This window comes from Camellia sinensis, chromosome 11 (assembly GCF_055761805.1).
Source record: "Camellia sinensis isolate YWXY chromosome 11, ASM5576180v1, whole genome shotgun sequence".
In the NCBI taxonomy this organism is placed as follows: domain Eukaryota; kingdom Viridiplantae; phylum Streptophyta; class Magnoliopsida; order Ericales; family Theaceae; genus Camellia; species Camellia sinensis.
The window spans coordinates 100480843-100552931 of NC_138971.1; the positions used below are offsets into that span (position 1 = coordinate 100480843).

The 72089-nt window shown below is 38.4% G+C and overlaps 2 protein-coding genes across 5 annotated transcripts; one reads left to right on the top strand and one right to left on the bottom strand.

The window, feature by feature from the left end:
- The first annotated feature begins 41236 nt into the window (after positions 1-41236).
- Positions 41237-43338, top strand: LOC114323303 (myb family transcription factor PHL8). Of its 4 annotated transcripts, none has more exons than XM_082894394.1 (6): positions 41237-41490; positions 41602-41678; positions 41771-41828; positions 42193-42268; positions 42367-42436; positions 42525-43338. In XM_082894394.1, the coding sequence occupies exons 1-6, from the start codon at positions 41337-41339 to the stop codon at positions 43113-43115; spliced, it is 1026 nt and encodes a 341-aa protein (XP_082750520.1). In that variant the 5' UTR covers positions 41237-41336; the 3' UTR covers positions 43116-43338. The 4 variants fall into 4 exon arrangements, with proteins under 4 accessions (XP_082750520.1, XP_082750518.1, XP_082750519.1 ...); XM_082894392.1 differs by having other exon boundaries at positions 41242-41490; positions 42178-42268; positions 42370-42436; XM_082894393.1 differs by having other exon boundaries at positions 41243-41490; positions 42370-42436.
- Positions 43339-48709: 5371 nt separating this feature from the next.
- Positions 48710-49654, bottom strand: LOC114323254 (E3 ubiquitin-protein ligase MPSR1). The gene has a single exon (XM_028270801.2). The coding sequence runs from the start codon at positions 49539-49541 to the stop codon at positions 48846-48848; it is 696 nt and encodes a 231-aa protein (XP_028126602.2). The 5' UTR covers positions 49542-49654; the 3' UTR covers positions 48710-48845.
- Positions 49655-72089: the final 22435 nt, after the last annotated feature.

Here is a 72089-nt window from a genome sequence, read left to right on the forward strand (position 1 = left end):
CCCTAGTATTCAAACTCTGGTTCAAAGTATCCAACAATGAAGCAAAATACGAGGAGTATATTGCTGGATTAGAAGCTGCCCTAAAACTAGGGGCAATAAGGTTAGACATCATTGGAGACTCGAACCTAGTTGTTTCTCAAGCCAATGGAGACTGGAAGGTCAAAGAAAAGAAAATGAAGGTTTGTCATCAGACCCTGGACATTTTGATTCCAAGGTTTGAAAAACTGAACTTTACACATCTGCTAAGAGAGAACAACCGGTTAGCTAATGCGCTGGAAACTCTATCCTCTATTGTAGACATACTGCTCGGGGTTAAGATGCATCCGATCATCATCGAACAGAAGTACGTGCCTGCTTATGAGACAATAGCCACCATAGATGAAGTTCAAGACAAGAACCCCTGGTATTACGACATTTGAAACTTTCTGGAGAAAGACGCGTATCCACCAGGGGCAAATGCCAAGGATAAATAGGGAATATGGCATCTGACCATTCAGTTCATCATCTGTGGGAATAAGTTGTACAATAGAGGCCATCTGGGAATGCATAAACTATGCGCTGAAGAAGAGGAGTCGAAGCGTCTCAAGGAGGCCATTCATGGGAGGGAGTGTGGAGCACACATGAATGGTGTGATGCTTGCTAGGAAGATCCTCAGGCAAGGCTATTATTATGGACGAGGATTGTATTAACTTTGTTCGGTAATGTCACAAATGTCAAATCCATGCTCATAGCATGAATATCCCACCGTCAAAGCTCTACAACATGACTTCACCATGGCCTTTCTCAGTTTGAGGAATTGACATCATCGGGGTACTCTCGCCAAAGGGCTCAAATGGACATGAGTTTATCTTGATGGCGATTGACTATTTTACCAAGTGGGTGGAAGTGCAGTCGTACTCAATGTTGATAGCGTCACATGTAGCCAAGTTCATTAGAAACAATATCATTTGCAAGTATGGGATGCCAAATGAGATTATATCAAATAACGGCTCACACTTCAAGAAAGAGGTGATAGATTTGCTTAAGAAATACAATGTGGCTTTTCATAAGTCATCAACATACAGATCGTAGACCAACAGAGCCGTTGAAGCTACAAACAAGAATGTCAAGAACATCCTGGGAAAGATGGTGGAAACCTACAAAGACTAGCTAGATAAACTGCCTTTTGCGCTCTAGGGGTATAGAATGTCAATTTAGACATCTACAAGGGCGACCCCCTATTCTTTGGTATGTGGGATGTAAGATGTTTTGCTGATTAAGATCGAAGTACCATCGCTGAGAATCATAGTCAAGTGTCAGGTAACAGAGGCAGATTGGCAACTGAACAGTTTTGAAGAATTGATGTTGTTTGACGAGAGGAAATTGAAGGCATTGTAGCACATCCAAGGATATTAGCGCAAAATCGCCAAGGCCTTCAGCAAGAAAGTTAAATGCAGAAAACCTCAAAGAAGGAGATATGGTTCTCAAAGACAACCGAGCTCCGATCCATGACCCTAGGGATAAGTTCAGACCCAATTGGACTAGTCCTTACATCCTCAAATCTATCTGGTCAGGAGGAGCAATTATACTTATGGATTGGGATGGTTTGGAGTTCTCGCAACCGATCAACATGGACAAGTTGAAGAGATACTATCCTTGAGAGGCTCGCTAGGCCGAAAATCTTAAAGGGAGACCTAGGGAAAAGTTAGAGCATGAAAAATTAGAAATAAATAAAAATAAAGCTCGCAAGGTTGAAAACCCGAAAGGGTGACTTTGGCAAAAGTTAGAGTGCAAAAGGAGAGAGTTAATACACGAGTGAACCCCAACGGAATTACATAAGGCTTGATTCCCATCTTTGGGATATGTAGGCAACTTCATCCCGAAGTTCGGCTATAACCATCTCCAACAAAACTGTCCTATCCATTTGTTTGATCTGTCCGTCTTTTTCTGTCATCTATTAACTTGGTTGTGTTTCCTCTATTTGGCAGAAGAGCCAGTTGCAAGACAGAGCAGTGATGGTGAATGCAGTTGTGGGCATTTATAATCTTTTGATTTTGGGTTGTACATCTTGACGATTGATCCCATGTGTGTCAAGTAGTGATCGTTTCTGAAAATTGTTTTGAAAAGTTTTAATGAAGCTGATTTTCTCAAAATTTTACCTTTTTCAACACAGACCATTCTTTGGACCAAAAAGGAAAATTTTCAATACTCATAACTTTAATTACGTGATTTCAATACAAGTAAATTATCCAACTCTCAAGTTAAATCAAAGTTGCTTTTACATTATAAAAACTCGAAAAAAAAAAGTCTCTACAACCAAGGATGGTCCAACCTGTGCCTCGTCCTCAAGCCAAGCTAAACACTCGCTGGAAAGGGCGTAATTCAAGCTAGCAATAGGGGCCAAAAACTCTCTCATCCTCCAAGCAACAAGGTATCGAGCCAAGTTTGAAGCACAAACTGGAAATGGAGCAAGGTATTTCACCCCCTCATCTAGGCAGGTCTGATCACGTCCAAACTAAAGTCTGAACTAGAATGGAAAGTAAAAGACACTGTGTGCAAGGCCAATCAACTGTTTACCCAGTTGGCGAGGCATGCTGTAGCTCATCTCAGTCAAGTTCAACCAGGGGCAACAGCAAGCAATGTTAGTTGTGGATCTGTTGCACATCTAATTGCACCATAATCCCTTTGTAGAAAAGTGTACTAGCCGTGCGTGAAAAAAGCAGGATCTGGCTGAATACTCGGGGCAACGGTCCATGACCTTCAGCTTATCCATCAACCATACCAAGGGAAGGGATGAAAAAAAAGAGAGATTAAATAGCAGAGAGATGTACGTTCAGAGAAAAAATCAGGAAAGGGTTTTGATAGAAAATAAAGAGTGAGTGCTAAGTGATGTAGGAAATCATAAATAAGAGAGGACGGGAAACAATACCTGAAGAAATAGTGGACTCCTCGCAAACCAAGTAGTCTACCGTCGATGGAAGGCATCCAAACCCATCAAAGTCTTGGCCAATGCCAAACCTATGCAGCTCTTACCCTCCTTGAGGCATTGGGTAACTTCGATCAACTGAATGCTAGCTCCGCTGTAACTAGGGGCAAGTAGGAAGTGTGCAAGTAAACATAAGTAGAGGGTATGCTGACGATAACCTCGCCAGAGAAGGTCACCTATGTCTCAATGCTGAAAAACTGATGAGCCAAGCAAGGTATATCTAACTCCCCGTCATGAGCCAAGGACCGGGCCTCGTGTAAAGTAAGCCCACCCATCTATTCAAGAGCTCGTGCGTGGACAAAATGGGTGCAGACACCCCATTTTTTACCGCCCTTAAGACTTAGGCGTTTTAATCCGAACACCAAATGATGAAAGTTACACAGTGCAATCCTTTGAATTCTCAACAAAGAAATCTGGATTCAAGCTCTAATCCCAAACCTTACACCCTATTTTGGCCAAACTATTTTAGACCTTAAAACCCTCATTTTCAAAATATTTTTTCAAATGTTTCTACGATGTTCTGAGACTCGCATTTCGATTAAAATCTTGCACTTTTCAGTAAACCGAGTAAGGACAAAGTGGAGATACATGGAAGGGAGGTGAACTCTTTGAAAAATATTTAAAGAAACTTATTTATAGGTTTGGAATTAAAAGAAATAGGAGGGGAGAGAAGAAAACTAGTTTGGGAAGAAGTTGAGCATCAAACCGTTGAGAAAGAATGAGACGCCTTCACCAAATTAGGTATATCTCTTTCCACACATAGAATTTAGATGTGAGGCCTCCACCATTGGGAATCAAACTTTTGGGGCTTCAATTTACACTCAAGAATCACCTAAAACCGAGTTCGCATGAGGGAGATATGCCCGTTTGAAGTCGGGCCTGAAATGCAGTCTTTTGGACCCAGCCGGGTCCATTTAGAACCGGTCATGCCCCATTTAGACCTGACCGGGTCTCAATGAAAACTTTTCTAGACTTGCTTTTTAGGCCCGACCGTGTGTTTTTGGGCCCGGCCAGGTCTCAATGGCGAGAAACAAGACAGCTGGCAAGAATTCGCCATATGCTATTTTTTGAAGATATTTTTGGCCAATTTGCCTCAAATTCTATAAATAGACCCCCTACATTCAGATTTTAAGGTTAGAAGATTTTCCTAAAGACTTTGAGGGAGATTGAGAGGTAAAACCATCCTCCTTGCTTCCCTTGATCTTCAAACATTTTTGAACAATACATATACCATTAGAGCTTGTTCTTGAAGCCTTTTTCTAGAGTTTCAAACCATATTTCATAAACTTGAGAGTGCTTGGAATCAAGTTTGATCAACAACCAAAGCTTGCTCTCTTCAAAAGGTATAAGCATGTCACCTTTTTTCTTGCTTTCATTTCAGTCTTGTTCTATCTTTTTCTTGTGTTTTCCTACTGTTTTGGATCCATTCCAAGTGTTGGGACTTGGGGTTGAAGAGCTACCAAAGGTAGAGAAGCTTAACACCCTTTCTTGCACCTTATCCCATAGCTCATACCCTTTGTTTTTGCGCTCTTTTCTTTGGTTTTCACACTGATTTTTAGAGTTGAAAAAAGGCTGAAAAACATGGTTTAAAAGTCTCAAAAGTGGAGGGGTTAGCCACCTCTCCTTGATTTTGCTTACTAGCTTTTCATTTCTTCCTTTTGTCTATCTTTTTGTGCTTTTTAAACACACTTTTAGCCACTATTTTTGGGTTGTTTTGGGACTGTTCTTGGACTATTTTGGGACTGAAACATGTGATTTAAAATTCCAAAAAGTGAAGGGGTTAGCCACCCCTCCTTAGGCTTTGTTCCATACCTTTTTCTCTACTTTTTTTACTTACTTTTTCTTGCTTTTAGCTACTACTTTTTTTACATTTTAGGGGCTGTTTAATTCATTTAAATAGTTTATACTTGAATATCAAAGCTTGTTAAATTGTAAGTTTTCACATCTAGCTTGTTATGTTGTGTTATGCATGTTTCGGTAGCTTTTCTATGATGAATTAAGAATCAATCTCGCAATCATGTTTGCAATCTCCCTCATTTTTTTGTTTCTCCTTGTTTGAAAGTTATTTCAACCGGTTGATGGTTATTCAAAATATGAGCTAGAGACCTATGCTCAAAGGCTTAATCTCTACGGAGGTTCATCGTCAAAGGCATGGTCTCTCCTTCATATTTAGGAGTACCTCTCGCATGACATTCTTCTCATTTAGCAGACTTAACCATCACCTTGGACAAATGAATTAAAGAATGGACAAGACTAATGAAATTGGCTTAAAATTGGATCAACCTACATAAAGAAAACGAATAAGGTCGCTTGGGCTTGGCCAGACGTTATGCCAAGTGTATTGTGTCTAGAGTCGTCACACATCAATTCATGGTGTTTTGACGACCCTTAAAGCATCTTTACTTCCCTCTTTGAGCTCACTCCATGATAAAAGGGAGGGGTTGGTGTTGATTCATTGCATTCATTGATTTTTGTCCAAATCGTGGCCAAAATCATTAAACAAGCAACTTGCTCATTGATGGTTTTGGAAACGATTTCATCATTCTCCTGAGGTTTTCCATGACAGAGAAGTGTAAGAGGGATAAACAGGGCTTAGAAAATTCTGTCTGCACTGTTTTCACCTCAAAGCACAAAAATAGAGTTTTGCATAAAATTAGGGCATGACCGGCCCTATTTGGGCCCGGCCAGGCTTCATTGGGGGCTGGCCAGGCCCCAATGTTTGTTAAACAGAGTGTTTTGCAGAAAACAGAGGACAGTAGCTGAAGGTGAAACAGAGCAAACTCCTAAGGAGGCAGACAGGGTTGCTTCTGAAAACAGTCGCGTGCATGCCATCTTCGTGCATCCTTGTTTGGATTAATGTTGTAAAATAATGCTCTCATTATAGTTGTAATTAAATATAATTAGCATAGTTGTAATTAAATATAATTAGCATTGTTGTAATTATTGTATGTGGGGACCGAATATTTGGGATCGTAAAGAGGCTGAATGGATGAACTTGGAGAGTTGGAATATAAATATAGTATTCGGCTTCGTCCCGCAATTTCAAATCCTACCCTATTCGGTCAAAAGGCCGGTTGGGTAAGGGGCCGAGTGAAAAGCAGTTTGCTTTAAGAGAAGCCAAATGGAGAACTAAAGGTCGGCCCAGCCCCGAGGCCCATGAAAGAAAATATATAAATAGAAGAACATCAGCCAGAAAAAGGTATGCGAGAACTATTACACTTTACTTAAAATACAAGTAATCCAGAGAGTAGAGACTGACTTGCCCGTCGGAGTGCTAATTCCGACACCCCTGACCGGAGTGTTGATTCTTTTTCAGGTGGCTAGTTGAGGATCACGAGTGTCCCCTAGGATCAGAAGAGCATTTCCAAACCACTTCTCCACAATTGGCGCCGTCTATGGAAATACTCAAATACATCCATGGCGAGCGTAACGGAAGACCCTCCGATAGTCACAAATGAAACCACATAGAGAGACAACCTCACACAAACAACCATGCTTGAACCAGAGACTATCGCCGCAAGATGCGCCTTGAACTTCGCCTCACCCTTGACTTCGGAGCATGAGACAATGCAGGCGATCATGGAACAAGCATAGCAAAATGAACAAAGGTTGGAGAACATGATCGCTGAGAACGAACATCTCCGTCAAGATCTGGCCTTGGAGGTGGTGAAGTCCAAACAAGCTGTACGCCTAGATCCCGAACGTCCTCCGAGGACAGGTGGTCGACGACCTCGAGCCCGACAAGTCGACATCGATAGTGACTCCGACTCATTATCCCCGAAGCCCAAGAAGAAGGGGCCACCTGAAACTACCAGTTCTTCCGAAGAGAGTCCCCGTATAAGGCATAAGCGAAGAAGAAACAGTTCAGATGAAGAAGACCAGCACGATCACTTTGTACGACGGATTGCAAAGGCAGTGCTACCCAAGAAATTCAAAGCACCGTCATTCACCTTATACGACGGTAAATCAGACCCCACCGATCACATCTGCCATTATAAGCAAGCTATGACGCTGCATGCAGACAATGAGGCTCTCATGTGCAGAATATTCCCGAGTAGTCTGGGACCACTAGCTGTTAGGTGGTATTATAAATTGGAGCCGGTTTCAATTAAAAGCTTCCACCAACTCCAAAAATCCTTCAGGGCAAGGTTTATCACTAATGAGGTCCAACCAAAGCAAGCCGACTCCCTCTAGGCAATGCAAATTCAACCGGGGGAACCCCTTTGTGCTTATTTAGCGCGATATTAGGAATGTTTTAATCTGATAAATGATGCTTGCAATGACTCTATGGCCATCACCGCCTTCAAGATGGGGCTGCATCCCGATAGTGCCCTCCGCAGCTCTTTGACCAGACAGCCCCCCAAAACAGTTTGGTCGTTGATGAAGAAAGTTGAAGAATACTGTAAGGTGAAAAATGATGCCTTGCGGGTTAAAGTCGGAAATGTGACCAACAAGACGACTCCTACTGAAATTGCTCATCCGTTAAATTCTGTAGCACCCCAGAGCCCTGAACCACGGCATCGGGCCAAACAGGACAAGAGATGGGATTCTCGCCGATCAAGCGACCACTGCTCCCACCGAGAAAATGAACAACTGTAAGTTGATAGCAGGCGCACGAGGCACGCCAACAAGAAATATACGGAGTTGACAGAGCCGATCAATGTGGTTATGTCCAAAACCCAACACCTTACGTTCTTCAAGTGGCCGTAAAAAATGGTGGGACCTCCCGACACGAGAAGATGGGATAGACGGTGTGAGTATCACAAAGACCATGGCCATGATACTGAGAGTTGTTATGCATTGAAGGATCACCTGGAGGAATTGGTACAAGATGGCCGCCTACAACAGTATGTCCGAAAAAGCAACCCAACCAAAGCAATAGCCTTAAGACAGGATTCACCTCCGCTCGGCATGATCCACATGATATACAGCCTGCCAATTATATCAACGATGCATACAATTCAGACAAATCCCGACCCTTAAAATCAACTCACTCTGGCTAAACGGCCCCATGAAGCCGTAGGCATTACTTTTGATAATTTAGATTTGGCCGGAGTGACACTGCCCCACATTGACCCCTTGGTAATTGAGTTGCGCGTAAACTGATTCACAGTTGAGCGCATACTCATTGATCCAGGGAGCACATCGAAGGTCATGTACTACAAGACATTCACCAAACTCAGCTTCTCCAAATCAGATCTCTCTCCGACTCCCTATCCACTATTCGGCTTCAACGCCAATCCAGAGTACCTGTTGGGGAAAATCACACTACCTGTTCGAACGGGCTCCTGAACAGTGGATGTAGAATTCTTGGTCGTCAAGCTGCCATCGCCGTACAATCTCATTATGGGGCGAACTTGGTTGCACACCATGCAGGCCATGCCGAGTACGCATCATCAGCTGCTACGCTTCCTGACGGAATGCGGCATTGAGCAAATCTGCGGCTCCTAGAAATCCGCACAAGCATGTTATCTCTTCGCTAGAAAGACGGCAAAGGAGTTGTAAGTAAATTCCATTGAGGTGCCAGATCAGGAGAGCCTCGACAATGTTGGGCGGCTTCCAAGTGAAAAGGCCATGGAAGACCTAGACCGAGTTGAAATTGACAGGAGCCTAGAGAAGTTCTTCATGGTCAGCGCCTCCCTAAGTCAAGCCGACAGACAGCAGTTAATCTGTTTCCTGCTCAACAACCTTGACGTCTTTGCGTGGACTCCATACGAGATGCTGGGTATTGATCCGTCCATTTCACAGCACCGTTTGAATGTTGACCCTGAACGCAAGCCGATTATTCAGAAAAGTCGGCGGTCAGCCGCGGAGCACACTACCACCGTTGTTGAGGAGGTTGACAGGCTGCTTGACGCCGGGGCAATTAGGGAAGTGACCTACCCTACATGTCTCTCTAATACAGTGGTTGTGAAGAAGAAAAATGGGACTTGGCGAGTTTGCGTCGATTTCACGGACCTAAACAAAGCCTGCCCCAAAGATTGTTTTCCCCTACCCAGAATTGACCAACTTGTAGATGCGACAGCACGCCATCAGTGTATGAGCTTCCTTGATGCTTACAGAGGCTACCATCAGATCGCCATGCATCCTAAGGACCAAGAAAAAACTGCATTCCTCACCCCAAGAGGAACCTACTACTAGAAGGTTATGCCTTTTCGGCAGAAGAGCACAAGGGCAACTTACCAAAGACTGGTCACGGCTATGTTCAAGGAGTAACTCGGCCACACTATGGAAGTGTACATTGATGACATGGTGGTCAAGTCTAGAGAAGAGCAAACCCATCTAGCCAATCTGGAAGAAACGTTCGGCATCTTACGCAAATACAAAATGAAGCTGAATGCTTCCAAATGTGCATTTGGGATCGGCTCCGGCAAGTTCTTGGGTTACATTGTCAATCACCGGGGAATCGAGGCCAACCCGCGGCAAATCACAGCAATCTTGGAACTAAGCTCCCCTCGTTCGGTAAAAGAGGTTCAAAAGTTGATGGGGATGGCCGCGGCACTCAACAAGCTCATCAGTCGGTCTACAGATCGCTGCCGACAATTCTATCATACACTACGGCAGGGCAAGGCTTTTAAATGGTCAGCAGAATGCGAAGCCGCTTTCAACAGCCTCAAGACTTACCTCCACTCAGTACCACTCTTAACAACACCTGTTGTTGGTGACCGCTCATTTTGTATCTGGCAATTTCTGACAGGGCCGTCAGCGCCGTACTGATAAAGGAAGAGCTGGGGAGCAGCGGCCAGTGTATTACGTGAGCAAGGCAATGGTTGGCACCGAAACACGCTACCTTCCACTGGAAAAACTCATCCTAGCCCTAGTCATGGCGGCAAGAAAACTGATGCATTACTTCCATGGACATAGCATTGTGGTGCTAACAGATTTTTCCCTCTGATCAGTACTACGAAGTGCAGAAGCATCAGGACGTGTTTCTAACTGGGCTCTTGAACTCGGCCAGTACGACATTCAGTTTGTACGAAGAACCTCAATCAAGGGCCAGGTGCTAGTCGACTTTGTTGCCGAATTCACCGGGGGTCTTACCGATTTCAAGTCCGATAACATTCGACCGGAGCCGAACTGGAGAATTTATGTTGGGGACACCTGGTAGTTGTACTGTGATGGATCATCCAATCAGCAGGGCAGCGGAGCCGGAGTTGTGATCATGGCTCCCGACGGTGCAATAATTGAGCAGGCCATCAAGCTTGGCTTCGAATCGTCAAATAACGAAGCCGAATACGAAGCCCTTTGACCGGATTACGGAATGCACATCTTCTAGGTGCTCGGCGCTTACTTGTATTTTGCAATTCAAAACTAGTGATCAATCAGCTAAAGGGGAAGTACACGGCAAGAAACGACCGTATGGCGGCTTACATGAAAATAGCCAACTCCTTGCTGGCAAAATTTGACCATCATGAATTAAACCAAATAACACGTGATCAGAACACACATACAGATGCCCTTGCCTGCCTAGCCTCCGCCATTAACTCAGAGATTAAACGGACCATCAAAGTAGGTTTCATCCCGGTGTCGAGCATTGGCCCTTCAGAGGAAGTCCAGGTCAATGTTATAGGATCTGGACCGAGTTGGATGGATTCCATTGCCGCATTCCTATCTTTCGAACAGCTCCCAGAGGACAAGAAAGAAGCGCACAAGCTGCGAAACAAAGCCCTACGTTACTACTTGGATCCACAAGGAAGGCTTTATAAAAAGTCCCTTTTCTGGTCCATACCTAGAATGTGTGCATCCGGACAAAGTCGAAGAGCTTCTGACCGAAATACAAGAAGGCAGTTGTGCCGCACATTCTGGCGGGCGCTCTTTGGCCTATCGAGCTATAACACAGGGGTATTATTGGCCGACAATGAGATCCGATGCTGAATGCTATGTGAAAAAATGTGAGCAGTGCCAGAAGTTCTCCTCGCTAATTCATCTGCCTGCTGAAGAGTTAAGCTCTATCACTAGTCCCTGGCCGTTTGCCCAGTGAGGGCTTGATATCGTAGGACCATTGCCAAGGGCCCCAGGGAACAAGCAATACTTGATCGTCGCCACAGATTACTTCATGAAGTGGGTTGAAGCAGAGACATTAACGCACATTTGCGATGCCGATCTCAAGCGCTTTGTATGGAGAAATATCATAATTGGATTCGGCATTCCGAGAGCTCTCATCTTAGACAACGACACGCAGTTTGATTATGGCGTCTACCGAGAGCTGTGGAGCAAGTATGGTATCCGGCCCTATTTTTCCACACCGGCCTACCCCCAAAGCAATGGTCAAGTCGAAGCCTCTAACAAATCCATCCTGGACGGCATCAAGAAGAGGCTGGAGAAAGCTAAAGGCAAATGGGTCAAAGAATTGCCGAGTGTGTTATGGGCTCATCGAATTACGCCAAGGTGATCCACTGGGGAAACGTCGTTTGCTCTATGCTTTGGAACACAGGCAATCATACCCCTGGAAATCGGCCTCCCAACCTTGAAATCGAAAGTTTTTTATTTAGGCCGAAACGACATGATGCTTGCCTTGGATTTAGTTCTGATTGAAGAACGAAGAGACCGTGCCCTTGCATCCGTGGTGCGGTATCAACAGCAGCTTGCTAAGTCGTATAATCAACATGTTCAGTTGCGCCGCTACACACTAGAAGAGTTGGTCCAAAAGAAGGTACTTCCAGCTGCCAAGAAACCGGCAGATGGAAAATTGGGTACTAATTGGGACGACCCCTATCAGATTGATTCAATCGCAGGAGTAAGGGCATATCGGCTCAAAGACAGGTCAGGAAGGAGTCTGCCTCGGCCTTGGAATTCCACACATTTACGCAAATTTTATCATTGACCCGACTTATGGGGCATGATACTTGTTCTAAACGGTTAGCCATGTACATCACATTTTCTATAATGCAAAGATCGCTATTTACTCACTTCAAAATCCAGTTCAAAGGTGTTCCAAAAAAAGCCTCTGGATTCGGAGCACCCTTCGCTTAAATCACGATTGGCCAAATAAAGTCTCCGGATTCGGAGCCCTATCGGCACATGACGCCTTTGGGCCGATTAAGCCTCTGAATTCGAAGTGCCCTTCGTGGATATCACGATTGGCCAAATAAGTCTCCAGATTCGGAGCCCCATTGGTGCAGGACGTCTTTGGGCCGATTAAACCTCCGGATTCGGAGTGCCCTTCGTGGAAATCACGATTGGCCAAATAAGTCTCCGGATTCGGAGCCCCATCGGCGCATGACGTCTTTGGGCGGATTAAGCCTCTGGATTCAGAGCGCCCTTCGTAGATATCACGATTGGCCAAATAAGTCTCCCAATTCGGAGCCCCATCGGCGCATGATGTCTTTGGGCCGATTAAGCCTCCGGATTCGGAGCGCCCTTCGTGGATATCACGATTGACCAAATAAGTCTCCGGATTCGGAGCCCCATCGGCGCACGACGCCTTTGGGCTGATTAAGCCTCCGGATTCGCAGCACCCTTCGTGGATATCACGATTGGCGAAATAAGTCTCCAGATTCGGAGCCCCATCGGCGCAAGACGTCTTTGGGCCGATAAGCCTCCGGATTCGGAGTGCCAGGACTGTGGATAACACGCATGCTGAATAAATATTTAATGAAGAGCGCTCCGTTATGACGAGCCGACAAAAACCATTTGCACATTAAGGCATATATACATTTGAAATAAACTCCAGACGGTCGATGTCTATCTAATCATCTAAAACACATTCACTAAAACATTCATGCAATAAAGCACCAAACATGCAAACATGTGTGTGTCGAACAAAAATTATAAAGAAACACGAACATTGAAAACAAAACATTTTATTCAATCAGCTAATGATTACATAGTTTTTAACGCAATCTTTATTTTCAGCATCACAATAAGTGTTTTTATCCGGCGTCTCCCTCATCGTCACTCTTTTCAACTTCAAAAGCGGAAAAGGAAAAATGATCACGGTGGTAGAGCGGCAATGCCGAATCAACACCCTTTGCACGGAGAGTCTCAGCGACCTGAAGTGCCTCGATCCAACCGTGCCTAAATCCCCGGTTCTTGCATCGGTAGACCTCCTCCGTAAGTTTCTCTTTGGTTTTGTCGATGCCGACCTTCCGGCCCACATGGAAGCCTTGTTCGTAACCCATAGACCTCGCATTCTCTACGGCAAACATGCTTGCCGTGTCTCGGTCGGTGATGGCGTGGCTCAACAGCCATTGAGTCACCCTCTCCTCCACAATCGGGTTGGATTGACCCACCGCACGTGGCTCACTGGTTTGAGCCCTCCTAAGCTCCCTGAGCTAACGCTCGGCCTTCTCCGTGCGAGCCTCCAAACTGCAGATTCTTTCCTCCTTCTTCTCTATTTCACGTCGCACGGTGCACAGGCGCATGCCGACTTCATAGGCGGTATACAACCCTTTCACCGCCCCATGGATGCCCTCTCGAAATACGTCGAAATCCTGTCGACCAACCATCGACTGCTGAACCTCCAGTGGAAAAATCTGTCGGGCAAACTCGACTGCCACACCTGGGTCCCTGATAATGGAGTCCGCCTTCGTCATCGGTTTATTCCCTACGAAAACTGTAAAACTCAACGATTGCGGCGCCACGTCGGTCTCATTTCTCGGTAGCGGTCGCGGAGAACTTCTCCGTTGTTGTTTCTCCTTTCCAGGTGATCTGCTTCGACTACATAGAGGCTGATGTTTTTCCCATTTTTGGACGCCCTACCTCCCGCGTGGGTGGGTTCGCCGCTGCGATTTATTGCACTATCAAGCTCAGCCAAAGTCCGCGTTTCTCCTCTACTGTTGAAGAAAACTCTATTTGACATTCGCACTTATCTAACCCCGTGCAACAAATTGTTTTAAATTAAGTCTGAACACAGTAAGTGAAGTTACTGGAGTGAAGAGTCCATCGTATTTATTTCTACTACTTGCAGTGACCCTGAGGCGATTTCATTAACACTAAACTCCAAAAGACGGATGTCGATCGATATGTGCCACAGCCACTCCATGTACTAATTTTTGGCTTTTTGGAGTTAAAATGGCCTAATTATCCAAACGGCAATTGTACATGAATGCCTTGGAGTTCATGCACTGGCTGGGGCAAGGGTAGATTTATTAATCTAACTAGCCAAGCATCTAGGCCCCATGTCGATCAATATGTGCCACAGCCACTCCATGTACTAATTTTTGGCTTTTTGGAGTTAAAATGGCCTAATTATCTAAACGGCAATTATACATGAATGCCTTGGAGTTCATGCACTGGCTGAGGCAAGGGCAGATTTATTAGTCTAACCGGCCAAGCATCTAGGCCCCATGCCGATCGACCTGTGCCACAGCCATTTTCTGAAGTTAAAATTGCCTAATTATCTAGTCGGCAAGCATACATGAATGAATGATCCAATAACACAATTTAGCACAAATAGTAGCAAAGTGCAAAAGGAATTTTCATTAAGTAAATTGGACATAAATTGTAGCCATTTTACATATGAAAACTACTAAACAAGAAGCTACAAATTTGCAGGGAAATGCCTAGAGTAAACTTAAAAACTGTATCCATACATAAAAAAACTAAACAAAAGCTGTAAACAAAAACTACTGTCGCCCTGATCAATCCTCAGAGTCAGACTCCAACGGCTCAACATCCACTTGCTCGTATGGAATTGGCATAACCAATGTCACATTAGCAGCAGCAAGGGCTTTGAGCCAACCATGTTTGAATCCCCGATTCTCGAATTTGGGGACTTCTTGCACATAATTATTGAGGGCAACACCTTGCCCGACTTCATATGCCTTCGAAGCTTCAGAATCGCCAACTTCCTTCACCGCCTTCGATTCCGCCAAGTCTGCCTCAAGTTTGGCGATCGCCTCTTGGGTGAACTTGAGCGCAACTTCGCTCGCGTCCGCCCTCTGCCCGGCAGCCAATCTGAGTTCGTCCGCATTTTTGGCCCTCTCCAACTCAGCCTCGGCCCTTGCAGGTTCCATTTTCGACCTCATGGCCTCAAACTCGGCCTAGCTCCTTTGGTCCTTAACTTCGGTCTATAAGCGGCCAATTCGTTCGATGGCGTCGTACTGGCGGCGGCCTAACTCGGCTATCCTTCTGACCGTCTGCAAAACAGGAGATTAGATACAAAAATATATGCATAGAAAGGAAAGACAAGATCAAGGTCTTTACCAGAAGAGCCGATTAAGCGGCCAACGCTACGGCTAAAACATCTGGCTCCGAGCAGAAAGTCACCTTATCAGACGGCAATGAAACTGATGAAGCCATGCTCAGCGCAACGGCTGGGTCTTTTATAGCCGATGCGTCAGAGGAGATCGGCATATTTCTTATCATTGGTTTAACCACAAAAGGCACAACCATATCCGACTCCTCTAAACACGGCCGTTTATCGGCAGGCTCTTCTTCAGAGCCCACTTCCTCTACTGGATGTTTCTCCAAACGTTGTTCAACCTCATCATTTGCCGCCATGATCGGCTTCGACTCGGCATCTCGTATTTGAATCGTCTCCTCAGTAATAGGCAGGGGTGGCTCAACATCTGCGACGGGCGCCTCTTCGGATCGATTGGCCTCTGCACGAATGGCCTCAGCTCTCCGCCGCGTCGCCATTCGTTTGGCGTTGGCCTTTTTGGCGAGTTTCGTAAGTGGTAAGCTAGCCATATCTTCAGGAAACGTGCCGAGAACATCTTCTAATCCGATAAAGACGTCGTCGAAAGCTTCCCCTCGACCCGAGGTGGACGGAGGGTTGGCTGAATTGAGGCTAGCTTCTTCAAAAGCTACCCTTAAAGCCTCATCTACTTCGGCCTCGGACTAGCCTGATTCTTCAGCGACCTCAACTTCTACAAGCTCCGAGTCGGATCGTTCCAAGCTGATTTGGCGCAAGTTTCTAAAGTTGGTCAAAATAAGAGCCGTTGGAAACTCCTCGCCTCTTGGAATCGGGATGTTTTTTGCTGCCAAGAAAGTCGTGTACGTTGGCTCGTATGTAAGCAAGATATGGGCCGCCCTCCCTTGTTTCTGAAGGCTCAGACAGCCGAAGTATTTCAACGCGATTTTTATCTCCGAAATAACGGGGTCGTCGGTCAAGCTCGAAACTTTCTTCAAATCGTTTCATGCACAAGCAAAACCATTAGGACTCAAAAATCAAGCTTTACAAATATAACAAAGGAAAAATAAACACAAGAGACTATACGGCCACTTGGTTCGCCCCTCCGCCTAGGAATAGGATCGAGGCGATCCTCGCTTTCGCCGAATTCCCAGTTGCCTCGGACAACGACCATAACGTCATCGACTCGCTTCCCAGAGCTAGAAAGCATAGTCACTAGTTGATGGTCAGTATCCTTGGCCCTGAGGAAATAACGACCGTGCCGACCGGAAGACTTGGTCAGGGCATAACAATGCCGAATGGCAGGAATGCCGAGGTTGATCCTAAGACGACGATTTAGCTCTACAATTTCCATTATGATTCTAAAGAAGTTGACATTGGGTTGGGAAGGAATTAGACCCCAATGGCAGAGCACAGCCCTAAGGAGTGGGTGAAGGGAAAATCGGACACCACCCTCTGCGATTGATAGGAGAGGGAAGACGATCGTGGTTTCATCAGCCCTCTCCATATCGAGGGTGTCGTCTACCACGAGAGACAGACGGACATCATCAGGAATGGAAAAATGGCGTTGGAAGCCAGAAATTCGATCCGAAGAGAGGAGATCTTTCAAATGTTTTGCCATTTTTTTCAGTTTAAGGGTATATTCTAAACCAAAAACAAAACAGGAAAAAAAGGATTTAGAGCAGAGGGGGAGAAAACTTACAAGAGACGAAGAGGATAGTGAAGGAAAGGAAGTTGCAGAGATAATTCGGAAGGAAATCCAGAGACAAATATCTGAAAGTGTGTATGTATTTGAAAGGACATCCAAATTTTAAATCATAATAAATAGAAGTGTACGAAGGGGCGGGAAGTTGAAATGATGACCGAGAAGCGTGTGCTCAGACATCTGCATTGGAATGAGGTCAGCCGCCGAATTTCAGCCCTGACTTTTCGAGTTCGGAACCAAACACTTCAACCAATTGTCATTAGTGGGGTGCTTGGGGGGCAGTTGTGGGGGCCGAATATTTGGGATCGTAAAGAGGACGAATGGATGAACTTGGAGAGTTGGAATATAAATATAGTATTTGGCTTCGTCCCGCAATTTCAAATCCTACCCTATTCGGTCAAAAGGCTAGCTAGGTAAGGGGCCCAGTGAAAAGCAGTTTGCTTTAAGAGAAGCCGAATGAAGAACTAAAGGTAGGCCCAGCCCCGTGGCCCAAGAAAGAAAATATATAAATAGAAGAACATCAGCCAAAAGGAGGTATGTGAGAACTATTACACTTTACTTAAAATACAAGTAATCCAGAGAGCAGAGACTGACTTGCCCGTCGGAGTGCTAATTTTGGCACCCCCGACCGGAGTGTTGATTCTTTTTCAAGTGGCTAGCTAGGGATCACGAGCATCCCCCAGGATCAGAAGGGTATTTCCAAACCACTTCTCCACATTATACTTGTTTATTTGTGTTTGTTATAGCTAGTTAAATTAGATAGCTAGTTTCTTACTCATTCTTATTCTTGTTGTACTAAATTAGATAACTAGTTTATTTCTTATTCATTAGTCGGATTTGTAATATTTAGTTTAATTCAGACATTTAGATACTCATTCGGATCCTCCTGCACAAGGGCAAACTTGTAATAATGTGTATGTTTTCCAACCCCGCATCTTTCTCCCTTTTATTTAATTACTTATAATGGATAGTGTAGAGCATCATGTTTTAAATTAGCATTTTCCATGTTTGCATCTATATGTCTTGCATACATGAAGTTCGGTTCATCATTCTAACAAGCATTGTCGTTTAAATACTTCTTTGAAAACATGTTTAAAACAGCATGCTATCAAATTAAATCGCATGCCATGCTAGTAGCCCGACTTCTAAATTGCATATTGCATGTGTTGCATTAGGCATATTTCATTATCGTGCATTTTTATAACCATTTTAATTCCTTTGGCTTACCTTGGAATACTAGGTGAGCATTTTTTTTTTTTTTAGCATAATGCATAAAATGTGATCGTTGCCATGTCTCGCATGAATACCATGAGGCTAATTACTTAAGTGATATGCTTGTTTGAATGTCTGTGGATGAAGGCTAATTGCTCAACTTGGGATAACTTGATCACTAATTGTATGCGATCACTTTTTCATGTGGTACATATTCAAAACAATTTTCAAACAAACATGAAATCAAAGCGTTTCAACTTTTGCAAATTAGTCTATACTTGTGTGCAACACAAAGTAATGTTAGCCTAATATTCGGAACAAGAGCATATAATGTAAATAAGAATCACATCATGATTAGTAAAGGCTAATCTTCAATCGGGTGAGTAGGTGTAGACTGCCCGAACTCCGCTCCGCGCACGAGGACGCAAATTGTTGTTCTTAGCTACTACAATTCGGACTCAATGTCACGGTTCTGAATCTGGTCTCACAAAGTACAATGCAAGACCAATAAATCACCAAAGAGTCTAAATCCGGCAAATCATTTTGAAAAACTGATTTTGTAAAGAAGTGCCAAACATGGATTGCTTTACTAGGTACAGAGTCGCCACCTAAATATTTTATTTTGGGAAAATTTAGGAAACCATGACTCATGCCTAAGGCCACGTGTCCGTCATCGCCAAAGTTGCCTCGGCTCGGGAACTTGGGTATGAGAGGGAAGGTCATGTAATGAGCACCCCCGCTCGCTCGATCAAAGATCGGCCTGTACTAAGCATGATATTTTGTTTTTGAAAACACTTGTGCTCTTATTCCGATTATTAGCTAGAATTATTATGTGATGCGCACAACACACAAGTATAGACTAGATCGCCTAAGTTGGAACAAAACATTGCATATTTGTTTGTTTGAAAACAGTTTGAAGTCTGCTACTCGCAAGTAGGCTAAATCGAGGATTTCAATGAATTGCTCCAATTCAAGCAATCCAACCTTCACCCACAAGCATTCAGGCAGTTTAATCAAATAAGCAATTAGCATCATGGCAAGCATGCTTTCATGGCAACATTAGCACACATGCAGTATGCTAAAGCATAAACACTCACAGTGTACTCTAAGCCAAAACAACAACTAGTTAGTAATCAATGCATGATCCTAGTTCATGTTAAGATGGCTAATGTAACGCATGCAAAATGCAACTAGAAATAAGCTCGGCTATTCTAAGATGGCATATGAAATGTAACTTGATAACATGTATTCAAATCGGTATTGAAATACAATGCAGTTAGTATGATGCGCCGAGCCCAGTGCATGCAAGACAAATGAATGGATGCACGCATGCAGGCATATGGATGCTAATTGAAATATGCCCTAAAACTAACCATCAAAAGTAGATAAGTAAAAGGGAGAAAGACGTGGGGTTGGAAAACATGCATCACACACACGCACACTTATTACAAAATTCGCCCTCTCGAAGGAGGGTCCGAATGAATACGCTAAGTTAGCCATGCTAAGCTATTCTAATTAAACTAGGCTAATCAACTAATCTAATTAAACTAATTAGACTATTACAAACCAAATAGAATAACTAGCTACAACTAGTTATTACAAAACTTTAACTAATTAACAAATTAATTAAGTTACAAAACCGAATGCTAATTAACAAATAAAGCGTTAAAATATGTAGACTAGGTCGCCTCAGCTCTGCCTTGAAGAAGTTAAAGATGCATGCTCGATTCCCCGCCTCGAAAGCTCTCCAAATGCTCTTTAGAGGCTCTGTCTGCAGGGTGTCTTTGAGAACTTGCAACTAGATCTTACCAAAAACATGTTGGGGAGTGCACCAGTGGCCTGCTGGCCATGAAGAGCTTCTGCCGACCACCCTGCCAGCCAAGAGTAAGCACTGTTGGCCAAGAATGAAGCTCTACCGACCAGAAATGGGAAGCTGCCGGCCACTGGTGTGATGTGACACCAAGCTACAACAGAGCATAAAACAGAGGAAATGAAGGGTCTCCCAAGGACATATACGCACTATGCCACCCCATATCACCTCAAAACATCAAGGGAGAGGCATAATCGGATCCAAGACCATCAATCACGCATCTCGATGCATGATGGCCAAAGATCCAACATGTGCAAATTCAATAAATGCATGCACAAATAAACATATAAAGCCTAAAACTCTATCATGCGTTATTAAGAGCGTCAGCAACCGAGAATTGAGGCACATTTCATCACTTGAAGTATGAAATGTCCCTCGTTTATCGTGCTCGGATTAATACTTAATCCAAACAACAATACAATACAAGCATGGAAAACATGCAATATGACTTAAGCATGCAAACATGCAACTACATGGCATACTCAATGCAATGTGACATGATTAACTTATCAAAGCTAATGATATGCGAACAATGCTAATGCATGCATGCACAATGCAATGCTATAAGGACAAATCAGCAATGTTAGGGACATGCATACTCAATGCAAGGCGAAATAACTTGGCATACACAATGCAAATAACCACGTGGCATGCACAATGCAATGTAGGATGGCATACTATATGCAATGAACAATATGGCATGCTCAATGCAATATACATAGCATACTTAATGGACTTAAACCAAAAGGGTAGACCTCAGTCATGCCCAAACAGTGGCCATTAGTGCTAAAATGATGGTATGAAAAGCACGAAAAGGCAAGGCAAACATGCATGCCAATTAGCTCAAGGATCAAAGCACAAAGATGCGACTCTTAAGCACACTTAAAGAGTGACAAGCATGGATATGTGATAGCACCATAAGTTCTAAAAACGTGCATGGAATGGTGCCAAACCACCCTAGCAAGACAAACAAAGCATGCAAGAAAGCTCAAAGCTCGAAACTAGCAAAGGGACTTAAGCCATGGCCATGTAAAGCAAGCCTCAAAGGGGCAAGGGCATCCAAAAAAGTCCCAAGGCAGGTCAAGGTGAGTCTAAAAACATGCTTGAACCTAGCCGTTACAAGCTAGAACAAAAGGCCAAAAACATGAAGCATGCAAGGCTACAAAAGGGTATTACACTACACCTATTAAAACCAAACATGGCATGACTTAACCAATAAAAATCAGAGTTGTGGCATGTCAAAATAAGCCTAAAAACCCACTGAGATGGCATCCCAAAGACCTAAGCATAGAGGCATGCACAATGATCAATTCATGAGGCATAAAACACCAACTCTCCATGGCATTGAAAGCATGACAAAGGAAAGTGTATGACCATGAAATATGCACTGATATAACACTTAATATGATGCCAAAGCATGCAAACATCACAAGTTAAGCATGCAAGCTCCCTCAAAACTCAAGGCTAGTCAAAGCATTTACTCTATAGCTATACAAAACATGAGTGATATGACCATAGCAGCCCAAAAAAGTCCTATAACGGCCCAAAATATGAATAAAATCATGCTGGAGCAAAGCCAAAATATGCTAGAATGATGAGCCAAAACATCATGCACGTAAGGCTAGTAAGCAAGATTTGTTCTACAAGTACATGAGCCACTCAAGAGACTACCAAACCAAATTTAGATAGAGTTATGAGATGTCAAATGATGATCAAAAACCCACTGAAATGGAGCCAATACATGCTAGCAAGACATGCTACTTTGATGAGCCACAAATGGGATTACACTACACATACGAGAAGCATGCACAAAGTGACCAAACCAGTCATGGAAAGAGTTAAGGCAGGTCCTAAAAGTCACAAAAAGTGCCTGAACTAAGCCTCAAAAGTATAGGGATACATGCTCCTTTGATAGGCCAATAACTCAAGCAAACAAAACAAAAAGAGAGGAGGTCACCCCCCTCTGATTTTAGGCCTCAAAACCACATGTCTACCACTGAAAATCCACTAGATTTCAGTGGCTAAAATTCCAAACAAAGACTAACTCAAAGGCCTTAAAGCATGGCACAAAACAAGGCCAAACAAGGCATACAAGAGGATAGAACACCCTAAACACCAAAGAGGCCTTAAACAATCATCAAAAGAACTTAAATACAGAACTTTTTTCAGTTGAAAGAAAGGCCTAAACCAATATGCAAGGATGGCCAAAATGAGATACAAATAAATGCTAAAAAGGGAAATATACTCACCCTTGAAGCTAAACTTCGAAACCAGCAACCTCAGGGGTCAAAAACCAACTTTTAGAGCTCAAATAACACTTCCAAGAACCTCAGCTCAAAGATGGTGGTGTATCACTAGGTGTTGTAGTGCAAAAGTGAAAGAAAAAAGGACTTTAGAGCACAAACAAACACAATATATATATATATATATATATAGAGAGAGAGAGAGAGAGAATGAGAAATATATAGAGAGAGAGATACAACTCTTCAAAATGTGCTCAACCTCTGTAAGGGAGGGAGAGCCCCTCTTTATATAGAGGAAAACAATGCAAAGCTTGTTCAACAAGCTTGGAAAGGGCTTCATCCCTCCATACACGTGTATGGAGGAGGGATGAGTGAAAACCAGCTAGCTCAAAAGATCTGGCATGAAATCTGCTGAGACAAAGGGTTCTGCCGGCCATCAGAAGTGGCCGGCAGTACCTCATTGATGGTCGGCAGGCGTCATCAGTAGCAGGTAGGGAAGAATCCATGGCTGGCAGTGACCCATGAGAATCATGCTGAAAGAACCAACACATGGTCCAAAAATAGGGCAAAAAGGATATAGGGTTTGGAAAGCTCGAACCTGTGATGTTCCGCCGCGAAGGTCGAGTACTCGATGAGCAATCGAACTTGTGGTTGGATGTACCTGCAAGCACAACCAAGTCTTGAGGACGGTCAAAAATGGGGTGTCTACAGTAGGGTGCTCAATTCATGACCTTCCCCTCTCGTACCTAAGTTCCCGAGCCAAGACATTTTGGTGATGACAGATAAGTGGCCATTGGCACGAGTCTCAGGTTTCTTAAATTTCCAAAAAATATATAGGTGGCAACTCTGAAATCTAGCAAAGCAGTCCATTTTTGACATTTGATTCAAACATCGATTTTTTCAAAAGAATTGTCGAATTTGGACTCTTTTTTGTGTTTTCACTGTTTCATATTGCACTTGTGAAATCAAATTCAGAACCACAAGAGTCTGAACTGTGGGGCTAGTCATATCCGAAAGGAGCACGAAAAGCAAGCTACAATGGGGTTGAGGCATAATCTCCTCATTGCGCCGGGACTCCATCAATGCTTGAAACTCTTCGAGAGTAGGGCACATTTCTTGTGCCCCGAAGCGAAACATATGAGTAACTGGGTTCCAACATCAAATAGTAGCATGAAGGAACAAAAAACAAAGCAAAGTACGGCTCAATGGAAAAAGAGCGTTTATGCCGAAACCACAGAAATTTACCTTTTCCGTGCCATCTAAAGTGGCCATCCAATCCTTAAGCCTCTCGGCAAGAAATATCTACATTTTCAAAGAACATTACAGAAAAGATGAAGTTATGTCGAAGAAATGGCAAGAGAAGATCTTTATAGAGGATAAGGTTGCATGAGTGGGTGACAGCTGTTGCCAGTTGTCCAGCCACTAGTCTTGGTCGACCAACCACCTGTCCCAGCCGGCTGTCCACTCTAATGCCTGGCCGACAAAGCTTCTTGGCTAGGCAGCTGGGCAACAGTGTTGCATTTGGTCCATTTTGTTATTGAGACTTGTTTTGAGTCTTTTGTTTCTAGCAAGTGTGAATAGTTGTGTTTAAGTTGTTTTTACTTTGTTTTTCCTTTACTAAGTTGTACTGTGTATTTTGGCCAGTTGAAGGCTCAATATCCGATTACAAACATCATTCAAATACAAGTATTTTCAATTTCAAATTCAGTTCAATTTTTATGCAAGTGTGGTTCCATTCTCAAGATGCGGTACAAAAATAAAGCTCATTTTATAAAACTGCAGGGTTTTACCCCGATCATAGTTTTTACAAAAAAGAAAATACAAGTGTTTAGAACAAAAAGTAAAGTCCTATCTGAAGTTATACAAAGTTCTAAACTACAAAGCAAAAGAAAAGAGAAAAAAGAATACAAAAATCGGTATTAGTCGCATCAGGCTCGAGAGGCCCACTTCGTCTTCTTCCGCGAAGGGGACTTAGGGACACTGTCACCATTAACACCACTGTCATTAGAGGAGTGGGACTCAATGCTTGAGCCGGTATCATCCTCTCTGCTCCTCGACTCAAAACCGGCCTTATCCTCCTCAGACTCGGAGCACCCGCTCGCTGTCTCCTCAATGCTACTAGTCTCGGCATCATCTCCGCTCAAAATAGGCTCCAAGGATGAGGAAGTCTCCTCTACCTGATACTCTCCACGTCGGGCACCCCTACCTCTGCCCCGACCTTGACTCTTGTCCCTACCACGTCCAAGAGCCTGTCTGCCTTTCCTTCCTACAACCGAAGAAGGTGACGCCAGTGACGCCAGTGCCACAAGTGCTAGTGGAGGCCAAAAACATGAAGCAGAGTATCAGAACAGCATCAGTGCAGTATCAATGTGAGTATGGATAATCAGTACAATGTGGTGCAGAACAGTATGAATATGGAAAAAAGAGAATCAGTGCATAATAGATGAGAAAAGAAGGATACTTGATAACCATGGAGAGTAAGCAATGCCTCCTTCCTCCACACTATATGGACCAAAAAGGCGACCAATTGAAGCAGGCCGTCTACCTAGCCCACCGATATCTGCAATTGAGTTTGAACATCAATATCCAAAAAAGGAAATGTGCAATACAAATTACAAAATGAAGAACATACCTGCTGCACATCGAGGTCTCTGACATACTCATGCTCCTCATCTGGCTACTCAATCGAAATCTGGTAGGCAGTTCCACTTGGGCACCAATGTGTGATCACAGTTGGAATCACAAGAAGACCTACTATTTGAACAGCAGTGGGAGCCCCTCCAGCATCAGGCTCGACCGCGTGGGCAGCACCTCGAGTAGCGGGTGCATCTGCAGTGCCTCCCGCGAGAGCTCTGGTCAAGGGTGGCATCAAATGGGTCCTAATGAACTCGGCATAGCCTCCAGCCCTGCGAAAAAGATCAGCATCCTACTCTACCATAAATTGCATGATGGCCTCGATTAGTAGACCATCGGCTATACTCATAGATGTAGGGGAGGAGTAAGAATAACAAAGGCATGTGAACCCAGGGTCTGACGTGCGAACCTCTCCCTGAGATACCAGGTCCTGTAGAAAGGACCCCCCAAGCAAAATCCACATCCTGGAGGTGTCCCAAGACCCATCGTACTCATCCAGCATCCCCGCTGGCATTGCCACCCACGGCTGCTCCGTAAGCAGCGAACAGAGAATACACAATTGTTAGTTGTTGTTAGTTGTCTCAGTTGTCAGAGTATGGGCCAATGAAAAAGAATGGAAAATGAAACAGAAGTGAGTATGGGTTTCAGATTACCTCACAAGCCGCTGTTGTATCAAAGAACCGGCGGTAGTAAACAAATACAGTATCATTGCAGCGCTGGGGATGGCACCTGCCGTTATACCATTAGGAATAGGGCACAGTCGCCCCTACCTCATCTCATGAAATAGGGGCAAGGTTAGGGAAATATGCGTACCCCTAAATCTACAAGAAAAGATCAGTTTGTGAGTCAACAGGCAGAAACAGAAGTAAAGATAGAAAGTGCAAAGCAGAAAGCATAATGTATGAACAGAAATAGAAATAAAAGGTGCAGTGTGTACCTCCTAGGCTCATGCAGCCATACAGGTGGTGAGGCCAGCACCGCCCCAGTCATAGAAACGTAGCAGGGGCAAGACCACTAAAGCGCTGAGCAGATACAAACCTATGGTATTCCACCTGTTCGCAAATAAGGTGGTACCGAGTAGATACACCAAAAAGCCCCAGGTATACTTCTCGACCTCCTCCTAAGTGTAGACACCCCATTTTGACCGACCCTAAGACTTGGGCACTTCTTTTTGACCACCCAATGATAAAAACAAGAAGGTGTTTCTTACAAAATCCTCAATAAGAAAACTTAAAATTTGAGCCCTATTTATAACCCTAAACAGCCACAAATTACCTTTCCAAGGAAATATTATGACCTCACGGTTTCGTCCAAAATGGTTCGTTTAGCTAGGATCAACCTTCGCTGCACTTCCAGGGGCCTCATTGAAAAATTTTCCCGAAATCTAGGTTATAGCACAAATCTTTGAAACTTCTAGGCCAAATTGTAGTTTTCAAAACTCAAGGAATATTCTGTTATATGAGGGAATATTCTATTAAGTCAAGGAATATTCCATCGATATGCAGAATATTCCATCAAATGTTGACTGTGACGCTGACATGGCATGACTAGATTGGTCATTGCTAATAACGTGGTGCTGACATGTCTTTACTCGAAAAAATGAATTTAAGGAATGCTTGGAAGAAGGTTTAAACACCTAACCTACTACTCAGCACTCAACACCTTAACCACTTTGCCAAAGCTTTTCCTTGTGTTATATTTCCCCTCAACTAATATTTGACCATTTCAAACTAGCAGGCAGAGAAGGTTTTTTTTTTTTTTTTTTTTTTTTTTTTGCAATCTTTTTTTTTTTTTTTTTGCTTTTTTTTTCTTGTGTGTGGGACACTCTCCTACCCCATTTGCTGACCCATATATCACCAAATACATGCCTACTCATCCCTCATTATCAAAAAGAGATTTTGTTTGCATCCATAAAGGAGTATCCCATGCAACCACCTTGAAAATTCATCTCGTATCACATTCTTGTCTCCCACCTTCTTTTTGACCTTAACTCTCCTTCATTGCCTATATAAAATGATCAGATTGTAAGAGAGAGGGAGGACCGCTAAATTGAAGAGAAAAGAGTGAGAAAAAGAGAAAAAAAAAAGAGAGAATTCAAGTTTTGCGCCAAAAACACTTCCATCTTCCATATACACCTTCCATGGCTTATACACACTGAAATTCCACCTTTTATACATCCAATACAACTCCAAAAATTTTGAAATAGCTAAATTTCAGTAGTGATTGATCAAAGGAAAGAGTGTGTTGTTGAAAGTGAGGAAAAATAATATAGTTAGCCACTTTTCCACCACACATACCCAGAGCTCCATTCTAGTTTCGAATTGAGGATTGAGAACACATTTCCTAAACTTGAGGGTGATCAAGAGGAAGTTTGGAAATCAAGAAGTTCAATCTTTCTTTGGAAGGTGAATTTCTAGTCTTTCATTTTCTTATATTTTCTATCTAATATTTAATTTCTTGTTTCTTATTTCATAGTGTTTTGTTATAATCCAAGTGGTTTGTTTATCTCATATTTACTTTCTTACTTTATATTTCATAGTGTTTTGTTATAATCTAAGTGGTTTATTTATCTCATATTATTTCCTTACTTTATATTTCATAGTGTTTTGTTATAATCTAAGTAGTTTGTTTACCTCATATTTATTTTCTTGCTTCTTATTTCATAGTGTTTTGTTATAATCCAAGTGTTTTGTTTATCTCATATTTATTTTCTTACTTTATATTTCGTAGTGTGTTGTTATAATCCAAGTGGTTTGTTTAGCCCAGAATTATTATTATTATTTTGCTTATTTGTTTGCTCTTGTTTCATATTAGTTGTGTTGTAAACTAATCAGTGGTGGTTAGTTGAGCCACCTACATGTTTTTTGTTTGTTTCTTTTCTTGATTTTGCAACGTGACAGGTTTTGCTCGGCCTAGTTGGCCGGCCAGTTAGCTTCTTTTGGACAAGATAGCATAATCTCACAATGTTGACCAATTTCTGCCGACAGTTCCAAGGAACATGAAGCTTTTATTTTGTTTCATTTTATTTTGAGTGTTTTGTGAGGTTATGTTTTATTTTATTGTAATATTTCATCCTTTCTCTCTCTCATTTGGTTTGTAATAGTTTATTCGAAGTGTTGTAATAATTTTCCGCCCCACTTCTTTTTATCCCATTCTTTTACTTGCTTTCCTTATTTGTGGATATGCATCATGTTTTTTTTTTTAATTTAATTTTAATTTTATATCCTTGTTGTACATCCATGTTTCATGCATCTTGATTCGGCTAATTTTGTATTTGTGGATTTAATCAATTTGTATGTGATTATGTGCGCTACCTCATGTTCTTGAGATGATTCACATGTCATATTTTAGAAGTCGAATATTTAGTTTCATCTCATGTGTGAATTGCATTAGGATTTTGTATATAAAATCATGCATTTTTGCTAACTTTGTTTTGCAGTTGTTCGCGATACATCGGTAAATATGTAAGTTTTTATGTTTTAGCATACAGCTTGTGTGTGTCATTCTTATTATGTTTAGTACCCTACCATGAGGCTATTGGCTTACTTGATATAACTGTACGAATGCCAGTGGATGGAGGTTGTGTCGCTTAATTTGGAATAATGTTGATTTTTCTTATTTGTAAACTCAATTTATTTGGGTTTTACATCTTTAAAACTCTTTCAACATACATGAAATCAAATTATTCCAAAATAAATGACATAGTCTATACTTATATGCTTCACATAGTAATTTTTAGGATTGATTAAATAATCGAAATATGAACATATAAAGTAAATAAAATTCATAGCATGGTTTAGTAAAGGTCGATCTTTTGATTAGGTGAGCGGAGGTGTTCAATTAATGGCCTTCCCCTCTCATATCAAAGGTTCTGAACCAAGACAACTTTGGTTATGATGAACAGTGGCCTTGGCATGAGTCATGGGTTTCATAATTTTCCAAAATATTAGGTGGCGACTCTGAGATCTGATGACGCATTCCATTTCTGGCAAAAGGTTTTGCAATAAAATGGATTTCTAAAAGTTGCCAAATCTGGACTCTCATCTATGTTTCACATTGCACTAGTGAGACTAGATCAAAAAGGCCGAGAGTCCGAACTGTTTAATACGCATGGGTACCCCCCGGGCATGCCTTGGTTGAGTACGAGCTGAGCATTTTTGCTTTAGCATATTTCATGTATGTCTGTGTTGCCATATCAAACATATTTACCATGAGTCTAAATGCTTATTTGATAGATCTCTTTGAATGCCGATGGATAAAGGCTATTTCGCCTAAGTTGGGATGATTTGATTAATGGACATATGAGTTTCCTTTTTCAAGTGGCAACATATTCAAAACTCTTTGCAAATAAACATGAAATCAAAGCATTCCAAAGTGGGTGACTTAGTCTATACTTGTGTGCCTCACATAGTAAATTAGCATTAATAAATCGGAACAAGAGCATATAATGTACATAAAAATCACATCATGATTAGTAGAGGTCAATCCTTGATCGGGTGAGTGGAGTGCTCAATTCATGACCTTCCGCTCTCATGCCTAAGTTCCCGAGCTGAGACACTTTAGTTATAACGAACAATTGGCCTTTGGCACGAGTCACGAGTTCCTTATATTTTCCAAAAATATTTAGGTTGCGACTCTGAAATCTGGCAATGCGGTCCATTTTTGGCATTTTTGATTGTAAATCGATTTTTCAAATATTTGCCGGATTTGGACTATGATTTGTGTTTTTCTATTTCACATTACGCTTGTGAAATCAAATTTAGAACCACAGGAGTCTGAACTGTAGGGCTATCGAATCCGAGGAGACTAAACCCCTCCGAGGAGCACAACAAGAAAGCTATAGTAGTGAGTTACACTCTGGGAATTTCAAAATAGTTCCACCTTTTCCGAAAATTTCGTTCGGAGGAAACCGTAAACCGGGACCCATGTAAACGTAGGCTACACAACTACTACTTTTTCCATTTCACGAAAATTTCATTCTCGGCATCGGCACTCATGTATATGCGTAATTTTTGAGACTTTCAACCTGGACACACAGGCCAACTTATTTGATGTAACAATAATTCATTTCGCAAATTCACCCATTTTCTCCAAAACAGTAACATTTCCAACATATAAGTGTGAGATAATGCTCAATGCAAATGAATGAGAAAAATAGTTTCAATTTTCCTAATTCACATGCAATTTCTACAACACTCAAAACTATTCTCCACCGATAGCCTAGAACAGTTATTTCTAAACAAATAAATAATTACTAATAAAGATAAACTCTCTAAATTTTCAAGAGGTGAGTGATTATACATATCTAACTCCACTATCCTCATTAACATCAATCCAGTTTCACAATTCCAATATCAATCTCATAATCTATATAAAATCAGCATTTGAGGCATTTAGGGCAAAATCCCTTTTCTTCCCAAAATCAATCCCAACATCCAAAATCAACAATTTTTTCACAACTCAACACCATCTTCCATAACAAAATCATTTTCAATGATCCATTTGAAAAAGTCTTCTTTTGATTTTTACCCAAAACCCTAGATTGTTCCAAATCTTCCAAAAATCTCAATATGGTTTAGAAATAACCAATAACCAAGTTAAAACTCATAAAAAGTGTGGAAAGTATCCCTACCTCAAGCTTAGAAAATGATTAAAAGAGGGATGAAACTCAAAGATGCCAAAATTCAACTTTGCTCCGATTAGAACAAAGCCCTCACCAAGCTCTACCTTTTTAACAACGGCACGCAGTTTAAAAGACCGACAGATCTAGGTGTATTTGAGGGAAACAGATGAGTTTTAAAGAGAGAGTGAGAGATATTAGGGTTTTGAAATGTTTAGAGAGAGAGAGGTGAAAAAGTCACCCAGAAAAGTGTTTTTACGAACTGATATACGCACAGTTCGCTCGAGCACAAGATATGTCACTCAAGCGGCTAGACACAATATGTTGTTTCGCTCGAGCACAAGAATCTTTGCTCGAGCACAAGAATCTTCACTTGAGCACAGAATGCTAACTCCCAGTAGTTTTACAGGCAGAAGACCGTTGCTCGAGCGAAGAATGCAAACTCCCAATAGTTTTATAGACCTGTAAAAGTACTGGAGGTTCACATAACCTCTCGAGCACAAGAAGTGTCGCTTGAGCAAAGGAACAAAATTCTAGGCAACAACCGTTTGAAAAACATGTTACCAACCTTTTCGAAACACAACTAACACAACCTAAAAGCCAAACTCAAAGAGAAATAAGGGGAAACAAGACATGGACAACTATATAAGACAATGAAACCTAGATCCAAAATATACAAAGGGTCGGGTTTAAACCAAAAACGCTATATGTTATGATCGAGCCAACTTTTTGGTCGCTCGAGTTAGGACTGAAAATAAAGGGTGGTCGCTCGAGCCAACCTCCAATGTCTACAAAAGTACTGAGAGCTCAAAATGTACGCTCGAGCAACGATTCTATCACTCAAGCAAACTGCTCAAATTCTAGAATTTTCATAATTCTGTTTGAGCTTCAAAACACAACTTCAAGGCTCCAAATTCATGCATGACTCACTCAACTAGGCAAGAACACTCCAAAATACATATATTTGAAGCTAACTTCAACCCATAGTTCAAAACTCCATGAATTCAACAAGATTCAAACCTTAAACTTTCTGTTTTAAAAATCCATGTTTCATACCTTGAATTCACAAGGTTCAAGAATTAAAATCAGGCTTCAAAACATAACAATTCATGCATTCATGTGTCAAACAATTCTCAATTCCACATGGATTATATGATTCATGCTCTACAATGAGATTTCATAACAAAATCATGCATGCATGTGCAAATTGATATCAAATTCATAAAACATAGCTTGATTCATTTGCTTAACTTCATAATCTTCTTGGATTCATATAGTTATGACCTTAACCTCACAAATTATGTTTCAAAAACTCACCTAGAGGCTTCAATTCTCCTAATTCTTGCAAGAACTTGAGTTATCTTCTTCAATTCCTTAATCCCTTGAGCCAATCTTTAAGTTTTCCTTCTCTTTCTCTTGAATTCTCACTTCTCTCTCTCTCTCTAAATGGTATTTTCCAGCCAAATGTTGAAGATGGACTCAAAATCATAACCCAAGGCACTTACTTAACATATATATATAAGGTCATTAACTTAACTTAATTAAACATGCTTAAGGTTAGTTAATCTCATTTAGTTTTAATCTAATTAATTTCATCCAAATTAATTTTTAATTAAATTTTACCGTAGGCTCTAAAAATTATGCTAATCATAATGATACAATCAATTTTGGTTTCTGTCGCCTTTACTGCCCTCAATTTCAGTTTATTATAGAATATCGAACAGACTTTCCTACAATGAACAGATATGAATTCAAAAACACCTATAATCACATGATTAGCATCCAAATTCACGTTAAACACATAATCATAAATATAACTAAGGATTAATAGTATAATATGGAACGGGGTTGTCACATTTATCTACCCTCGTGCTTTGGGATTAAAAGTAAAGCTTGAAGAGGGGGTCATTTTGATCTGAGAAATTTGGGTTTTTATCGTGGTCACTTTTGGGGTGTGCTTTCATTCTCTTCTACTATTGAGGTAGGGATTTCTTTAATAGGTTGCCTGGCATTTAGTCTCGTTATGTGTTAGTTGATTTAACTAGACTTTGAAAAACTTTAGGATGATTTGGGGCATGATTTGATTCAGGAAAGAGGGTTTTTGAATTATTTTTCTTAAATATGTTATGGTATGATTTAGTTGCTGAAAGGTATTGGAAATTATGGAAATTTCTTTTAAAAGAAGGTTGTTGAAAGAAACAAATTTTATTTTGGCATTATGGCAATCGTTGGGGATTATGGGCATTGAACAAAGAGAGAAAAATTAATGAAATCTTGCAATAACGTTATGATTTTTGTTTGAGTTAGAAAAGAGAAGATTAAACATGTAATTGTTACTCTTATGTTGAAATGATGGAAATATGAGATTATGAGTTATAATTGTTTCTTGAAATCTATATATTGAATAAAGATATCTGTTTGGCTATCGGTGAAGGATAGTGTTGATTGTTTTAGAAATTGCATGAAAATTAGGTTAATTGAAACCCATTCACTCATGCATTCCATTTGCATATTGGTTTTATACTTATACATTGAAAGTATTATTTTGAGAAAAATATGTAAATACCATGGTGACTCTTGTTAAGGGGTGTGGTTGTGGTTATTTATGTTGGCCTCTGTGTTCTTGGTGAAAGTCTAGAAACTCGCATGGTTATATGCCAATCCTCCTGGTTAGTTACCAGCAAAATAGCTTTTGGTGGTGCTTGTATAGGCTACTTGTAGACACATATCTAGAGATTCCCAATGTGTGTTATTGCCATGTTTTCTATTTTGAGGCAACAATTTATCCATTGTGATTTGAACTTCGCATTGCATTGTTTTAAAAAGGGAAACACATGTTTTGGTAATGAAATTTATTTGCATTCACCATATGACTTTGTAAAGCATCATACAGATCATTAAATGCAACTAAGGGGATAGCTTGGGAGAACATTGGAGCAGGACACTAATTTTTGTTTTGTAAGTATGTTTTATACAAGCCTAGGGTTTTTCTTTTATTGTGCTACGACCCACTTTTGTTGTAACAAAGCAAAGTCTTGGAAACTTTGAGCCTTTAGGGCATATCTTGTATTTATTTATTGTTATTCCTATATATCTGTCACATCTATAATTCATAATCTAGGATTGATGAATGTATTAATGCATGTGATGACTTTTGTAATATTTTAAAGAAATTAAGGAATGAATGATAGCTTTGGAAATGTTTTCGGTATTGAATGATTGAGATTGTTAAGCTTTCGCATGTATGTTCAAGAGTTATAATGCATATCAATTATCATTATTTTTGAGGCGTTACACCTGGCCCTACAAACTTTTGAAAATACACTCTATATACTAGGCATCTTCTATATATTTTCATGGCATTGCAATAAACGGCCCCTCCAAATTTATTTTGGCCATCCATTCCTTATCTCTAAGTGAATTGCCTAAAAGATCTCAGCCTTAGGTACCTTGTACTCTCAAAGGAGTTTATTAAAAGGGGAATTACTCAATAGTGGGACAAAGAAAAAAAAATTACAAAAACATGGAGGATGCAAGTCATTTTGTGGTGGGGTGTAAGTGAAAATAGTAGGGGTGCAAGTTTGCCTCACAGGCCTCCATATTTGTGTATTTTCTTTTTCTCTGTCCAACTGTTAAATAATTATCTCTTTATGAAACAACATGTTCTTTATGTACTTTTGGAAATAATACAATTCATTTCTTGCATTTTAATTAGCTTAGCAATGTTACAAAATCAGAAAAAATAAAATAAAATAAAATAAATAAAAACTATAAAAAAATTTAGAAAAAAACAAAAAAAAAATGGTCTATATTCATGGTAAGTGTAGCGTAGATCTCACTAATCTAAATCACGGATACAATTTTGAGATAAAATTCAAGACACATTTTCATGGTTTATAACATTTTTATTTTCTTTTTTTTTTTTTGCCTCTGTTTGTCCCTTTTCAATCTTTCCCTCTTCACTCAGCAACACATCTTCATATTGCTATGATTTACATTCATATTTCTTTCATTCATTCATCGGTGATTTACATTGTCATTACTTCTTTAAATTTCAAGCATACAATTTTCATTTTATTTTCTGTATATTTACACAATAAATGTTTGTGTATATGTGAGGTGTATGATAGAACCCATCATGACACATGAGAAGTTATATGAAAGTAAATAAATTTGATAAAATATTTAAGAGATATATAACAGCCCTATTAAATTTCATATTAATCTACCTTTATTTAGTTCAAATTTTATTACAAACAAAATAGATTCAACTAAACTCGTATGCTTGATGCGACTTATCTCGCTGCCACTATTTTGGTCCTCCCAATGATCGAATTCTAGCTCCACCTCTGTCCAAATTGCTCAAATTTGTGCATATTGGCCGTCTGAGCAATTATCTAGGCAGATGTCGATTGGCACACTAGTTGATAAGGGTGACAGTCACGATTAATAATGATGACACCGATCATCTAAAAAATCGTTCGATCAATTATCTGGTTGACAAAATCCGATACATCAATTATTTTTCGGCCTAAAAATACGTGTGGTTGTTGGCTTCATTATCCTAGAATCTCTCCATTACTTGTTATTGAACATATATGTATTATTAAAGTGTGAAAAGAGCTTCAAGTACATCACCTAGTTAAAAGAGAAAATGTACATCAATAGCTCTTCTTTTATTTGCTTTCCAAACATGCCGGCCACGCGCACGGGCACACTTATACACATATTATTTCATTCATAAAATTTTAAAATCATAAAATTTCGTTCAGTACGAAGATTATGATTAACTTATACCACAGATATATCAAATATGGTAGTATAGATACATGATTAGTGAAACTTGGAAACCTAGAATAGAGAGAAGAAGAAGAATTGAAAATTAATAGAGAAAAGAAAAGATAATTAAAGATTTTGTTAAATGCTGGGAAAATAGATAAATGAGTTCAATTTTTTCTTTATATCTTGTTTGGAACTTAACTTATATAAGAAAAATAAATAAATAAATAAATAAAATATTGTTCTATGTTATATTATTAAAATAACTTTTTATGAGTGTCAATTTTGTATTTGGACAAAATTTACTTTACCCTTTATGATTGGAGTTTAAAGTAGAAAATAACAACATAGTGAGGACAAGAAAAAAAATTATAAATCAATGGTAAAGTTTAAACAATTTAATAATTAAAATGTTATATCTTTTCATAATTTTGTAATTTTTTTATTTTTTTTTTACTATCCCACTATACTGTTATTTCCCCTCGTTTAAATATAGGCAAATAGCTCCCTTGTGCTTTTGCACTAAACTGCAACATTTAACTTTTCTGTCCAAACTGACAGAGGTGCAACCATAGTCCTAAAAACGATCGGTACGCTATGTACCAGCCATACATACCATAAAATCAAAGCACCGTTTTGAATACAGTCTGGTATTGTGATGTGAATGAAAATCACCGGCGAACCAGCTTGTTCCCGTTACGTAACAGGTCATAACCATTTTTTAAATCATTATATAAATTGCGATGGGTCGATACTCATTAGTTCAAAAAAAAAAATGTTAAAAAACCTGCAAAAATGGTGAAGATATTTCATGATCGTGACATCCAATTCTCGATACATACCGGCCGATATTATTAATATTGATACTCCACGATCGTTATTATTACATTATCCGATACCGTGATTTAAAACTATGAGCGTAACACACTCACCAATTTTAACACTGGGCACAAATTTTTCTTCAAATTAAAATGAAAATCAGAATGGAAAACATCATTTTCATCCTTTATCTTCATCATCGCTTCATCTTCATAATCTTCCTTCAAACCCTAACCCTCCTATCATACCCACACTCCCTTCCAGTCACCTGATCTCTCCTCTCAGATCACCATCGTTCTATTTTGGACCACCATCACAAACCCGTCCTCTCGCTCTCTCTCCTTCCAACTATTACCGTTATCATTCGTTAGTCCCCTCCTTGATTGTCGTAGACATCTATTTTATTGTTCAAAATTTCACTTCAGAACTAGTGGTTTGCATTTTGGGTGGAAGTTGAGATTTGACTTTTACTATATGCACTGTTGTTGATAACTTGAAGTTCTTGGATTTTTTTGAAAAATATATATTTCATATAGGATCTGTGATCTTTTTCATTTTATCTATTTTATCAATTAGAAGCATCATTGCATCAGGCAGTTCCTTAGCTCCAACGAACGTTTAATTCCAAACTTATTACCGTGTGAACATATATAAGAATTTTGTTATGTTAAAATAATTAGTAAATTGATCTTACAAAAATACGTAAATTGAGCACAACCTAACGTAAGTAAAAATTTAAGACTTGTGCGAATTTGTATACAACTCAAGTATTTTTGTGAAATCATTTTACAAATTTGTGAAAACTTACGTAATTTCATAATAGGATTGCATAATATGCACATATAAAGGAAAATTTCCCTAAACTCTTTTATCAAGTGTGATATCTTGATTAAGTTTTACCGCTATATGAGACAAATTTTCCATCACCAATTCCCCTCCAGTTAATGATTAAAAAAAATGGTTAGACCAAGGTTCTAAATCACGGTATCGGGTAACGTAACGGTATCAATCGCGGAGTATCGGTATCGATAGTATCAATCGGTATATGATACAAATTTTTTGTCACCAATTCCCCTCCAGTTAATGATTAAAAAAACATGGTCAGACCAAGGTTCTAAATCACGGTATCGGATAACGTAACGGTATCGATCGCGGAGTATCGGTATCGATCACTATGTATCGGGAATCGGGTGTTGCAGCGGTGAAATTTTAAAAATCATTTCACAGGTTTTTCAGCTTTTTCTTTCCCGTACTGGTCTAAACCGGTGAGTATCGGCCCGTCGCGGCTTGTGTAACAGTTACAGGCTGATACGTACCGGGACTCGGCCGATCCTCCTGCGATTTTTAATTTCAGTGATATACCGGCTTGTATCCGTCGCGATACTCTATTTTTCCGATACGTATCGGCCGATATGTAGTGTATCGACTGGTATTTAAAACTATGGGTTAGACTCTTTGACACTAAAAGAGATGAAAGTAGACACACTTACATGAAGGCATTTAATCTTTAGTTTGTTTATTAGTTCTACTAGTGTCCTCTTTGATTTTTTCTTTAACTTTGTACTTAGTTAGCATCTGATCTTTTTCACTTTAAAATCCCGATTCTTTCTTCTGTTTTTTTGAATGCGTGGCACTTAGATGGCAATGCTTTGGAAATCAATCAATGGATTTTGATTCCAGCAAAGATCAACAATCTGGATTGAATGTACTTAAACAATTTATTAGTTGCCATTACTTTCTCTCTCTCTCTCTCTCTCTCTCTGAATTTTGTTCTTCAGTGCTTTTTTGTTGAAGTGGATCACAGAAATATAAAAGATGTCCCCTTTGGAATATGTTTATTGCATGACTTGTATGCAGAGTGGGTCCTATGGATTCCTTTCATATATCAGAAGAAAGCAAAGAGCCATAAACTATTTATATGTACAACTTTTTGTCATTCCGTATACTTCACTTTCACACTGTGTCTGTGTATGCGCTTCATAGAAATCTTCACCCTTTATTTGCATTGTATATTGGTTTCTATTCTATTATTGTACCACACAACTTCCATAGATTTTCCAGATCAATTTCAGATGTAGTTTCTGTAATTTTACGGCAACGACATGTGTTTAGTTTCATCGTCTTCATTCACTGGCAGAAAACAAATGCAGGACTGGCCATCACATGTTCAATCACCTTTCACTGGTTTGGATGGATCTTATAAACCAAACTTTTGGCTCTGTTAGTTATAATTTTTTATTTTTTATTTTTCAATTTTGTTGTTTTACACTTAATTGGGAATAAGAAAACAAAACTTAAAAAAATAAAAGTTCAAAACATTGGTTTTTTTTTTTTTTTTTTGTAGTTAAATGTTTATTTTGTGCAAAATTACAATTTGAAAGCCCAGAGAACAAGTTTAAATTGTTACTTAGAAAAAGGTGTTTTCAAATATATATATACAAATTCTCAAAAAGAGTTTGTCGAGTAAATTTTTCGCGTCGATTTCTGTTTTTTTATTTTTTAGAACAAAAAACAAAATCAAATACATAATAATTCATAAGAATGATTGTGAGAATGGATTTGTTCACGGACAAAATCATATTTTTCATCTAAAGTTTTAAATTTTACTATTCAGAACTAATTATAAGTATTTTGTTCATATAATTTGTCAAAGTATGTGAACAAAATTGGATGGACATTATCGGGGCATTGAGCTTCATAAACCTTACATGTAAAACAAGTGCCTCATTACATGAACTTTTCAAGTTAAGGGGTTGTTTAGTTTTTGAGTTGGGCTAAAAAAATCATAAAAAGTCAAAAAATCACAAAAAGTCAAAGATCACAAAAGGACAAAAAACATCTATCATTTCAAAATTAAAAAGTTAAAAAAGTCAATTAAGAATACCAAACTAACAAAAAAAATTTCAGGTTAAAAAAGTCAATTAAAAAATTTATTGCCAAACGAAGGCTAGTTGTGGATAAATGGCCAATTTGCATGACTGAGCCTCCGTTTGGGAAGTGGGTTGGCTTTTTGACTTTTTGACTTTTTTGGCTATTTTAGCCTGGGCTAAAAAGTTTGGTTTGGGAAGGGCTTTTTGGCTTTTTGGTTTTTTTGATTTTTTTTGTGAGAGAAGAGTGTAATGATTATGGGTTGGATGTGATGTTTTGTTTGTTATGGCTAAAATAGCCTGTTTTGTCTTTTGTGACTATTTTAGCCCCAACCCAACTTGCCAAACACCACCTCAGAAGTTTTGTTGATAACATAAAATAGGGCAAAGTTTGTCTCAAAATCTTAGGCCATTTTCTTTGATTCCTCCATCCCTACAAAGAATAAAAAGAATCAGCCAATCCAACCACACCCTTCTCACAATAAATAAATAATAAAAAAAAAAAAGTAAAAGGAAAATCTTAAAGACAGAAAGACGTGTTGTTTTCCCATTCAGCCACTATACAGAAATATCCATTAAAGCAATCCCATTCATTTTTTATTTTTTATTTTTTTAATTTTCCTGTTCAAATTTTCTTATAGTTCTAGAAAAGTAGCAAACATTATTCACCATGGTGGGGCTACCTAATTCAGCAGGGAATCATCCAGCAAGAGAGAGAGAGAGAGAGAGAGTAAAACAGCATCATAGAAACAAACCACACACTTTTCCCCTTCTCTCCTTTTGAGACATTCAACTATAATTTATTTATTTATTTATTTATTTTACTTTGAAAATTTGTATGAGTGCGTATAGTATAATTGTTTTTTACAATTTGGGGGTGTTTGCTTTGGAATGATTGGGTATGGGATTGAACTATTAATTCGGATGGATTAATAGTCAGTTGTTTGTTTTAAAAGTTTTGCTCCGGACTAATAATTTCTCCGAATTATTAGTCTCATATTTGTGGGACTGTGGTATCCCATGTGGGGTGGGATAGAAACTATGGGATAACTCATCCCATAAGATTAACTAATAGAATTACATTTTTACCGTATGGTATTTAATTATGTATTATATTTAGTAAAACTCAATAAAATTTAAATGTCTCGATTTAAAAATAAAATAATTTTATTAATTTTTTATTTATTTAATTTTTTATAGATATTTTAGTGATGTTTATTTTAAAATTTTGTTTATATTTTATTTAATTTCATTATTTAAATTTCACTAGATGTTTTATTTTATTTTATTATTTAATTATTATTATTATTATTTAAAATAAATTTATTTAAAATTTTAAGTAAAAAATAACATATATTTTTATTGATATTTAATTTATTTAATTTTTTAAAAATAAATTGATTTAATTGTGCAAAAAATAAAATAAAATAAATTTTTATTTAATCTAGCTAAAAATAATTAAAACATTAAAGCTATGTTTAATATTGTTATTACTTAGTAAATAATTGAAAAAGATAAAATAGTCATTTGAACATTTATCATTCTCCATAATATCCCAAACAAACATTAGATTCACTAAAAATAGTCTAATCCAGACATCTAATCTCATGACTAAACAAACACGGGATACAAATCCGGTCCAACCAAATATCCGGGAACAATGTATCTCAAGACTAATAGTCGGATGGATTACAATCTCTTCTTATCCAGTCCGTCCAAATAAACACACCTTTATGAGATATAAATAACTTAATATATAAATTGATAAAAATTAATTATTGAAAAGCAATGAAAGATGTCATAATTTTTGGTTTCAAATTGTCAATTTTGAGTTTGTAAGATACTGCACCAAATAGAAATAGACTTCTAAACATGAGATTTTTTGTCTTAAATTCCTCTATCCATAATACTCTCAACTATTGAATTATATTTCAATATCTTTGTGTTTTGATTTCTTTTTCATAATTTAATAATTATGAATGTTTTGAGAGACGGAAGAAGAAATTTGAGATAAAGATTCTTTCCACCACTGGCAAGTCAAAAAAACAAAAACGAAAAGAAGAAGAAGAAAAATGAAAAAAACTCGGAAGAAAAGAAAGTTGATGGAAATATGAGAAAGGAAAGAGACACAACTAATGGCATATATTCCCCCAACATAACCCCACTTATGTTTCCAGATATGGAGTGAGAATATGTATTTATTTATATTATTATTAAGCAAAAGATTAAACTTTCTTCTGTTCATGTCACGTGACAATTTTATATATACTAAAATTTAAAAAAAAAAAATTATTATACATATCGTATGCAAGTTTTGAACTCAAGATCTTAGATTTCATTAATAACATACTCATCACTTAAGTAACATACATATTATGATATTAAATTTTTTATTATTTATTTTTATTATTTGTTATCTAAATGATAGACGTATCGCGTGTGCCACATCCCAACAACTCCAAATTATAAAGAGAATCCAGATGCCAATATATTGAAGCAGAGCTGGAAGGATCAAAAGCACATATATTTATGATTTATCCATTGATATGCAAATCCATAGAACAGAAATGGGTCATCAACATATGCAAAACCAAGACACCAACTTGAATTTATCCAGTGATACAAAGCCAAGGCTAAAATGGACTCCGCAACTTCACCACCAATTCGTCGATGCAGTCACTCAGCTTGGAGGAGCAGACAGTAATGTTTACAAGCTCTATGATCACTCCATTTATTTATTATTTATTATTTTTGTCATTCAATATATGGCCCTTTTATATTCTAATGCCATTGATGTTTATGTATTGACAGATGCAACACCTAAAACCTTGATGAGGATGATGGGCATTCCTGAACTTACCTTGTACCACTTAAAAAGCCATTTACAGGCACTTCTTTGTTTCTTTCTTTCTTTCTTTCTGGTCTACCAATGAACTTAACAATCTTTGTTATCAAAGTATGTTGGTGTTCTTTGTTGCAGAAATATAGGCTGGGGAAAAGTCAACAATCAGAGACCTATCATGACAATAAGCAAGAAGGTGAGTATAATGGGAACCATGAAATCTTCTGTCTCCTATCTCAAAACACTCACAAACGTTAGATTATGAATCGAAAAATTTTTCAAGATCTAACGGTTGTAAGTAATTTGAGACACTCATAAACGTTAGATTATGAATCAAAAAGTTTCTCATGATCTAACGGTTGTAAATAATTTGAGACACTCACAAACGTTAGATTATGTTTCGAAAAGTTTCCCATAATCTAACGGTTGTAAGTAATTTTGAGATGAGGGACAGAGCAATTTGGGACAGAGGATCCTTGGCTATTATAAGGGATTAGATTACGAAATCATTAGGTCATGACAGTTGTGATGGGTACTGATTACAGATTTTTTTGCTGCAGACGACAAATTGAATCAGAGAAGAGATGATCATTTCAGTGGGGAAGTTGGTGATGCAACCCAGAATCAGAATAATGGGTAATAATAGTCACAATTTAGCTATGGTGTTCGGTGAATTATGATACAAATTGTAACAAGAAAAAGGCATCTACTGATTAAGGGTTTGTGTTTGACAGAAGTATGCCGATGGCTCGGGCTCTACAAATGCAAATGGATGTGCAGAGGAAACTTCATGAACAAATTGAGGTCAAACTCAATAGAATGTCTTAACTTTTTTTCCATTTCTTTTTGTTCCAATCAAGCAACAAATTTTTTTTTTTTTTTTTTTTCCCAGGTGCAAAGACATTTGCAGCTGCGAATTGAAGCTCAAGGAAAGTATTTACAGTCAGTACTAAAGAAAGCACAAGAAACACTATCTGGGTATGATTCTTCTTCAGTTGGAGTGGAACTTGCAAAAGCTGAATTATATCAGTTGGTTTCAATGGTTGACAATGGATGCCTGAGTTCTTCGTTATCGGTACAAAAAGATATTAGATGCTCGAGCTCAAAATATTCAGAAAAGAGTCCAATGGGAGGCACAGGATGTTCACTGGAAAGCTCCTTCACATCATCTGAGAGCTCGGGGCAAAAGGAAGAGAAGAAATCCAAGCATGAGAGTGGAGGAGATGCCAATTCAGTTGTACTGTCACTAACGGATATGAATCCAAGGCCGAAGGAAAAGGGTGTACCAAGCAATCAAATAAGCGGAAGGAAGAGAAGTGAGAGCACCATTTCTGATGGTGATTGGGCAGAACAACCATCTGGTAAACACTCACACAAAACTGGTGATCAATTGACTAGGTTTGGATTAATGGAGACCTTTGATCTGAACATCCAATATCTGACCGACTTTGATTCAGGTCCAAAAGCAATAGACTTGAACTGAGAAGGTAATAATTCAAATGACATTCAGTGCTTTGAGGCATTGATATCAGATGAGATTAAGTAATATATACAAATATAATGCATTGCTTATATTTGCTTATAAAAAATTATGTATATTGTTGTGTATGGATCCCAAGTCACTTCCCACAAGTAAATCCATATTGAAAGGTAATAATATACTTGTGTACTCTCCCCGAGACACACAAACTCACCCCAGTATTCCATTTCGGAATAGCCAAGTCTCTGGGAAATTATTCTTGAATCTGATATAGTTCATTGATTAAACAATATTGCAAGAAAAAATCAGTTAAAAACCCAACAAGAAACAAAGAATCATTAGCTAAAACATGTGCGTGGTGGGCATAATTACATAGCTGACTCAGAGAATAATTGCATAATCCACACATCTTAACAAATAATATGTTCCTCTGTAAAAGCCATTGCAACAGAAACAGCAGATACACGAACCATATGTGGTTATTCTTTGATATAGCATTTATAGTTGTAGGCTTTGAATATTGTCGGAAAATACGTACTTGGATGACTTCTGATGTAAAGTCTCAAGGAGGGAAGCTGTCAGCAGCAGAGCACCCAAGCACTGTTCAACGGATGGATACTAGGTGCTTCTAGTAGGAAAAATAAAATCTCTTTTTAAATCAGTGATTGATTTTCGACCAATGAAATTCATCAGTTGCACGATGATTCGTGTGCAAGGATTGTACTATGAAAGAAACAGAGGAAGAATGCTTGGAGGATCCACCCTAGTGATGGCTCTATGCTAGCTAATGAAGTTTATGGTGAGGGAAGTGGTGCTATCAAAGTCTAGGTAGTTTTCACACCATAATCGACCTAGAAGACTAGACACCAAAAGATGGCCTCCCCAAGACAGGACTCTGTTATCTTTTTCATGGTTACAATTAGGAACATCTGAAGTGTGTAGTGTTAGAATTTCATGCGTTGTGAATCCAATTGTTTTTTATTTGGAAAACCGAATTTGTTGTTTGGTTCGATAAGGTGCATATCACTTAGATTTCATGATGAAAAAAGAGTTAACAATATAAAAATAGCCTAGTCTACTCTCATACAAGGCGTTGCTCAACCCTATTAGTAAAATCTATGTATAGATAATACTATGATATCAATTATGCATATAGGTTTCATTCTTCAACCCCTGCATAAAATTAGATCTACTAAATCAGCAGTCCTAGACTGAGTGAAAAAATGTGAAAGTTCATTGGAAGAATTTGGAAGAAGAGAAATCTCAGCTGTATTCTGTGGCCATAAATCCAGGAAGTCTTCATAAATATGAGAATGTTCAGCCATAGTAAAGGCAAGAAAGCAAATGCACAGATACTTCTTGGCTGTACCAATTCTTGAAGCATAGCACCTTCTACGAAATGGCTACAAGGCTTTTTCAATAAATTCTAGCCATCCACAAATTATTCAATACTATCATAGAGTTCTAAACCATTTCTCTCATTCATCATCGAGCAACACTCCCTTCCCAAACTGAGACCAACCATTGTAGCATAAAAATTATTATTCAAAGTAAGACGAGACGACTCCACTCATGTTATTATTAGTGCTCCTATTAATTGATCCAGCTAAGAAGCAATGTGATATATACATCATGAATGGCATTTGGCAGTCCAGTGCTTCACGAGGAGGCATTAATTGAATCCTCCAAGCAGCAATCAAAACTTCCAAGTCCCAAGGGGCTGGAAATAGACTCAAACCAGCCCTTACCCAGGCCCGCCCGCCCTCACGGCCTTGGCCACAAACTCACCAAGCAGAGTCCTCCAAACTGCTGCTATTGCATTCTAAATGATTTCAAGATCGGGGTTGATGCACAAATCCAACCTTCAAGTCCCAATGCAACTGGGATAACCATTGAACCAAAGAAACCCATTGGAAGCCCTTCAGTGAAATTTGAATTACTAAGCAAACGGTTCGTTGGATGTGCAAAGTAAAAAACACTTCGTCAAGTAGTTGCAAGGTTTGATTCAATGACTCCTCTAGCTGACCCAACACGTCCAATGAAAAGGACTTGAGAACTTCTATCATGGCAATATTGCAACCGTTTCAGTAGTTCACAATGATTACATTAAAGGGCTAGTGGTTGAGGGGTTGACAAAGTAGTAATTAATTAGATGCTCAATGCTGCTGAGCCCCTATGAGTCACATACTCAGGTTTTATTTGTCAACTATATATTTTAATTAAAATGTTAAAAGAATTACTATAAATTATTAAAAAGTTAAAAGAATTACTATAAATTATCACATCATTTTTTTTTTTACTTTTCTATATATGCTTTTATAAAAAATTATTAAAATAATCTATTCTCAAGTCAAACCTCATTAGGCTCCTTATCACATAGTGAAAGGATATTTTAAAATAAAAAATCTAAAAACTCCTAAGGTAATAATTTGTGATTATGATTTAATTTTAAATAATAAATAATAATCCTAATTAAATAATCAACAACAAATCGATATAATGATTTAATATGAAAAAAATCACAATTGGACTCTTTCAATTGTGATAAAAAAAATCACGAATTAAAATCACAAAATAATCTACTAAGAAGACAAATAAAGAATTATACACTAGAACCCTTAATTACCTAGCGAATCGACAGCCGAATTGAACAGAACTCGATATGTCTATTTGTCACCATATTCACCTTAGAATTGTTTTACCTGATGTTAAATCCACAACGCCAATATCAAATCCAAAATGATAAGTCACTTCAAAATCTACCAAAATTTTAGACTCAAGTTTTTCAAAATCCACTAATGAATACCTATCTCTATTTGTGAAAAAATAAAAATAAAACCAACCCTTAATGTTTATCAATAGATAATTCATTGATCAATCAATCACCTTCTATGCATCAACGAAACTCATATATAAACACACTCAAATATGAAAAACTTTATTTCTTCTTTCTTTCTAAGAAATATGAACTGATTAAACCCTAAAAATAACAAACATCGCACTTTATACTAAAAAGAGCCGGAAAGACTGCTCAAGTGCTCACTTTACCGCTCGAGCAATGCGACTAAAGACGTTGCTCACATATATGTCAATCACTTCAGCAACATCTACCACTTGAATAATAAAACATGTCTTTTAAAAATTCAAAATGTAAACATAGATGGTGGATAAACAAACTTCACCTAGGGATGGCAATTTAAACCCGGCCTGACGGGGACCCGCTCTCTAATCCCCGATAGGAGCGATTTTTTCCGGAAAAATATCCCCAATGGGCCGAGAATGATATTCAAAATTAAATCGCCGATCAATTTCGGGTCGTGGACGGGGATAGCTTTTACGGCCCCGTTCCCGGCCCCGTATCTCCCCCGAAGTAAAATTACGTTTGTATGCTCTCTATACATATGTGTGCCTCAATTAGTTGGGATCAATGTATGGATTCATTCACGTACACAAACACACATCGCCTCTGTCTCTCTCTCTTTGCTCTTTCTCATCGCCGCTCGCTCGCTCGCTCTCCCTCACCATCGCCTTACTCACCACCGCCGTCGCTCGTCCCTCTTCCCTCTACTCTCTCTCACTCTCTCTCTTATATCTCACCGATTTCAGTCCCTCACTCACAACGTTCTGATCGCCATTTTGCGATGAGAGAAAGCTTCGATCTTCACAGATCTGCACAGCGTCGATCTTCCTCCACCGCTCTCCTGCGTATCTCTACTCTACCGATCTCCTTCTCAGCTCAGATCTGTGATATCTGATTTTTTTTTTCTGTTATTTTTTTTTTTTGAGATCTATGATGATGATCCGTTTCTTTTTTTATCTGCTTTTTTTATGATGATCTGTTTTTTTATGATGATCTATGTTTCTTTTTTGATCTGTTGGTGATATTGTTGAAGATCTGTGTGTGTTATGATCTGTTGGTGTTGAAGATCTGTTGGTGTTGTGTTGGTGTTATGATCTGTTGATGTTGTGATCTTTTTATTTTATTTTATTTTTTATTTTTTTATTTTTCTGGAGCTAATTTCTTTTGAAGATTCGTTGGTGATGTTGTATTTGAGCTCAAGTGGATTGTTGATGGCCAGGGATTTTCGGGCTCGGAAAAACCCAATCCCCGTTAGGGGGCGGAGGTGGGGGCGGTAATGGATTCCCTGTCGGGGATCGAGGCCGGAGACGAGGAAAGTTTTGCGATCGGAGATCGAGAACGGGGAGGGTGATCTCCGGCCCCACCCCGTCCCGTTGTCATTCCTATTCACCGTTCAAGCACACTAAGGCTCCGTTTGGGAAGATAGGTTGTGGGGCTTTTTGACTATTTAGCCATAAAAGACAAAATAAGTTATTTTAGCCACAACAAACAAAACATCACATCCAACCCATAATCATTACATTCTTCTCTCACAAAAAAAAAGTCAAAAAAACCAAAAAATCAAAAAATTCTTCCCAAATCAAACTTTTTAATCAAGGCTAAAATAACCAAAAAAATCAAAAAATCAAAAAGCCAACACACTTCCCAAACCAACCCTAAAAAACCAACCCTAAAAATCGCTCAACCAGTTAATCAACTTTAACAATGAAGTGACAAACAAAAACAAAAAGGATAAAGCTTGGGAGCTCGCATGAGCTCCCCCCGAATCCCCCGAAAAGGAAAACAGAGGGTGAAGGCGAGAGAGAGAGAGGGGGAGAAAGAAAGAAGAGAGAAGAGAGGAGAGAGGGAAACAGAAAGAGAGAGAGAGAGAGAGAGAGAGGGAGAGAAGCTCAGCCGTCGCAGTAACTCGACCGATCGTCGCAGCAGCTTAGCCTCCGCCTCGCCTCCGCCCCTGGTTTATGTCCCCTCCTGTCCAGTTCTCCCTTCCCTTCTTCTTTTTCTTCGTTTCTGATTCACAAAAAAAAAAAAAAAAAAAAAAAAAAAAAAAAGTCGCTTTTGCCTTTAGGAGGAATCAAAAGGCCCATTTTCGAGCGACGTAATATTACTCAAACAAAAAATCGCTCAAGCAACTAATCAATTTTAACAATGAAGTGACCAACAAAAAATAAACATTCAAATCAAGATGCACAAATTCCCAAACTTCTCTGCACAAATAAAACTCAGGCCTCATTTGGAAATCTTCGTTTTTTAGTTAAAAAATTATTAAATTAGTCAAAAAATCAATAACTTATACAAAAAAATCAAAAATTCTCTTTTCACTCTATTTTTTACACATCTTTTTATAAAAAACCAAAAAATCATTCAAAACATACTAATTTTTTTTTAACTCATATTTTAACCAAATAATAAAAAAATTACTAAATTAACATGTTCCAAATAATCAAACAATTACTAAATTAACATATTCCCAAACGAAACCTCAAGTTAAATTCACATTTAAATTCCCATAACTCATACATAAAACAAATATATATATATATATATATATATTTGTCCAACGAGATTTTCCATCACAAAAACTAACATAAAAGAAAAGTTGAAAATCCACGGCAAACTCTAACCCTCAACTTGAAGAATTTGCATCAGTGACTTGAAATTAAACCCACATTTCAAAACTTCGAGTGATCTCCAAATCCAAAATTTCCTTTAATAATGAGGTAATACGGCTTTGGAATCATCATGAGAAATGTATAATTTATTCATAACCTCAGGAAAACTTAAAACAAACAAACAAAAAAAAAAATAGAAAAGAAAAGAGTCTTCCTCTATGTACATATTATTCCAAAATAAAATCAAATCTGACAAGAAGGGGTCTAACCCTCCATTTGATGATCAGATCCAGGAGGACTTGATGATGAGTCATTAGAATCACTAGTAGGTGTCTGATTTGATTCCCCATTCCTACCTCTGTTGAAAGAAAAATTCACCCAAATCTCTCTCCTCCTCCTTTCTCTCTCATCACCACCACTCTCACCATCACCAACACTCTTGTTGATCACCTCTTCGTGATCCACAGGCATCTTAAACCTACAAACAGGGCAAGACCCATGAATCCCCAACCACTTCTCTATACACCCCCCATGAAATCTATGTTTACAGGGCATTTCTTTGACCACCTCACCAACCTCCCAGTCCTCCAAGCAAATCACACACTCACCTCCTTCATCTTCCCCACTGATTTCCACACTGGGCATGGCTTCAATGGATGCTTTGGAGGCTGGTGGTTGACCACCGTTGCTCAGTAGGTCTCGAAGCAGAGAATCCAATCTCGAAGAACTACCCTCGATCACCACCATCCCCTGTGTCAAAGGGTTGATGAAGATGATCCTGCCACGTGACTCGCGCGTGGTTGGTGTGTCTGGTGATTCTTGATCTGGGTCTGATGATGAGTCAAGTCTTGTGCTTGTGAGGCCTAAGATTATGGGCAAGAACAGAGACAGATCTCTGTTTCTTGAACTTATTAAACGTTCTAGCAAAGATGGTTCATTCAGCTCTGTTGCAGAGGCCATGGAGAGATGGGAATTCTAGAGATAGATAGAGAGAGAGAGAGAGAGAAGTGGGGTTGAATTTAGAGAGAGAAAGTGTGTGCCAGCTAACAAGAAGTACCGTAACAATATTGGGTTTCGCAAGGTGGGACTGGACTTGGAATATAATGGAAGAGAGAGAGAAGGGGGCTCCACAGGGCAGGTTGTGGAAGGATCTAGAAATCTGTTGGGCGAGATATTTATTCAGTAATTTTGGTGGTGTTTGACAAGCGGGTTGGGGTTAAAATAGCCACAAAAGATAAAACAGGTTATTTTAGTCACAACAAACAAAACATGACATTCAATCCATAATCATTACACTCTTTTCTCACAAAAAAAAAGGTAAAAAGTCAAAAAGCCAAAAAGCCCTTCCCAAACCAAGCTTTTTAACCCAGGCTAAAATAGCCAAAAAAGCCAAAAAGCCAAAAAGCCAACCCACTTCCCAAACGGAGGCTTTAGTATTTTGGAAATATCAGAAATCGTATTAAATAATAATTAATTATAAAATACAAACACGTGATATTTTAAGAATATTTAAGTGTCATTTAGTAACATTTATATTTTCAATTTTTTTGTTTATATTTACAAAATTTAAAAAACTCAAATAAAAATTTGTTTGGTAAATTTTTGATTTATAAATCAATGGTCTCAGTTTATAAATTTGGCCAAAAAATGTAAACTAAAAAAATGTGTTTCCATTTTGAGTTTTGAGTTTTTTTTTTTTTTTTATTACCATTCAACACTAGCCACCACCCGCCACCATTTTTCACCACCGTCTTTCGCCACCACCACCCACCCCCCATCACCACCACCTGCCACCGCCACTTACCACCTACCTGCCACCACCACTCACCACCCGCCACCACCACCACCACCACCCGCCACCGCCACCGCCACCGCCACCACCACCCACCACCACCCACCTATCATCCAACCGCCACCCCCCACCACCCCCCACTACCATCCACCGTCCGCCACCACCATCCACCACCCGCCACCACCAGCCACCTACCACCCACCCACTCGCCACCCACCACCACCCATCACCACCCACTCGCTACCACCCACCACTCGCCACCGTCACCCACCCACACACCACCTACCTACCACCACTCGTCATCCGCCACCCACTTGCCACCACCACCACCCACCAGCGTCACCACCCACCACCGTCCTGCCACCACCACCTACCACCACCCATCATCCGCCACCCACCAGCCACCACCGCCACCACCACCACCACCACCACCCACTCGCTACCACCCGCCACCGTCACCCACCTACTCACCACCACCATCCACCCGTCACCACCCACCACCACCCGCTACCCACCACCCTCCACCCACCGTCACCACTTTCTACTACCGTCTTCCGCCGCCATTTGCCACTACTTGCCATTTCTCACTCTTTTTTATATTTTTAAATTTTTTTATACATTTTATCAATTACCAAACGCGTTTGTAATTTATGTTTTTCTAAAAATAAACAAAAATTAATTTATAAAATTTTTATAAATATAAATTAAAAACGTAAACTTTACCAAACAGACATTTATAATTTTCGGTTGTGCTTTCTTGATAGTTAGAGTATGATCATGTTGCCTTTTATATTTGTTGTGATTGATAAAGTGAGATTTAGAAATCAAAAATGTTAAATATTTATTATTATTTTTATTAAATTTCTGACAAATCATGTAGGTCTCATATAATCTCATAATCATGTAAAGTATTTGATAAATATATTAATATTAATCTTTATAATTTTATGTTAATTAATTAAAAAATAAAAAAATTGATAATTTTTGATTGGTTAAGGCTTAATTTGAGAACTTGATTAAAAGGTAAAATTAACTTTTAACTTATTTTAGTTATATTATTTCTTTATTTTTTTATATATATTTTTTTTAAAAAAATTAAAAACTTAACTCTTAACTAATTTCTCAAAACAATTCTAAGACATCAACATGTGACTCCAAACCAAGGAATAATTGTTCTAGACTTTGATGCTTATCTATGATTTGTGCGTGTGTGTATACAATGCAATCGTGATGGTTACAATTGTTTCTGTTGGCTATTCTGGTTTATTCAAACCCAGCAATTATGTCAGGGAATGGAAGTCTGTGGCTCTAATTTTTTATAAAAAAATATTAGAAATTTTAAAAATTTTATTAAGGTTATGCCCCATTTAATAAAATTGTGAAAAAATGATTATAACTTATATTTTAACAATTTATAACTTATAACTGTGAATATAAGTTGATTTTTGACTTATAAATTAAGTTTTTCCTCCTCCATTCAAAGAATAAGTTGATTTTTGACTTAAAAAATGTATAAGTTGTATTGTTAAGCTGAATTAAACAAATCAAACTAGCTTAAATTAAACTAAAAGCTGAAATAAGTTAGAAATAAGCCCTACCAAATAAGGCCTATGTTTGATTTATCTTTAGAATCATAATTTTAAAGGTAAATTTTTAAAGCTCAATTCAAAATTTATAATTAAACACTCAATTCAAAACTCTTTTAGTGATATAGTGCTAAAAATGATTAGTAACATGAATGTTAAATTATTTTATAAAAAGAAATTAAAAAATAATTTTCATATTTAAAAAATATCTAAAACAAATATATATATATATATATATATATATATTCAAATAACAGGTTGCAATTTAAAAAAAAAAATGTATTATCCCAGTCAACCGACCAGACGTCGGGTGAACAACCGGATAGACCCAATCCTCTCTTTTCATAATTTAAAATTCAAAAATATTTTTCAAAAATCATAACTAAATAAATTTTCTTTTTTTAAAACTCAACTTACAATTTCACAATCAAATCATAACTCAAAAAAAGAGAATTACAATTCTAAAACTAAACCAACCGTAACCTAAATTTTTTTTATCAAATATTTTATTTAGGTATGGAATTCACACAATATAGATCTTATGTCAGTTCTATATTCATGTGAAATATTTGATTGAAAATTTGGTGAGACTTTTAGAGTCTCTAATATTACTCAATTTTTGAAGGAAACACTATCATTATACATACATCATATGTACTTGTTATGTATTTTTATGATAAATTTTATATTTTTATGATAAATATTACATATTTTTTATAGGAATTATTATAATTTGTGGTTCGAAAATAAAGTACCTATTTTGTTGTATTGTTATACATTTTTATAAAGGCGAATTACACAAATAGTCTTTATAATTTGAGTCTTGTGTCACTTTTGTCCTTAACTTTTCAATTGTGATTAGGGGTAGGCGCGGGTCGATTGCAGCCACGGAATCTCTAATCCGCCATCCGTTTGCCAGATTGACGGATTGGAAAAAATCAATCCGCATTCGTCCGCCAATCCAGCGGATGTGGATTGAGCGGATTGGCAGATTAGTGGATGCATGCGAATCGGTTTGGCAGTTTAAAATTTTATAAATTTTCAATAAAATTCAATTTGTGCACTTTCTCAAAAAATAAAAAATAAAAAGTATTATAATCAATGATTTAAAAAAATATTACAATCACCGTATGCAGAGACGGGGATGTTGGGGCAGGGGGTCACGTGCCCCCTCACTTTTCAATTTTTTTGTTTTTTTTTTTGTTTTTTGAGCTTACATGTAGTGCTTTATATGCATAATACATAGCAATCCATTTGGCAGCACACTTTAACTATTGACACACGCACACATGCACCCAATTTCTAAGCACACTAACACACACCCAAACACACCGTATGCACTTTCTCAAAAAATAAAAAATAAAAAGTATTATAATCAATGATTTAAAAAAATATTACAATCACCGTATGCAGAGACGGGATGTTGGGGCAGGGGGTCACGTGCCCCCTCACTTTTCAATTTTTTTGTTTTTTTTTTGTTTTTTGAGCTTACATGTAAGTGCCTTATATGCATAATACATAGCAATCCATTTGGCAGCACACTTTAACTATTGACACACGCACACATGCACCCAATTTCTAAGCACACTAACACACACCCAAACACACCTTCAATCCAATTATTATTATTTTTTATTTTTTTATTCATGGGAAAACGATAGCAAAGATTTTTTTTATTATTATCTCTCTTTGTTACTTTACAATTTATCAACACGCGATTCACCATATTAGCATCACATAATACAGATTTAGAATCACACTACAACCTTGATATATTATCTTTATTGTTTACAGGTAACTGTATTTATAATTTTTTATTTTTAAATAAAAATTATGAGTATTAATTTATAGCTATTTGCTAAGTTTTAATTTGTAAAAAATTTTCATTTGTTATTATTTATGTTAAAATAAGAGATTTTGATATGTTAAAACTATGAATCTTAATTGGTAGCGATTTATATTAAAAGTAAGGATTTTGGTTTGTTACTGTTTGTGCTAAAATTAGGGATTTGATTTGTGCTACAATTAAAAATATTTCATCCGTCCCAAAATATTAATCTCCTATTCCATTTTCCAATGTCCTAAAATATTAGTCTATTTTCAAAAATCAAGTACAAAAATAATATAACATTTCTATTTTGTCCTTCTTTCAAATTCATGAACAACATAAAAAGTACAATTATGACATTGACATTCCCCAAAAAATGTAATATCAAAGGATAATTTTGAAAAATTAATTTTTTTAAAGTGCAATAATTATACTACCAAAAAAAAATTAGATTCCCCAAAAGGGACCATTATTTTGGGACCGATGGAATATTAATTTCTAGTAATTGTTATTTAAATTAAGGACTTTCATTTGTTATAATATTGGTATATTTTAAATTTTATTTGTTGTGATTTGTGCTAAATTTAAATTTTTTGATTTCTATTAAAATTAGAGATTTTCATTTGTGGGGGTTTGTGATTTTGATTATGAATTTTTATTTTTTAAAACAGTCATGGAGAAATATTTCAAAAGAAAATCAAAATTAAAATCATCTCTTCCTCAAGAAGAAGATTATAATTATTCTTCCACAAAATAAAGTCGCATAAAAATTTTGATATTATAATTAATAAGTGCCCCTCCTACATTAAATTCCTAGCTCCGCCACTAACTGCATGCCTCATCTAAAGAAAGAAAGTTTGAAACTTTAAAATATTACAATCATTACATGCCTTATCTACATATTACAATCACAACATGTCTCATCCACATAAAGTATTACAATATGTAGTTATTAAAATATGAAAGCAATTCTAATCACCAAAACCATTAACAGAGCAGTAGTAGAGATTGTATGCCTCTATATTATTACATCTATATCTATTTTTGAAAACAAAAATCAACCAGCATATATCATCTTTTTTATTTACTATTTTTAGAGTTAGATTTAAAAATAAAAAATATATATATAGATAAATATTACATTTATTTTTTTCAATTCAAAAAACATATTCAAGTTGAAAACCCCTTTTCAACATAATATATTTAATAGAATATTTAAACTCTTTTTCAATTGAAAATACAAACAGAATATCTAAACAAATTGAAAACACAAAGTTTTACAAATTACTAGGGGTGCTTGCGGTTTGGCAGTTCGGTTGCGGCCAAACGAACCGCAAATCCGTCATCCATCCAAAACTAGGCGGATTGGAAAAAATCAATCTGCAACCATTCACTCGTCATCACGCATCCGTTCAAAATATGGTGGATCGGTTCGATTCGATCGTTTTGGACGGATCGGTATATCCGCTGTCCACCCCTAATTATGATACATTTGATCATCAATTTTGAATTTTGCTCCAAATAAAGATATTGTAATTGAAAATGTTGTTTACTTTACAAATGAAAAATGCTCTATTTCAAGGGCAAATTTGCCAATTTAATAAAATACAAACTAGTTCAACAAAAATAAATATCAGAAAGATATTTTAAAATTTTTAAAAATTATTTCTATCCACTAAATATAAAATTATTTATAAATAATAAATCATTTATATTTTTTTGATGAGAAATTTGGCCAAAATCTCATCATAATAAAACTTTAATGCATTAAGGACAAACACAAAAAGTTTTTGTGAAAAAATCGAACACATCACTATTATCAAAATATACTTACTGAGTAATCTAATATTTTAAATTTTAAAATAATATAACTTTTAATCTAAATTTTAGTTTTTAATAAAATTAGTATTTTTAGAATCATTTCATCAAAATTTATCAAACAAGATCCATGTTGATTATGAAATTCTTGAAAAATAAAAATTTTTAAAAAATGCCGTCAAAATTGACGTAAACAGTAATATGTTATTCTGTCTCACAGTAACTTATTACTCTGGTTCACAAAAATATTTTACTGTTACCAAAAAAAAAAGTACATACCAAATGAACTAACCAAAAATGCACATACACAACATCTTTAAACTTATTGTATAAAATAAAGCAAAATTGTTCCTCGTCAAAAGAATTTTGTGAGATATATATATATATATTGTCCAAGAAAAAAAATTACTCCGTCTTTGCTCAATTATGCATTTTCTCCTTACGAGATTTATGAAGTATAATAAATTGGGTTGTCATTTTTACCAATTAAGGGTCTAATGGAGGGGTTTTAGCTAAATTTATCTTTTTTGTAATTTTTTTTTTTACCAAATTAAATTTAGTATATGTTTGGATGATGATCATGTAATGGTTGGTTGTTTTCATTGATATTTTTGGATGGTTATCATGAAATGAATAGTTGTTTTTGTTGTTAACAGACACTTTTGGATGGTTACCATGTAATATATGATTATTAGGCTTTTAATGAGTAATCATATGTTTTAATGGGCAAATTACAAAAAAAACAAAAACAAAAACAAAAACAAAAACAAAAAAAAAAAAAAAAAAAAAAAGAAAAAGAAAAGAACAGTGTTTTAATTTCGACAAATTAAACCCTGAAGATTCATCAGTGTTTCAATGTGAACCTCCGTCCATATTCGTCTGATTGAACTAACAGAATCTGGGCAAATTTTTAGATTCAAACACACATATTCAAGCATTTGTATCTCCATCGTCGTAACTTTGTTTCGCCTAATTTTTGTATCATTGGATTCATCTCATGGCCTAATTAATTTCCACCCATCATATGTCTTGTTCCACTACTTTTTGCAGGCTATTGGAGTTTCGAAAATTGTCTAAAAATAAGATTTTTCTCTTTTTGGGCAAAGTTTTTAGATTCAAACATAAATGTTTAAGCACTCGTATCTCCCTTGTCGTAACTCTGTTTTGCTTCATTTTTGTATCGTTGGACTCACCTCATGCCCTAGTTTTTACTCCATCCCTCATATGCCTTGTTCCACCACTTTTTGGGTGCCGTTGGAGCTCCAAAATTGGCCAAAAATAAGATTTTTTCTCTTTGCACAAAATTTTTATATTCAAATCCAAATGTTGAAACCCTTGTATCTCCCTCGTCGCAATTCCATTTAGTTTCATTATAATTATAATTGCAATTTGATGGCATGCAATTTGGCTTTCAATAAGAGAAAATTTTATTTTTGACCAACTTCTGAGGCTTCGACGGCATACAAAAAGACGTGAAACAAGGCACATGAGTGTTGAAATGAAAACTAGGCTATGAGGTGAATCCAACAATGCCAAAAATGAGGCGAAACAGAATTACAATGAAAGAGATACGAGTGCTTGAATATGTGAGTTTGAATATGAAATTTTTGCCCAAAAAGAGAAATTTTTTATTTTTGGTCAACTTTTGGAGCTCTGACGGCATGCAAAAAGAGGTGGAACAAGGCATATGAGAGGTGGAGTGAAAACTAGGTTATAAGATGAATCCAACGACGCAAAAATAAGGCCAAAGGAAGTTACGACGAGAGAGATACAAGTGCTTGAACATGTGTGTTTGAATATGAAAATTTTGCTTAAAGAGAGAAGAATCTTATTTTTGGCCAATTTTCGAAGCTTCGACAGCATGCAAAAGATGTGGAACAAGGCATATGAGTGATGTAATGAAAACTAGACCATGAGGTGAATCCAATGATGCAAAAATGAGGCGAAATAGAGTTACACGAGGAAGATATAAGTGCTTGAACATGTGTGTTTGAATCTAAAAATTTCACCCAGATTCTATTAGTTCAATTAAACAAATATGGGCGAAGTGTTCACATTTGAAACACGAATGAAATTCTAGGGTTTAATTTATTGAAATTAAAACCTTGGGGTTTAAATTAAAAAACACGTGAAACTCTAGGCTCTTTTTTTTTTTTTTTTTTTTTTGTAAATTGCCCTATGTTTAATATATGAAATGTGTTTTAGTTTTGAATTTTTTGATTTAATGAATTGATCTAATAATGATATCAAAGTTATCGTCATGTTTAACTTGAGTTTTTTTTACTATTTTTAGAATTTGTTTTTTGAAAAAATATAAACCTGCGGGAGCTAGAAAAAAATATATACCAGCTTATTAGGCCCAATCCAAACAATGGAGCCCATGAAGTAAATATCACACCCCCATTTATAAAAAGAGGGCATCCAATGGAATGAGGGTATGTCTCATATCTCTGCCCCACACAACACACTCACCCTCTTTTGTTCTTTATCTTCTCTATTTGATTCAAGATGCTTACTTTATCATCGGAGTGTCTGCGGTCGGCAATCCTGATTGGGTGGCGCCGACCATGCTCATCTTTGCAGATCTACAAGGGCAAATGTCATCTCTTCGTTGGATCTCTACAATCTATGTGAGAGCATTTTTCTAGGTCTCACAATTAGCGCCATCTATGAGAAACGTCTGCAATAGTTCAACAAAGAGAAGAGCAAACATGTTATTGTAAGTACAAATTTAACAACACTTTTGATCTTTTTGCTCTCTGAATATTATTTTAAAATTGGTTTTTGAATGGGATATACATATGTGTGTGCCTACAAACTCTCTGGAAACTTTTGGTCATGGTAAATCTTGATGAAAAGTTTAACATAGAACAGAGCTCATGAATTCACTTTTGCATCTTCATTTTCTCTCTCTAAAAATGGGTTTCACACTTTTATTTGTGAGAGCTTCTTTTCGGCATCATCAAAAGGGTTGCTCGGTCAAACCTACCTCTAACATTGTTTATTTATTTATTGCCTCAGAGAAGTTTACTTTAAAATTGATTCTTGAGATATACATGTACCTATACTAGCAATTTCGTGGAATCTAAAGTTGGGTCTTTACTTTCTCTCTCTAAAAGTCTTTTGGCCAGCAAGATAGCACAGGTTGCCGAGAAAAAAGTGAAACTGCGTCCAAATGACTGGTTTGTTAATTAAGATGTTTGGCAACAGTGTCCTCTGGGCCGAACTAAAATGTGTAACTGAAAAACCCATTTAATTTGGCACTTTATTTGGTTTGCCTATCCAATAACTCAGCAAGTCTCTTTATTGAACTTTTTTGTTTGGCTCACAAACCATATATTATAGGCCGACCACGATTTTCTCTCTCTAGCGCCATTAACGGCAATCTTTAATTTTTGGCAAGCCAAAGGTGGAGTCGTCGCCGACCAAGTGTTTCGGAAATCAAAGAGCCAAGAGGATTTGCCTTCCAAATGTCTCGGCAAGACAAACCCAGCAAGGAGGTAGACCGAGAGCATCCGGCAAGTAAAAAACATAAACAAAGTTGCCAACTCAATTACTTCGGCATTGAAATGATGTCACCAAGCTGATAATTCTTTTAAAGACAGCGGAACACAACATTCTTCAGCGAAACCACTCAAGTTCCTCGGCTTTCCATTAAATCAATTGGGTTTACACTAGTATCACAGGTTTTCAGCAAAGGTTGCTCGATAAACCAACCATGGAGCTATTTCGGAAGCTTTACAATTATATCCGGCGTTCGAGCCCACGCATATACATTTCGGTAGTGTTGTGACTCATAGCAATTTGCTCGGCAAAGCTCCAAAATTACTCAACATATGTATAACCCCGAGCTCCATTCTTTGGCAATGAAAATGGCTCGATTATTCGCCGCCGAGAGCATATTCAACAATGTGAACCACCAAGCTCTTTATCCGAGCACATTCACCCACCAAGCACATTCTTCGGCTGACCACACTTTAGCCAATGACGAGAGCCGAACGAGGAACAAAAAAAAAAAGAACACAAAAAAAGTAACCAAACCGTCTTATTATTGGTCAACTTTAGGAGGCCTAACGACATTTAAGCAGTGCTGGAATGAGGAGTATAAATTATGGAATGAACACCAGGCTATGAGCTAAAACCAATATCGCAAAAATAAGGCGAATCAGACTTAAGACGAAGGAGATAGCAAGGCTCAAAGTGAGGAGTTTGAACCTAAAGAATTATGCCTTCCACGAAATTCTGTATGAAGGTGTTGCATGAAGATGACATAAGGATTTACTGTGCGCTTTTCCGTGCAAAGTGCTACATTGCATCTTAGCTTGTTCGGATTCATTGGGTGGTCCGATAACTTCGGGGATGTCTACCCTCGCATTTTTCACCATGTAGAATCCATTTTTAGGGCCCAATTTTGCAAATTCTAAGTCTCGTATTGGGATCATGAACCAGCCAATCGGAAACATTAAATGATAGATTAACGGTTAGATTGTGTCTGATCAGCATGCAATTTTGACAGCAAGCCCTAGAGCTAGGCCACAATTTTCCATCTTCACCGATCATTTATTCATCGCTTGGCCATCAACCACCACATGGGGCAGGACCCATAACTTGAATTTCTTTTGTATTCGGCTTCGCACCATTTGTCATCTTCATAATAATAATAATAATAATAATAATAATGATAATAATAATAAAAAATAAATAAATAATAAAACTTAACAAGCAATAGCTCAAGTACATTTACAATTATTAATTCATCTATCTCTTTTATAACAATCTCATGATTTAATTCTTAAAGGTGCCGCAATATTGCTCAGCATTATTGTCGCGGCAACATTATTCGGCAACATTGCTTATTTAGCCAACATTGCTCACTCGGCAAGATTACTTGGCCACACATATGTCAATCGGCTCCCAAGTTGAATCCGCACAGCCGCTTGACTATTTTTGGACGCTCAGCACCACAACTCCATCACCGCGCAACAATGATATATATCCTTAATCATGTTGGCTACAACCGTGATGGCGAGAACAAATTTAGTCACTCTTTTTTGAAGTCACATCTCAGCAACACGGTCCACAACATTGGACATTTTCATAACAAAACCTACAGTTATTAATTCATCTTCCTCTACGGCACGAATCTCATGATTTAATTCTCGGCAACACCATTGCTCGGCGCTACTAGCTCGGCATAGAACTAGTATCTCGGCTTGCCGAAATCAACATTTGAATATACCAACGGATTCGTGTCAACTCAAGGAGTCCAAACCCACCAACCTGAGGAGACAAGAGGTAACCGAAGTGCACTGATAGTTGTGAAATAGACCTAATATTCAGAAAACTAAAATTTTCAATGTTGTCGAACTCAAGTTTTGACTATACTAGTGTGAAGTACTCATCGAGACGAGTCCAACGCCACAAACCGAGTCGAATCAAAGCTAAAACGAAGCCATACGAGCCTATCAAAATTTGCCTAGAAAATACATTGTTTCGTTGGGGAAGACAACCCAGCCAGCCAATGAAGAAATTATCATGTGCTTTGCAGTTGAATTACACCTTGTTGATTTGAGCCCTCATATCCATTTTGGGTTAAACTACGCCATTTGGAGTCCGATTCGGACAATCCAATAGTCATTTTCAACTGTTTGGAACTTTTTGAACACATCTATATGGTTTGATTTAGCAAATTCCATACCAAAAATTTGTAGATTTTATATGCCCTACCCCATATCCATCGCAACTTAAACAATACTTTTGCCACCACGCCTAGAGTTTGGTCAATGCTGAATTTAACAATTTTGGCGTCTTCCCGCCTATATCACAGCCCATATCATTCGGCAATTTTGGCTGAAGTCTATTCCGACTTCCCTCTAACTAATAACTTTCATTTGCAAGCAATGGGGCAAATAATCTACGCCAACAATTTGTTCTCAGCTTACTCCTCGGCAATGTTGGCCAATGTCTTATCTGAATTCCTTTCACCTAACAACTATCATTCGAAAGCAATGGGGCAATCAATGACAAGGGAAGCATTATTCACAATCCTTGCAATATTGGCTACTGATCGCCACTTAAAATCATCAAAAGTCTTCGAATACGGCACAAACTGCGCACTTGGCACGGAGCGCTATCAGCAAAGGTTTTCGAATTCGGAGCAAATCATACATATAGTAATTGTGGCATCTTTAGTGTAGCCCACAATCGGGGGTAATAATATCGCGGCCTACGGCCCTCTCCTGGAGGATACAATATCGTGACATACAACCCTCGCCCGGGGGATATAATACCGCGACCGACGGTCCTCGCTCAAAGGTTATAATATCGTGGCCTATGGCCCTCACCTGAGAGATATAATACTGTGACCTACGACACTCGCCCGAGGATTATAATACTGTGGCCTACAGTCCTCGCCCAGGGCTAATAATACCGTGGCCTATCATTACAGAGATCTCTGATGTAGACCTAAGGGGTCCCTATGTTAGACCTATGATAGACATCATTTATTTAACCTCTCTATACTAGTAGTACTCACTGGGCTTTAGCTCGGCCCTCGCTCGGGGCTAATAATACTGTGGCCCATCGTTACAGAGATCTCTGATATAGACCCAAGGGGTCCTTATGTTAGACCTATGATAGACATCATTTATTTAACCTCTCTATACTAATATGACTCACTAGGCTTTAGCTCGCCCCTCTCCCTTATATTACATTCAAACATGCATGCATTCATATAGTCATTCATTCATTTTATTCATTTATCTAGAGTGTTCTTTATCAAGAAACCTAACATCTATTTGAACAACGTAGTTCAACAATAAAAATTGTCATTCCTTCTACCGTAGAGAATGAAAGTTGTGGGGCAATTGTGAGAGTCAGAAAAAAAATATATACCAACTTATTAGGCCCAGCCCAAACAATTGTGCCCATCAAGTAAATATCGCACCCGCATCTATAAAAGAAGGGTATCCTATGGAATGAGGGTATGGCCCTGTTTGGTAGAGCTTATTTCCAGCTTATTTCAGCTTTTAGCTTAATTTAAGTTATTTTGATGTATTTGGTTCAGCTTAACAGTATAGCTTATAGATTTTTGTAAGTCAAAAATCAACTTATTCTTTGAGTGGGGGAGGAGAAGCTTAATTTATAAGTCAAAAATCAGCTTATGTTCACAGTTATAAGCTATAAGCTGTTAAGCTATAAGCTATAATCACCTTCCCACAGTTCTACCAAACGGGGCCTATGTCTCATATCTCTGTACCACACATCACACTCACTCTCTTTTGTTCTTCATCTTCTCTATTTGATTCAGGTTGCTAACTTTATCTTCAGAGTGTCTCCGGTCGGCAATCTTGGTTGGGTGGCGCCGGCTGTGCTCATCTTTGTAGATTTACAGGGGCAAAACTCATCTCTTCGTTGGATCTCTACAATCCATGTGAGAGGATTTTCTGGGTATCACAAAACCAATTTAACAAAAATAAATATAAAAATAATTTTAAAAAAGTAGTTCTATCCTCCCAAAAAGATGAAATTATATAAAAATGAAGTGTTTTTAATTTTTTTCACCAATTTAATTTTTAGTTTCTTAGAAAAAAAATTGAAAATAGATTCTAAAAACCAAACAAAACAAATCTTTATAATGAAAAAAGTGCTAGCATTATTCATTTAACAAAAGGCCATTACATTTCAAATAGCATACAAGTTAACTGAGAGTATGGTCCATAGTCTTAGGCTGAACTAAGTTTATTGACATGAAAGGTTAAACTAGGCTACGGATGTTGACTGGGTAGACGAAGTGTGCATTTTGGCCAGGCTATGATGCGTATTTAGTTCATTGACCGAAGTGAAGAACCTAACAAGATGGTTGAACCAGGCTAAACTTAGCTTGTTCTTCGTATTGAGTTTTAGCTCGGTAGTCCAATTGGAAGTTAGTAAGGCAACTATTACGGCTGTGCAATTGACCTGTAACCGGGTTGGAACCTTAAGGTAGCTCGGTTGTTGGCCTGGAAGTTAGGTCGTTTACTTTGAATATGATGATAAGGGTGTTAAAGGATAGGCTTTATCCTTTAAGAAGATAAGTACTAGTAGGATATGAAGGGGAATTAAAGTCCTACTAGGATTCTACCATGTGAAAATTATAAAAGCTTAAAGATAACCTAAAATGAGGTATTACAATTCTAACTCTCGAATTTACAGAGTTTTCCCCATATTAATAATGTGAATTGACTTAGGCATCGGGGGTTTTCTAGAATACACCTGCTGGGTAGCTTATCGGAGTTATTTTGCAGGAAGAACAATATCATTTGCAGAGGTTCAAGCTTGATCACAAGGAGTACGTGTGCAGTGAATATTTCATGGCTGTACAATTGGCGCCGTCTGTGGGAAACGAAGACTAGACTTGACAATCAAGCTTTTCCTAAAGTTTTGAATGGCCAACATTGATGATAACCCATGTTTGTCATCAATGGAACCACACTTAAGCCAACTAGGAAGCGCGAGGATTTGCCTCATATTTATTCAATGGTGAACCTTGATACTCCCAGGGAGAACGTCAGAAGAGGCCCATATAGAGATGCTCTAAACAAGTGAGTGCACACCCATCAACGTTTTTCAAGCCTAAATAGGAGTAGCGGAGAACATCTCACGGTGATCGGGTCTTAGAGGAGGTGGTGAGGTACCAAGATGAGGTAATACAAAGAATAGTAATGGAAATAGAAGCGTTGAAGCATAGAATGAAGGGAAAAAGTGTTACTAGGGTGGAAATCCACAATGCGTGCACTTAATGCCATCATCTGAAGAGCGAAGGAGGCATGCCATGCCTACGCTTTCTGGTAGCAAGAGAAATTACAAAACAGGCAACTCACACTCAAAGACAGAAATGTCGACAACTAAAGAGAGCACTTATCATCCTTCACATACATTTGAGATATCCATATTCTCTTACTCAGCTAGATCGAAGCATCTAATGACAGTTCTAGATAAAATAGCGCATTTGAGAGAAGCCTAGAGGATACCATCTTTGTAGAGGTTGGCTCCTATGATGCATGGTAGTGTGGAAGTATCAATGCTAGCGTTACGCGTTGTTGTTCGCATGCTAGCTGATAGAGAGTTGGCAAGGTTGCAGAGTTTGCCATTCTCCCTAGAAATTGATAATGTGCTTTTCCAAGTTGGTTTTCATTAACCTAAGTTCACCATCTACGAGGGAAAATTAATCCCTACATGCACATCAGCCACTATCGCAAGTTGTGGCTGTCCATAGGCAAAATGACGCCTTAATGTGCATTTTGTTTCCATTAAGCCTGGGAGAGTTAGGCATGACATGGTTTCAAAGGTTACTAGAATGTAGCGTTGAGACTTGGACGTAGTTGGCAGAAAATTTTGTCACTAGATTCAAGTCAAACACTGGGACACCAAAAGAAGTTAACTACTTGTTGAAGGTCAATATGGAACTAGGAGAGGCATTAAAAACATACAACGTCAGGTATTGGGAGATATTCAATGAAATTAGCAAATGCCCCACTAACCTAGCGATTGCTTAGTATAAGCAAGGTTTGCCAGTCGAACATAGACTGAAGTACTTGTTGACAATGACTCCTCCTTAAACGATGGAGGCATTGATGGAAAGAATCAATTAGCACATCAGAGTTGAGGAGGATATAGCCCGACCTATTGTGAAGACAAATCCAATAGTGGTGTAGACACCCCATTTTTGACCGTCCTCAAGACTTGGACATCACCGTTTGAACACCCTGTGATCATCCATGTTTGTGTTCGTTTGGAGTTCCCGGAGTTCTCGACTACGCGCTTTGCCTCGAAATCTCTGAACTCTACTGTTTAGTGTCTGGTTTTGCACCAAACACTTGTGTTTTGCCTTGGAGGGGCAGGGAATGCCTTGTGAGGCATCCCCACACATCACTGGCCATGGCCATAGGCCACCGGCTGGTGTTTTGTTGCCATCGACAATGTATATTGCCGGTCGGCATTCTTTGTTACCGGTCGACAGCCCATTTTGTCAAGATGGCAATTTTGAGCAGCCGACTACTGTTCATCTACTTTTGCAGATATTTTAATACAGCTGTATGGCATTTTGTTCCCCTCCATACACGTGTATGGAGGGATGGCCTTCTTGTTAGCTTACCTTATAAGCTTTACAAGATTGGCTCCTCTATAAGAGGAGCTCCCCTCTCCCTTGCTTAGGGTTAGACATTTTAGAGAGAAAGACATTGTCAGAAGCTCTGGTTCTAGGGTTAGCACTTATATACATTCTATCTCTATATCTCTCTCTCTTGAGTGTTCTAGGTGTATTTGTTCATAGTATTACACACAAACACCTACCATTACACCTTCCCTTGGCTATTGAGGTTCTAAGGGATTGTTTTCAGAGTTTTGGAGCTGGTTTGGAGCTTAAGAAGCTGCTGGAGCTTCATTTGTGAAAGAAGTCTTCAAGGGTAACAATCTTGCCCTTTTATTCCCCATTCTTGCATACTATTTTTGCCTATCTTAGAACTATTTTTGAGCTTAGGGTATAACATAAAAAAGTTCTTTTTTTGGGCCCTCTAAATAGTTTGTTTAGAGTATTTTGTGGTTTGGAGGTGTTTGACCCCTCTTAGGCCTTGAGAGGCCCCATTTTGTGCTATTTTGAGTGAGCTCCGGGACCTTGGTGTTTGGGCCTCCTCACCACTGAAATCTTGAGGGATTTCAGAGGTGAGGATGGTGCCTTGAGGTCCTAGGGAGGAGAGGGCCACCCCATCTCCTTGTTGTTCTTGAAAAGGACCATTTTTGGCCTCTTGAGGGAGCACCTAGCTAAGCTTCATGTTGACCATGGCTTAGCTGATTTTTGTGCTTATTATGTCATAATATGCCTCTGTTTTTAGTTGATTTTGGTACACCATGCATGCTTAGCATACCTACCTCATAATGCCATGTTTAGGCCTTAACATGCCTTAGGTTGTAAACCATTGTTCAAGCATGTTTTAGGTCGAGCTTCGTGAAGCTTTTGTGCTTATTTTTCCATGCTAAAGGTCTGTCCTTAGTCTTTTTGGTCGGCCATGATGTGTTTGGTATAGCCCCTTTGCATTTCGGCTTGTTGGCCTTAAGTGTGTGAGTGTGTAGCATGCATTACTTGCTTTGTTTTAATGATTTGGCACCGTTTATAGCATCATTTCAGTCCCCTTAGCATGCTTGTATGCTTGCCTTGGATGCCTCTTTGATGACTTATGAGCTTTTGTGGTATGCTCCTTAAAAGTGCATTTGTGCATGCTTTTGAATTCAAGCCATTTAGATGCCATCTAAGTGGTCTTTTGGGCTTTGTTTTATGTGCTAAAACTCTCTTTTTGGTCATTTAAGTTTTGCCATGTGTGGTTATATCAAGTGTAGTTCAATACTTCATTAGCTTGCCTTAAATGCTTGGGCTATTTGTTGCATGTTTAGCCTATCTTGTTTGCTTGGTTTGGCACCATGTTCTTGCATGACTTTCAGAGCTTAATGCATGCCCCATGTCCATGATTATTCTCTTTTAAGTGTGCTTAAAAGATGCCCTTTGATGCTTAAGTGTTTAGGCCTTAACATGTGTATGTGTGTATGTGTGTTTGGTCCCATCTTCTTAAGCTTTGGCCACTGTTTTGGGACCTAACTTAGAGCCGTCCAATTAGTGTAAGTCCATCTCTCGTATGCCATTCAAGTGCTATTACATTATCTCATGTTTGCATGCTTTGGTTGTGTGTGTTGCATGCTTGAAATCATTCGCATTTGGCATGCGTTCCCTCGGTCAACTTACTAGCATGTTGCATGATTAGATCACATCTTGCATGCTCTAAGTAGTTTGCATAGTTGTGGCATGCTTGTATGCTTGTTTGCTTAGTTTGTGTACCTAGTGTGCATCACTTGCTTGTATGCTCATGTTGCATGCTAGCTCACATGATTAGGGTTGCATTGCATTGGCATGCATGCTCTACCTCTTGATAAAGTCATGATGGAGGTAGAAGCCTCTTGGTTTGATTGTGTGCATTGCATTTCATTAGACATCAAAATGTGCACACTTGGTCCCTTGGGCCATCACGCATGGAAATGCGCGATTGATGGTCCGAGAACCAAGAAGCATATCCCTTTGAGTCACTAACATGATAAGGGACATGATTGGTTCATACATTGCTTGAATTGCATTGCCATGCTATGTCTTGCCCTCTGCTGCTGTCAATTGCAGATTCTGCAGGAACTTTCTGCCGACCGGCAATGTCCAGTGCCGACCGACAATCCCTCCTGGGCCGATAGATTCACCAACAGCCGGTGATCACATACCACTGCCGGTGGCCATTCTACTCAGCCGGTGCTGTCTCCCAATGTCCAGGGAAGCAATTTTGAGACTTTGGCAGTCTTCAAAGGGGCAAAGCAGGGAAAACAGAGGCAGCTTATGCATGGCAGTGCACTTCTGAGCAAGACCCAAGCACGCGCGCATCGAACCCTCTTCCCGAGGCCCCTTTTATTGCTTTTCTTATGCTTAGTCAATTTGTTAATTAATTAAGTGATTTGTAATAATTAATTAGCTTGCGACTTAGTTAACTTGTATTATTCTTTCGGTCCCTCCGAGCGAGGGCGAATTTGTAATAAGTGTGGGTGAGTGTGTGCATGTCTTCCAACCCCCACTTCTTTCTCCCTTTTACTTACCTGCTTTGATGGCTAGTAATAGGACATGTTTAAATCAGCATACCTTATGCTATGCATGCGAGCATCCATGCATTTGTCTCGCACGCACCGGGCTCGGTACATCATGCTAACTGTATTTGTACTTCAATTTCAAATTGAATACGTGCATCAATTGACTGCATTTCACATGCCATGCTTAGGTTAGCCGAGCCTACTCTAATTGCATCCTGTATGTGTTGCATTAGTCAAATTGACATGAACTAGGACCATGCATGTTGGCTAACTAGTTTATTGTTTTGGCACGGAGTACGATGTAAGTATTTATGTTTTAGCATCCTCGCATGTGTCTGAATGCTATCATGACAGCATGCTTACTATGTGGCTAGATACTTATGTGATAAACTGTTTGGATGCCTTTGGGTGAAGGTTGGATTGTTTGAGTTGGAAAAACTCGTTGAAATCCGTATTTTAGCCTACTTGCGAGTAGCAAATTCCAAAGTGTTTTTCAAGACAAACGGATATGCAATGCTTATTTCCAAATTAGGCAATCTAGTCTATACTTGTGTGCTGTGCGCATAACATAGTAATGCTAGGCTAATAAATGGAATAAGAACACATAACGTCTTCAAAAACGGATATCATGGTTAGTAGAGGCCGATCTTCGGATCGGGCGAGAGGTGGTGCTCATAGCTGACCTTCCCCGATCGTACCCAAGTTCTCGAGCCGAGGCAACTTTGGTGATGACGGACACGTGGCCTTTGGCACCGAGTCAGGGTTTCCTAAATTCCCCCATTTTAAAATATTTAGGTGGCGACTCTGTATCTGGCAAAGCAGTCCATGTTTGGCACTTCTTTTCAAAAATCTGTTTCTCAAAACGATTTGCCGGATTTGGACTCTTTGGTTCAGATTAAGAACCGTGACACAAATCGAGTCCGAACTGTAGCGAGGGCCCCTACGCGGGCGCGTCTACAAGTGGTAAGCAAAAAAAGTGCGGCAAAGGTCAACACGATTAGGAGAGAAAACAACTATAACATCCGCTGTGACGTTCTAAAAATCGGGAACATCAAAGAATACATTAACAAATAATTATAGGGTTTTCCTAAGGTTGTAGGTCTAGGAAAATGTCACTAATGAGTCCTTTGATTAATAACCAAGTAAGATCTCAAGAAGGTCAAAGGAGTCAATACAGTATCCCTTTAAAGTCCAACCACCTCGAGGACACTAATTAGGTAGCGAATCCCATCCTCAGCTAAACCCAGCCCTGGATTGTAGCCTAATTGAAGAAGTTGTTAAGCTTGTCCCCAAGCCCGCCTTTTTATAAAATCTCAACGTGGGGTAGAGGAGGTTTGGAAGCCTCATTGTGAATTTCATATAGGATATCCACAAAGGATATGAAGGATGGTCGTGGATCAATATAGGATTAAGAAAAAAGAGACTGAACTTGAATGAAGCTTGGGTTGATGGGGTCGCTATTAAGGTGGGAAGATCATTAGTGAACCAATCTTAGGAGTAAAGCATGATGAATTCTTCCTCAACATGAAGTTCACTAACTATAGTGATAATGGTTTCATTAATGGGAAACTTGATACTGATATGATATAAGGATGCCACAACCAAGTTGGTGTGGAGCCAAGGTTGTGCTAGCAACATTTTATATGTTTATAGTATGTACATCCACTACATGGAATAGAGTTGACTGAACAAGGGATCCTACTCGGAGATTAAGTCGAACTATACCTTGTGTAGTTTGAGTGGTCTCATCATATACACGAACAACTATAGTGAGGAGCAAACCAGGAGGGGTCCAAATTTAACTACCTAGCTGTACTCAATGTGCGTTTATTAAATTTGCATAGGTTTCTATCAAGACTCTCTTGATTTGGTAATGGTTTACCAAGGCCTTTACATACAGGGGTCGAGTATATGGATAGTGAATGTAAAGTCAAAATCATTTTGAGTCAAGGTAATTGGTTAGGAGAAAATAGACTTCCCACCATAGCTTGCAATCCCTTGAATGGAATAGAATTAGGTAAGCTTGCTTATGCTAGCCTTTGCCAGCCCGATGGACTTGTGAAGTGGCCAAAAGTTCCGTAATCAAGATCTGGGTAGGAATATGTTCTTCAACGGGTTTGTAAGAGATATAGAAGGATGGCTTCGACAAAGCAAGTTGAGTCCCAACTGGTTGAGATTGTGGCTACGAATGAAAAATTCTTCCTGATCTAGTGGTTGACTAATGCTATCTATAGCACAATGGAAGGGTATTGTTGGAAAGATCATCAAGCCTCAATGGAATGCACCTAGCCAAGTGTAGGATAGCTGTTCTGCTAGGCTTGCTCGCTATGTCGATGGGCGCCCTGACCGCTGCTTGAAGTGGAGTAGCATAAGTCGTTTCCAATAAATGAGTAAGTTGTTCTCGAGGATTTGCTACCTCGAAGAGCAAAGCTACTTTACTGAGTTTACGAAGTGAAGGAGTGAGAACTTTGACTAGATATAAAAAAAAATTAAAAAAAAAAAAGTTGATTTCAAGCACATCTGGTCAAAGTCTATCTTGTCTTTACCATAAGTCAATTTGCTTGGCTAACAATAAAGAATTTAAGTTTTGCACATATCCACGGGCTCTTCAATTTGCTTTCTCCCTTATAGAGGAAATAAGTAAGGTGGTATACTATATTTATCCGCTTATTGGAACTCTTTCTAATGACCTATACATTCTGTTATCATTTCCAGATGGACGATCCATTACAAATTTTGGAGCGAACTCTTTCCATTTTTTTTTAGGGCTATTACCTTTTACTTTTTTAGGGGCACCTTAGATAGCAAGGTTACCTTTTTGGCAGATCTTAACTAGGTATTAATACAAGATATACATAAGTTGATAGAAATGTGATGATAGGTTCTCAAAAGACATGAATATAGATATAAGTAATTGAAAAACCTACGTGATTCATGATTCGTAATAGATTTAATTGCAACAAATGCCAAACAATTAAAACTAACAATCTAAAACATCTAGCATTAATGAAAGTGATTTAGATTGTTGTTTCACAATTAATAGATCAACACAAACGATTTTTACATGGAAAAAACCACAGTTGGAGCACCTCCAATTGTGATAAAAAAAAAAATCACTTGCAAAACGCCACAAATCAATCCACTATGAAGAATGAAAGAACACAAACTTATCAAATAATTTACCTGAACTCTGTAAAATTGTCTTCAACAATTCGTGCCTCTTTTACCAACGCCTTCATCTTGAAATTGATCAGCTTGATGTCGAATCCACAACATCCACGTTGAATCCACGACCACAAGCAGCTTCGAACTCCTTCAAAGACTTCACACTCGAATCCTCGGAATCCACTGACGAATAACTCTTTTGTATAGAATGATCAAACAAAATCCTTTGATAAGAACCACTTAATTCATGAGATACACTCACACAATTATCAAAGGAAACAAGTAAAGAAGCTCTAAAAGAAAACTCTAATACCCAAGAAGAAGATCTGGAAGCCGTACCCCAGAAACTGACTTGATCACAACTTTATAGTAGGAAAAATCGTGATCATCGCTCAAGTCGTGGAATGGTCACTTGAGTGGTGTGACTTAAACGTAGCATAAGTGACTTCGCTCAAGCGATGGAAAGTTCGCTCGAGCTTGAAAACTCATCTCCCAGTATTTTTGCAATCAGTTCAAACTTTTGTAAGGCTTACATCTTCGCTCGAGCAACGCTTTCACCGCTCAAGCGATCAAGCCAAAAACACAGGCACATTTATAACTCAATGAGACAAGTTTGTTTGTGGAATTGGCAACAAGTAAGGACCTAACAATAATAATAATTACAAAAT

Coding starts and splice junctions, on each gene's coding strand:
- LOC114323303 (XM_082894391.1), top strand. CDS start 41,337: ATGCAAATCCATAGAACAGAAATGGGTCATCAACATATGCAAAACCAA. Junction 41,679..41,770: donor ACTTAAAAAGCCATTTACAG/GCACTTCTTTGT, acceptor TCTTTGTTGCAG/AAATATAGGCTGGGGAAAAG. Junction 42,269..42,366: donor ACCCAGAATCAGAATAATGG/GTAATAATAGTC, acceptor TGTGTTTGACAG/AAGTATGCCGATGGCTCGGG.
- LOC114323254 (XM_028270801.2), bottom strand. CDS start 49,541: ATGGCCTCTGCAACAGAGCTGAATGAACCATCTTTGCTAGAACGTTTA.